The sequence below is a fragment of the Hyalella azteca genome, unplaced genomic scaffold (genome assembly GCF_000764305.2).
Source record: "Hyalella azteca isolate HAZT.00-mixed unplaced genomic scaffold, Hazt_2.0.2 contig7882, whole genome shotgun sequence".
NCBI classification, from domain to species: domain Eukaryota; kingdom Metazoa; phylum Arthropoda; class Malacostraca; order Amphipoda; family Hyalellidae; genus Hyalella; species Hyalella azteca.
Window position 1 is genome coordinate 557170 of NW_025937992.1, and position 72089 is coordinate 629258.

The 72089-nt window shown below is 35.5% G+C and overlaps 2 protein-coding genes across 2 annotated transcripts; one reads left to right on the forward strand and one right to left on the reverse strand.

The window, feature by feature from the left end:
• The first annotated feature begins 4892 nt into the window (after positions 1–4892).
• On the forward strand, positions 4893–27762 carry LOC108681384. The gene is made up of 6 exons (XM_018170403.2): positions 4893–5432; positions 15889–16058; positions 17053–17179; positions 20037–20189; positions 26008–26120; positions 27152–27762. Exons 1-6 carry the CDS (start codon positions 4901–4903, stop codon positions 27320–27322), a joined length of 1266 nt encoding a protein of 421 aa, XP_018025892.1. The 5' UTR covers positions 4893–4900; the 3' UTR covers positions 27323–27762.
• A 10387-nt stretch (positions 27763–38149) lies between these two features.
• Positions 38150–38641, reverse strand: LOC108681385 (nucleolin-like). Its single transcript, XM_018170404.1, has 2 exons — positions 38608–38641; positions 38150–38463 (listed from the first exon to the last, which is right to left on the reverse strand). The coding sequence occupies exons 1-2, from the start codon at positions 38639–38641 to the stop codon at positions 38150–38152; spliced, it is 348 nt and encodes a 115-aa protein (XP_018025893.1).
• Positions 38642–72089: the final 33448 nt, after the last annotated feature.

Here is a 72089-nt window from a genome sequence, read left to right on the forward strand (position 1 = left end):
ACTTACGCGTCCTCTGACGCCTACTTAATGATTTCTGCACTATATGATAACGTTCGCTCGAAAATTGTGACCATTGATAATAATTGTATCAATTATTATTATTATTATAATTATTATTATTATTATTATTGTTATTATTATTATTATTATTGTTATTATTATTATTATAATTATTATTATCATTATTATTACTATTATTAATATTAGTATTATTATAGCCTGGTAAATCAGCGTAGCAGAATATAAGCCACACCCGCACCCGGGGCCCATAATCTGGTTGGGGCCAGCGGCGCACAACAGCGTTCCGTCATCAGCTCAGGCCGTAACACGCGGCATAATAATGGCCAGCGACGAAAGCATCTGGTATATACTGCATGGTTTTATTACTCATGTTTTGGATTTTTTTTATTAGTCGAATTAGCATATCAGAAATTCAAATTTTGAGCATAGACATACCATGAAGACTGCTATGTCATTTAGACGTGAAAGCTGTTTATTTATGTGTGGCAACATACAATAAGCAGTTTTAATGCATATAAAAATAACAAGTGATCTATTTTGCCATTTGAACACATAATGAACGTTGTTCCAGCATATGTGCACACAACATAGTTAAAGATCATGAGAACATACGCTTCTGGTTTGAGATTATTATTTTCTAAAGAAGTATCATCCTGTCAACAGTAGTAAAATTGAATTCGTTTTTTATATGAAATAATTTTTACTTGCACTACGCCTATATAAGGCTAATTTTAGACAAAAGATAGATCCTTCTTTACTGAGATTTTTTTTGCAATTGAAGCGACTTAGGAAAAAATGTCGATTTGTAATACCTTTTGGCGTATCACAGCTAATCCAATAACAATAATAACATCACATCTATTTTATCCCACAACTTACGGGAAATTGCTTATTTTGCAGCACAATAGAATCCTGACAATGCAATTTGGTCTGTGTTTGCCTGACGTCGGCTTGATGATGTCATTAGAGAGTTGGGACTATGTGGGAAATGACCATTGATAATATTATGAATAAAAAGGGTGTCCGTGCTGCGTATACTCGAGGTCGAAGAGTCAACTTATTCTGGGCTCAGGATATGATGAGTATTGAAATACTGATGATAGTAATCTCTGTGTTGCAGGGAAGGACTGATAAATATATCAATAATATTTTATTATTTAAAAATTAATATTATAATAATAAAATATTATCATTTTGAGTAATATTTACATTATAAATAATACTCAAAAATATTATTACATTGGATGAACTGTTGAATCGTTATGATTACATCCATTTCAGTTCATTAATTTAGAAATATAATCCGCAAAATAAATTCCAATCAATTTGTTTATGCCAATATATTACCAGCCTCGCATAGGACTAAAATTAACTCCATAATTGCGATGAAATTTAGCCTGAGACTAAAAGATTTAATAACAGAAAGAGGGAGGCTAAAATTTCAGCATAATTCCAAGTACAAATATTCTCCCTAAACAATTATTGCTTCGGATTAGTTACATGTGTTAATTTAATTGAATGATTTCGAAAAAATTTTTACAGAAACTAATAAGGTTGCCATCGTTACTAGGTATTTAGGTATTTATAGGTATTTAGGTATTTATTTATATAGGTATTTTGCTTTTAGTCAGATGATCTTACTTGACGGTAAAGTTACAACCGATTTCATTTCAACTTATAAGCTACTCATAATCAAGATCATTATGGATATGGTGAACACATGAGTTCAAAACCATTCAAAAAGTTCGTTGAAGACGTGGGTTGTCATTTCCACTAACAAAGGGAATTGATGATTTAATTGATTATCGATATAACACTTTTATAAATCACACGTCGCAATATTTTGATTACAATTCAATTTCTATCACTAGATACTAATGCCAATTAAGGCGACATCATGCAGCTATTGTAACAGTTGATAGCTGTTATCGTATTGAATACTTTTTTCATTATTCACATTTCATTATTATCATCAGTTACAGTAAGTTCTAATGGTTGTCATTTTACGAATTTCCGACTAAAAATTACAAGACAGCCTTAGCTATGTATCTCATATTATTACAATTAAAAAGAAATCAGGACTTTCATCAGAAATTGCGTCCAATTCATGAAATCATGGCAGAATAAATCGATCTAATATAAGGTGAATGTAATTTTATGATTGCTGAATGTCCGGCAGAAGCGGCATCCGTTAGCTGCATTCAACATTTCTGCTCGCCATTAATGCAGTCCCATCATTTCTCTCGCATCTTTTATTCATGTCGGTGAAATGGTTAAATGACAAGTCGGTCAATGATTTTGTAACCTGCACTATAAAGTCGTGAAATTCTAAATAAGGAGAGAATAATTTTTATAATTAGATACGGCAGGAGGAAAATTTTTAAGCAAAGCAGTCGAAAAGATAGACAGCAAATTTAATTATTCACGAACCAACCGATATTTCATAAATTAAAAAAATTTACGCTAAGGCCCAGTGATAAATAATTGTACAGATTTATCACCATAAGCGAAATCTTTAAAATAATTTTTTTTGCAATGTTGTGCAGTGACACCGCACCATCTGTCCCTGGAGACTCGATTTGCGTTGACCGCATCCACTTAATCTTGACAGCATCGATAACTCGCAGCCAACGGCACGGCGGGTCTGACGCACGGAAACTTCCTTGAAGTAAATGTTCGCTTCACGACTCAATTTTCACTAGAATTAACAATAAAATGAACGATAACGGATTAATAGCAACGTAATGGTATCATTTGACTTCAAGATTGTAGTCCACAAACATTTTCCTGCCAGAAGGCTGCTGCAGTATGGCCCAAAATTGAAGCGCTTGTCACGTAAAGTGGAAATTTATACACTAACTTGCCAAGGCTCTTGTTCATGAAGGATATCCTTACTGAACAGGATTGTCAAAAATCAATGCTAGCACAACGTAAAATTGTGATTTGTATTAAAAAATGTTTGCGTCTACAGGTTTTAATAAAATTTCTAGAATGGGATTGGGATGGTTTTGAAAACAATGTTTTTCATTGCATATTGAAATTCATTAAAAAATTTTCCTCAATAATGTCTCGCTCTACATATTTTCACTTACCGGAGTATATTAAAAATATATGACATTAAATTTATTGCTACTGGATGCACCTGAATTTAACAACTTCTAGAACCCGAAAACATCGGTTCGATCGATGCCGTTATAAATTACTTCCTTGATGCCATGAAGCTTCATGTCCAACATAACAGTGTGTTACAACACTTCATATTCTCCAACAACCCCACGGTCGATTTTCTCGTGCATAATCCCTCTTATGTTTGCTGACAACCCAGCGTTCATTTATAATGCAGTACTCCCATAAACACATCGATCATCAGAGTCCCTTTATATGATGCCTTAAAAGCCCCAAAGAATGTTTTTTTCGAATTATTCACTTAAAAAAAGTTTGCCACACATTTCACATTTACCGCACTCCGTTTATTTTCTCAACACTCTTGGGCAAAAACAAAAATTGTTTCAAGTCAAGATAGTTCAAATTTTTATACCAAACATACGCTTCGCAGTTGCGTATGTTTGCATCCTGGACACAGAACACACGATTGTATAATTCTTCTTGTGCGTGTGAAAGTTCAAATGTTAAGGCGAATTTATAAGTTATTCGAAGGCGAATAATAGCTTGTAGAATTTATTTACGAAAACATTGAATGATGATTACAGAGTTTAGCCTGAACAGGAATACAAAAATTAGATCAGTACTCACTGCAGTGAGTGTCAGAGAGCGCATTTTCTCTGTCACGTGAAGTCACGGACGGACGGACAGATATGACGAGCACAATAGCGTTTTTTTCCATAAATGAGAAAAAGCTCTAAAAATCCTATTTGAAGATCAACGGAAACATAAACGTTTAGCAGGTTATTCGTGCTGATGTAGCATAGTCATCCTAAATGCCAATACGAGATTATATGATGTTGAACAATATGTTGAACTCAACACCTAATGTTTCTGTCCGTCATTATGGAAGTATACATTAGCGTCCAATTGGCAGTCAAATTTTGAATAGAACATTTACTGGTATTTTCTTCCTAAAATAAGTTTATATTTTTTGTTAAGGCTACATGAGGCTAAATGTTGATTCACTGCTAGGAGTACAACATTAAACGATTTTCTTCATACCCATTAATGAGTTATGCTGGTGGATAAATATTTTACGTATGTACATGTTCACCAATTTTTTTCAGGTAAAAGCAATTTTACAGGGAGTTTGGATTGACTTTCATTGACTGTTAATAAATTTGTTTTGAATTTCAATCAAATTTGGTATTTCCTAGACATGTTAGGACAGTGTATAACATTGATTCAGTGATTCAAATGAAAATATCTTTATATCTGAGTGAAGATCAATTTTTATGATGATGTTGGAGCCGCCATGTCTCAGAGGGGCAGGCCACACGAAAAGAAAATTGTAGAATGTAGATAAAAAGTTTTAAATAAAATGAACTAGATTCGAAGCCTGAAGAATCTTATAAGTGCTCGCAAATTGAAGAAGTAAATTGAAAAACTCGCGATTTTTCCTGAACTCATTAAAAAATTTAAAGAAGAGTGAGTGTTCAATCCTCGACAGTGGTTGAAGTACAACAAAGTGTATTTAAAGAATCTTCAATTTCCCAGATTTTCTTTTCGCACACTTCCCATTTATTATTAGTTTGCATATTGTTTTCATTTTCAATAAGTGGTTTTACTACTTTGATCCCGCGGTTAATTGTGTATGACTTATCAGAATTTTCTAACAGTTAAAAACAGTTAGACATTTTTTAATAAAAAATAATTTACTATACCTTTTAATTATATTATCATTCTTTGTTGAATTTACGAAAATTTGGCCGCGATGTCGCAGTCTCGAAAAGGCGGCGGCCGAGATTCATCTCGCAGCCGCACCTCCCGCGACTCGTACCAGGGACTGGACAGCCCACACGCTGCCTCCACAGGCCACAGCACCCCGTCCAACGCCAGCAGCAGCGCCAGCTCCGACTCCAACACTCCAACTTTACAACTCAACTCGCCTTTTTCCCCCGTGTCACATTCCAGTCACCAATCTGGGTGCATTTCCACCACGTACAACCCATTCAACAACATGTCAGGGACCAACCCGCATCATCACGGCAGTCAGAGCGTGGGTAACTCACCCATGACAGGCAATAGAATCGTTAAAACTTGGCGCCAGATGGGTGGTAAAACCAAGTCTAAGACCCGCGATATTTTGAAGCGTTGGCAGACCATGAATAACGGCCAGGCTTCTGAAGACTCTCTGGCAGGAGGTGATGACTTGAGTGACGTCACGGAACCTGGGGATGGAGGCGGCCATTGCCCAGGAGCTGGAGACTCATGCAAGAAGAACTCTTGGAGCGTCCATGTCTGGAGTGAGTACTTTGCATGGTTAAATTTTAGGGATATTTCTTATACAGGAAATTTAATACTGAATACAAAAATGACTATTCTACACAATTTAATAAAGCATAAAGAATGAGTAATTAAATATTTAATACAGGATGGATATCTGATGCAGCGCAGTGTTCCGCCACTTAGCACTGATTTTGCTGCGTAACACTTTCAGCAGCATTACACTACACTAGTACATAATTGAATTTAGTGAAACAAAACTTAATCTATTTACTCAATGGCTCGAACTTTTACAGCCCCACTGCATGCAAGCAAGCTTACACGAGTCTGTTAACGTAATTGGTTTGATTGACAGGCCAGCTGTGTTAATCGCGCCTATGACATATAAAATCAATTATGGATGGAAGGATTTGAAGTTAAAAGTATTCTAAAAATCACCCTGGATAGTGATAGAGGCTGAACAAAACGTTGGGAAAAGTTTTTAAAAACTGTAATTACATTTAAAAACCAATAGTTTAGATGCATCTATGAGTCCATAATCTTCTACATAGTCATATGTACATACTTACATATATACCATTCAAATACAAATAGATTAGGTATCTTTCCAATTTTATTCTAACTGTAGCCATTTTTTTAGAACGATATCTTTTGCATTTAGGTAGCATTTTCTTGTATTCCAAAATCTACGTATAAATCTACTTAGAAGGACCGTTGCAATAACAACAAAAAAAAATTCAGTAGAGGATCTCTACATTAAATCTAGGCAAGTGTAACCATGTACTTTCTGAGAACCAAAACGTCTCGAATTTTGAAACCAATTCCCTTTTTGATATCTTGCAATGATTTGAAAATGATTTACCGAGGGCAAATTATTACATGAATATTTTTAAATGATCACAGCTAGCATTTCTGCAATATTGACTTCTGGAACTTCTAAAGCATGGCTAAAAATTATCCGCTGCTCACAGAGCGTCCATCGTTTGGGATGGAACCATAAAAATGCAGTTTTTTGCTGGTGGTTTTTCTTCAAAGCGCCGGGAAAAGTCGACTTGTAATTGACGAGTTTCAGGGGCCAATGCTGGCAGAGGGAACTAGGAACACATCTTTTTAGGGGTGACTAAATTGATTTTTGTTGACATTGTTTTTTGGCTTGCCTCAATACTTCATATGGCCTTATTCAAGAGCTTGAGCTCGGTTTATCAAACCAAGTATCAAATGTGCAGGCATTTAGCAATATCATATTGATCAGTGACATCCTGTACTTCACATGTTAATATCTCTCATGTTCAAATGTTTCTATATGCACCTGTCAATCATGAAGACAACGCTGTGGTGCCCTAGGGTGTAGAATATGGTTTTATCAGCAGAATCATGGATGAAGCTTTTTATCTTAATCTTGCTCAAATTAATCAACCAAGTCTTCTTTTAATTACATTACTCCATGAATGCTCGGTGTCAAAAGTAATTTTCGACCATAATGTTGAAACGAATTATTTTTCTGATATAATAAAGTACCTTCGTCAATTTTTAACCTCATTGTTCAACTTAAATAACTTTTATTCACAATTGGGTCTCGAATTGCGATGTCGAATTTTTTTCTGTTGTCATGTACATTACGATTATGGACTGTCCCTAATCTCATTCCAGGTTACTGGCCAAATGCGAATAAAAAGTGCGTGTAGGCGATCAAGCTGATGTTGGCTTTAAATTGGTCGATTTATGCATGTATAAACTTTACTTTGATTTCCGGCAATCCGGCAACTTGTAACGTGCCCTCGAAGTTCGATATGAACGAGACGCCACGACAATCTCTTCGTGGAGTAATAATAATAATAAATAATAATAATAATAATAATAATAATAATAATAATAATAATAAATTCTACCGCTTGTCAAGTTCGGGAACAGAACTAAGACGATGACCTGATTATTTGATGTCATAAAAACACGTGTTTTATACATGTGTTATAAATAAGTAATATATATAATACATCGTGGTTTATTAAATGCATAATAATGAATTAATTAACTATTGAGGGAAATATCGTTCATGGAAAACTAACTGACGCACAGATATTTGAATGAGCAAGAATAAGACGAAATAAAATTTTTAATGTATATAAAGTTGATTAGAAGCGATGAATTATGTCAAATAGAAAATTCTACCTACAGATTCAAGAAATAAAAAATATTTTACTCTAGCATTAGTAAACCTCAAGCAAGAATATATTATCAAACCCGCCCAAAAAGAATATAAGAATGATTTAGAAATATTCATTGGGAAAAGTGGATCAGCATATTTTGAGTCGGAGAACATTACTTTATCGATACGTCGACCTACAGATGAATCTGCCGACGCATCAATTCAAATCAACAAATACGTAGCAACAGATGGTAAACAACATTAGAATGAGACTGATGAATTAATACTTATACGATTCTGAAGGATATAATCATACAAAAGTGTGAGCGCGTAAGCTCAATAGCAATAACCTGAAATTTTTAAACTAGGCTTAATTATACAGCATTGCATACGAAAACGAACGCAGCATAGCATAAAGAAAACACAGCATGGCCGAAAAGTAACACAGAATGCAGGAAAAGTAAAACAGCATGACAGAAAAAGTAAAACAGCAAGTATATAGTATAAGAAAAAACAGCATGGCAGACAAAGCAACACGGCAAGTATAATGTATAAGAAAACACAGCATGGCAGAAAAAGTAAAACAGCATGCAAAAAAGGTAACACATCAAGTATAAAGTATAAGAAAACACAGCATGGCAAGTAAAACAACACAAAAAGTATAAAGTACAAGAAAACACAGCATGGCAAGTAAAGTAACACAGCAAGTATAATGTACAAGAGAACATAGACTGGCGTATACACATTATACAAGCAAACAAAGCCTGGCATAATGAGCCGACGACTCAAGGAGCTGTCGAAGTTTCAGCCGCATTACAAGTTTGCCATTATAGGATCCGGTGACATTATAGGATCCGGAGGGCGCCCTGCAGGTTGCACTGCTACTGTGAACTCTAATTCGATAAAAAACATTAGCCTCATGGCCATCTCGATATGAGTTTCACGCTGCAACATCCCACGTGTTTCATTCAAGATGAAACTGTCAAAAATTTTTGCAGTTTCCAACCAGAGCCAATAAGCAAAAGTAAACAGCTCTCTATTTAACTACATTTTTGACAAAACCCTAGCGAAGGTCGTGCATCAACCCAGAGTGTGTTGCAAGACTCTACATGCCACTAAGTGTCGCCTAATCTTACAGGAAGGGCTGCCTGACACGGACAGCCATTTAGAGAGCTCACCAGCTGAGCATGGAAATGAGATGCAGTCAATAATCTCTTAATTCCAGAATGATTAATCAGGCACAAAGACCGCTGGAAATACAAATGAACTTCCGGTAAATAGTGATTTTAGGCTTTGGGTTGAAATTCCCTTATCCATATAAGCCCTAACCTAAAGTTAATTATAATTTTTTAAGCTATACTGTAATTGTTTTCATCGGGAATCATTGGAGAAGCTAGCTTCCCGATTGCATGCTCGACGTTTAAACATGGCCATACCAAGAAATTTGTCATAAAGAATTTAATCAATCGTAAAATTTCTGCCGCATAATAGATAACGCCATATCACTAACCTTCAATATAGATGAATCTGGAACCCTCGCTGAGCATGAACTTGAAAGACCTAGTAGTGTATTTGGACAGGATGCCATAGTGCTTCTATGTAGTCCTCCGCGTGCAACAAAATCCAGTCCAGTTGTTATTGCTTGCTGGGCCATCCAAGTGAGCTCTCTGTGCTCTGCGAGACTGCCTGGGGGCTGTATAGACGTCGCTATATTACATGTTGATTGCAAGGACGCTACATGAGTGCTATGATGATTGCTATATGACGACTGTGACATTCGGTGAGTGCTGTTGCTTCTAGTGCTACACGCGCATGCTGGGACGAGAGTTATTTCACTTGTGCAGTTTCTGCTAGTGCTTAGCTCAACATGGGTTGTGAGGGGGGTTATATCACTAGTGCAGCTACTGATAGGGCTAAACACGAGTATTGTTAGGGGAGTTATTTCACTAGTGCAGCTACTGATAGTGCTTAACACGCGTATTGTGAGGAGGTTATATCACTAGTGCAGCTCCTGATAGTGCTTAACACGCGTGTTATGAGGGGAGTTATATCACTAGTGCAGCTACTGTCAGTGCTTAACACGATATCAAAATGGCCAGCACTGTTGCTAACTTCGCGTCATGTGCTGCAATTGACATACTATTGTAATAGTGTGTGAATTAGTCTGTTGCAATAGACAACAGACTATTTTTCCAATTGTTCATTTTTCCACCAGTATTTTTCTGGGAAAGCAAATACCATTAGTTTCGACGAGATCGGTCATTATTTTTGGTTACACTATTTCTCTAGTTGCGTATGCTCACAATTACAGTATATCCGCACGTTAAGTTAAAAAATTTTCATTTGCTCACCCGGAAATAAATAGAAACGTACAGAAATTTTTTTGTCTGCATGGAATGTTGGAGTTAATTAGTCGTAGTAATTTCATTCAGTCAACTTTAATTCTATTGAAATTTTTTATTTCTAAATAAACTAATTGTATGCTCTGAGGAGAGCGCTATTATTTTTAATTCGATTAGATTAAAACGCATGGAGCCGAAAAAGCCAGCGCTTACATTAAAACTCTTTTCGGTTTACAAATTTTCTTTGTGAAGGTCGTAAAATTGTAGCAAGGTCATTGATTGGAATTGACTTAAGCTTACTTCTTCGTAGCTTATACAAAAAGTCGTTTTATAAATTAAATTAATTTGCGAAAAACTAATAGTTATCACTTCAATTATTGAACAACTAACCATTTGAGTAAATTTAATTAAATACTTAAATTATGCTGTGACAAATCATGAATTTCTCTTAAATACTTCCGTATGAATTATTATATTGTTATTTAAACAAAGAAACAACCCCTTCAATCTGTCATGATCTTTTAATCGGAAACAATCCCATCAATCAAGGAAAAATCTTATATTAGTTCATTTTATCTATTTTCTTTTTTATTATTGGTGAAATATAATAAATGCAGGAGAAAATGATTACCCTAAATTTTATTAATTATTTTTCAATTTTATCCAAATCCTATATAAGAACATTGTTTCAATTTTTAATTTTATTGAATTTTTTTTTGGGGGGGGGAAGTTGAAACGAAATTGTCAGCACGTTACTAGGCATGAAGCAATTTTTATTAAGGAAACCATCACTGGTTTACGGCGGTAGGCGAGGTCTCGGCATCGGTAATGGGCTCATGTCACCGCCCGCTTTTTCCAGCTCGTCGCAGAACTGACTAAATAATTCCTTATCTGTTCATTCAAGAGATTTTTATGGTACTAATTTAAAAAAACTGGGACCTCAAGCTGGCTGACAAAAAAAACGCTGGGGCCTCGAAAGTTCAAGCTAAAGTTTATTTTACGAGTCTAGGAAGACTCGATAAAACTATTTCATGATTCAGTCCAGGAACTTTGAATTTATTCAGAATCTGGCGTGGAAGAATATAATTTCGAGCGCAGAAACTTCGAAATCTTGCAAACAATAAACGTCTCTTTTTTTATAAATTTTATGAAGCAGTTTAGGAAAAGGAGTTTTATATTGCAGTAGAAGTTGATTAGAATCTTCAAGAATATATTATTAGAGAAACTAATCATTGAGTCTGAGCAGATGGTATTCTAGTTAAGATTAGGAAGTCTGCGGAGATTTGTGCCATGATTTAAGTACATAGAGGCGAATTGAACATGGAAAAATCTACGGCGATTTGTGCCAGGATTTAAGTATATAGAGGCGATCCTGACATGTAAAAGTCTGCGGAGATTCATGCCAGGATTTAAGTAACTATAGCCGCATTGAAAATTGAAAAGTCTGCGGATATTTGCCATGATTTACGTTTCTAGTCGCATCTATCAGGGAAAAGTATTCGGAGATTTGTGCCAGAATTCGAGTATATCCAGTCAGTACATTCGCGAGAAAATAATGAATGCTGATCCCCTCTACGTGATTTGTTGCTCGACAGCAAATTTCAGTGGAACATGAAAATCCTTTATATTATATTGCAATACGATAATAGAAGATAGTAAAATAGGATAATTTTAGGTGAAAAAAAATTTGGATGTCATGCTGCTAAAAAAGATTCAGATAGGCAAATAATTTGAAATGTTCAATAGCTTTCATTTCTTATGTTTTATTTCATAAGTAAAGGAACTAAAAAAGTAAAAAAAACATCAATTTTGGCCTTCATGTAAGTTTGCTCAATTTTTTTCATTAATTCCAGTGACGATCTCCGGCTACGGTTATATACAAGTCAATATTATCAAGTTTGTAACCCCCTGTTTATCATGCTGCGGAAGTAATTTTTTTCTAAAAGCACTCAACATAAAAGGATGAAATGGTATGTAACTTTCCACTAAAAAACCTTCTTTTATACAATAGACGACGATTGTCTGAACCCATTAAACTTTCTCGCAAATTCCACATGACGCGGCATGCAAGCGACCTGCTCGCCCCACATTTTCTGTCTCTTCTGAAGGAAAAAACATGAGCAGCTGCCGACCTTTCCAAGTCACTGACTCCATCACTGCTCCTTCGAGACGTCGGGTCTAGATAAATGTATTAGTCTTAAGGGCACCTTTTGCACATAGACTTGTGGACAAAGGTCTCGACTTTTAGGCCACACAATACTGTATATAAAACATGTTTTTGATGCTAAATGGTCATTCATCCAGTATAGCTTTTCCAGTATAGAAATTAGTATGTATTTGTCATCAACTTATGAGGCAGTGCGTATATATCTTAAACCACGCATAAAATGTAAATAATAATTCATAAAAATTTAATCTCTGGCAAGGGGTTAATTTCAATTCAGGGGTTAATTCACGACGCTCTGGAGTTTAGTAAATGGTATGATGCTTGCATGCATTTTTCTCAAAAGGGCAAAATTTTAAGCGAGACTTCCATTCATTATTAAAATCACTTGTTTGCTTAAATCGCAAGTTAACCAGAAATTTAAAAGCCAAGACAATACCACAAAAATTCACCATTTATTTCGTTTCGGAGTCCAACTCCATCGTCAGATCATGAAGCGAGTCCTAGAAACACAAATACAATCAATTAGTCAATCAATAAGTAAAGTAAAATACACTATCAGGTATTAAAACGGAAACATGCAAATGACGACATGAAATGAGCACTAGTAAACGGTAGACTTTCTTTCATTTAACTTTTAAATTCAAACTTTTTCTACCAGTATTTCCATATGTGCATAGAGTTATACTAGTTGCAATCCTTAATTTTCATACTAAAATACATTGGCTTTATGACTAAAACCATCCCGGATAAAAACGTGAAGTCGCATTGAACATTTTAATATGTAATTTAATCCGCTTAATTGGAACCGCATTTGTATTTGTGTTAATTTAACTTTAATTCAGAATAGTAAAGCAGTCATGAAGGCTGACATGATTTTCTCTTATTAACGCCTGCGTTATTGATTTGGGATTTACAGCCGGAAACTAAAAACGACAGTAGATTAATCTCCATGTACGAATATTTGAATGTTAATCAAATTGCCACTGATAAATTACTTAAAACATTTTGTTCGATAAGTTTGACACAAAGTGAACGATGGTGAAATTAATTTTACTATTGCTCCTCTCCATTAACATCTATGTACGAGAAATCTATATGTACGTGAAAGCTAAGAGACATCCAGTATTGTCTATCACTAAAAGTGTTTTATTAACACGTTTCCCAACGAAAGAAATCACGTGGTAAGTTTCTCAAATGTAATTCCTTCTTGGATTATAGAAGTGGTTGGACTCGGCCGAGCAAATAGGGTCCCAGCAGAGAAATAGCAGCATTTTTTCCCGCGTGCTACGAGCACCTGCATGGCAATGCAATATTTATCTAGTCCCTTTCTGGCGCGCGGTCATTTATCCCCTGGAGAATAGTGATGGTTTCCAGTCTCCTAGACACGGACTGTGTTCCAGCCGCTAAAGTAATCGCTTAACGAAACCAGAACCGCAAAATTTTTTTTAATGATTACCATACGATTTTGGACATACAAATTTGAAAGGGAAAAAAACTCCACACTCTATGTGGAAAACTCAACTGAAAACCTCTCTCAATTATCATCTTCTCCAAATATTATTTATCTCTCAAATATTGGCTTCTTCAACCTTGTTGATTGACATGTTACTTATACCCAATAGAATATGGCGACCAAACTTTGCTCAGTTTTGATCTGATTTCTTAACAGGTATGAAATAAGTCTAACAGTTTCATCGTCGAGATAAGGCAAATTGAATTTTCATTTTTAGCTTCGCTCCAGAAGACTCAGGCAAATTCATTTTTCATTTTGCTAGGCTCAAAATTATATTATCTCCATAACATTTTTAGTTTACCTGTTAGACTGAAACCGCTTCTCTTAAATTTCGCAGCTGGAAAATTAATTTAAATTTAGTAAACTATAATATGACGAGAGTTTTGAGATGAATATTAAAACAAGTAGACAGGGACAAATTTTATGATTTAATGCAAACAGACATCCGTGTTCTTATTAAAACGAATAGCAACGGACAGTTTTGGCAAATTATATGTTCAATTTTTACCTTAAATTACATCAAATATCTTCATGAACAAAATATTATTGAAATATTATTAAAGAGAATTCAACTTATTCCGGACAGAAATTGCATATCATCTCTAGGAGCACTCGACGCTATCCGCAGGATAGCTGTCATCAGTTTTATTAAAGATAGAGATGAATCTGACATATACCGGATAGTAACTGTCGTCAACCTGCTCAAAGAAACGTCCAATCACTTAGAATAATTCCCAATCCCCATGTTGTATTATCCTCTATAAATTCTTCAGGAATATTTAGCTGGCGGGGACATCGAAAATATTATACAGATTGTTCTAAGAAAGAGTGGTGTTTTAATTGTCATGATGAACTTTGAGTCATACAGAAGCTTTTACGGAAAGTTAGCATTGATCTTGAATAAGGGAAAACTTTTTTCTTTTGTATAAACATAAACCTTTTTATTAACTTTCGTTATTTTAATAAAATTTAGATTGATGCTGAAAACTACGGGAAGTCTAAACTTGTTTAAAAAAATTATTAAAATTTTACAAATTTTCAGCTAAACTAGGGGTTGTATAAAAGCATGCGAATTATCAAAACAAATCAGGTGGCAAAAATTTCCAAACATTTTTAGACCACACTGGGCGAAAACTAGGAAATAAATAATAAAAGTGCTAGCAGTAACCTGAATTTGCTGCAGCTATTTGAACTCAAAAGGCCCTTTTTATGGATATTTTAATGTTCGCCCCTGACATTACATATAATTCAAGTAACTCTGATGTGCAGTAACACTTGTACTCATAACCGCATTGGTATCGAATTTTTCCGTTTCCAGCAAAATCAAAAATATCTAATTAGTATATCAAGATTTATCAGTATTAATTTAATTTAGGAGCTTGAATAACTCACTTTTTCTGTGAATTAATAACTGTATTTAAAGTTATTGATATTTTTATTCTTTTTTCTTGCTTATACTAGTTACCTAACGATATTTATGCTTTCGTAAATAATATAACTATTGATGTTAAACGAAAAAATTCGGTGATTTTTTTTCCTGTGCAAGTGTGCTTTGCTTTCCAACGAAGTCATAGCAGTTATATATAACATTTTTATTGTTATACATAAATAATCTTGCTACTGATAAAAGTATGGTAACCGCAAATTCTCGTATAAATTAATTCCAGAATTACCTATTAGATTTTGCACACGTGATATTATGAATTAATTTGAGAAGATATACATATGCCAACTGAGTAAAATGTCTCGACATTTTGAGAAATAATATATGTCAAAAAATACGAAGACCTTAAAAACCACGCCAGCTTCCAATTTTCAAATATTTAGGGCTCGCTCAGTCAGCTCGCAAATCTTACGCTCAGTTACCCTGCCCCGTTTGTTTAACTGCACGTTCTAATGAACCATTCCTAAGCTCGTTCATGGGCGTTTTGATGTTTATTATCTTTTAATCTTGCCTCAACAAGATTGAGTTTGTCCCAGCTGGATGCTGTGTGAAGCCTGGATATATTTTTCGATCTTAAAGTGTTTCGGGTATAAACAAATAATTATCATCAATTCGTTTCCATTTATATTGAATAATTACGAGAAATTACGCTCTTTTTTAATAACTGTCGTCAATTTAGAGCATTTTTCCAATAATACTGCTAAGTTGCAAATTGATAATCATTTATATTTTATTTTAAAACATTTCAAAGCTGGGACGCAGGCTACTTTCCTATCTTTGAAAAAGGCTATAAATCACAACTAACTTCATTTAATTGTCATCTTTAACTAAACTTATCAATCGTTTAATTTTGTTTAATTCCAGCAACGTGGGTGAGACGGCCTTACGAAGAAGACGATTCCGAACAGATTCCGGAAGGCAAAAACTTCTTGTCCGACTTCCAAGTCGAGAAGTTCACCTATTATTTTACGGATGTTTTTGACCACAACAAAGACCGGGTTATCACAATTGAAGACATCCTAGCCCTCAACGAGGTGAGTTCCGAGATCTCAGAGCAATAAATTGCGCTCAACAATGGCAAGAATGGCCCAAGAATTTAAAATGCCTTTTTTTATTAGAGAAATTCGAAATTATTCAATCGGTTGACCCCAAAAAAGAGCAGAATTTGGAATTTCTTACCTGAAAATACATGTAGTCCGTCATTTGGGAACCAAATAAATTTCTTTCTCTGTTATTATTTCCTTTCTCAATTATTTGCAGTAAATCGTATAGGTGCTAAGTCTTACTAGGGACAATAAATAAATAAATAATTGATGATAAATACTTCAATGAAGGAACACAATCTAGCTAGTATTTTCATTATTTTAATGATAACTAAACGGGAACCAGAAATAAACTCAAGTTTATGACATGCAAAATTTAAATGCAAACGAAGCATTGAAATTACTCACTCGGATTTAATCAAATGTTTCCCAGTTGACTCTTTATATTCATTATTCAATGGAGCGGAGGCGCTTCGCTCCGATGAATCCAACCCCTATAGTTTTGTGGCTCGGCTGAAATAAATTAAAAGATTTAATTTCCTATGGGATTTGAAAATCAAGCTTACTAAGAAAAGTTATCAAAGGTTCCATTTGGGATGATTATTCTGCTAAAAATACGGTTACCAAGTTAAAAGTAATTAGAGGATGGTAAATTTTCTAGATTATGCTGCTTTCTTAACATGTTTTTGGAGAATTTGTTGCTCTGTACATAACATGAAAATATAATATAAGTGTGTTGTGTTGGTCTAGACGTTTTGTAAGCTGAAATAATGACTTGAAATTCATTTTTAAATTTTGAAATTGCGGTGGATGTAAGACTGCATGATCAAGTAGTTAAATTTCTGTCAAAAGGTATGTTATTAATGTTATTGAACGTATTTGTTTAAAATTAGGCCATAAGTGAATTTGTATCATTAATTTAACTGTGAAACTAAACTTTAATGTGAAATAACGTGCAAGCAACTAATTTTTTCCTTTCAAATAGCGAATGCGGCACTACGCGGGCTGGCATGAGGACAATGAATACTTCATTACAATGAAAGAAATTCATTCTGATTTCTTTGAGTGTCTACTGGAGCATGTCGGCAGGATAGAGCCTGAGTACGGCTTCGGTGAGTAAAAGTTGTTCAAATGGCGAAGCACTTTTTGCCCTTTTGCGGGTCATCCTGAACAAGTTTGGCCGTATTAGTGCCATATCAATATCCCGGACAGAAATTTTTTGGAACCCTGATACATTTATTTTTAAAAGAGAGCCGGGAATTATAGTCGGACGAGTGGCGGCCGCGTTTCCGGGGACCATAAAATAGTTGGTCAGGAAATTGAAAAATTAAAAACTGAAGGAAATAAAATAGACTGCAGGAACAGAGAGAAGCATAAAAAAGATTGAGACGTAATCAGACGACAAAAATTATGTTTCATAGGTACAGTAATTAGGATGTATTGAAATACTAGCTGGCCAAAGAGCAAAGCGGGTTATTCACTGTAACTCTTTATTAGTTAGATGTTTTATCACCAAAATTTTACTCCAGTTGTATATGAAGAATTTATTCGCCATGAGTCAGCAGTCCATATATATTCCCATCCTTCTTTTTTTCTGTATCGGATTTTGTGGTTCATTTATTCCCTAATCCCGATATTCCTGATAGATCTTTACGCTAAGTTAGCGAGCTTTGTGTTATGCTGAGAATGTGTGCGTCTTTAGATTTATTTATGTCTCGAGATTTGTGTTGTATGTAACATGTACGCTTCAATAGATTATCAGTGTTTGCTGCTTAGCTTTGTGTTCTCTAGAGGATGTGTGCATCAATAGGTTTATTAGAATTAAGCATTGTATTTTATACATAGCAAACATATATCAAAAAATATATTACCCTTTTCTGTTAAGCATTGCGTATCTCATGGCGTGCACAATATATTTATCACCCTTCTCGGTTTTGCTTGGTGTTCTACAGAGCATATGCGTATCGATAGATTATTACACTTATCCCAAAATTATCGTGTTCTATGTCACATGTGTGCGTCAAAAGATTTATTGCACAACGAAGTCAAAGCGGCTCACTGCGTGGCTCGTAGCCTCATTAGGTGCTGAGATAATCGCTCCCTAAGGACGCATATGAAGCTTCATCTGTAAGCGACCAGTGACAACGCATCGATTTTCCATGCGCTGCTTGAATCCAAAATTACATCGCTTTGTTCTAGGTGGATGATGAGGCTTAATTCTTGTCAGTGAAGACGAGATAAACAATAGTTCCTGGTTGAAAACAATAAACTTTGGTAGAATTCATTGGCAGAGCTCGGCTTCTCAAGCTATTTTGAAAATTTCGTAGTATGATATTTTTAGCGCATTTTCTCATTTATGGAAACGTGTTCGCCATGTCCGTCTGTCTGTCTGTTTGTCTGTCTGTTCGTCTGCCCGTCCGTCTGTCCGTGACCTCAAGTTTTCGTCGACGAGAAAATGCACTCTCTGTCACTCACTGCAGTGAGTACTGAGTTATATTTTTTGTAAATGCATGCAAAAGATGTATCGGGATTTTGATATTTTTGGGATCAAAGACGCTCACGGTTATGAAACTTTTTCCTGCGTTATTTTAGTGAGGTACGGCAGTGTGATGAATTGCTTTATTTTATGTTCGAGTCTCTTGGGAATTCTGCAAAAACCGGTCAGCTGAACCGTCCATTTTAGGACAAAATGAAAAATGTGGAAAAATGTCATAAATACAGTCAACTGTCAACTTCCTTTTACTACAATACTCTTTTCATTCCTGTTGAGTTTTTAAGCTTCAATTTCATAACGTTCTCGTGATTGTTTGGTCTAACAGCAGTTATTATTTTTTAGGGCATCCCTTCCTTTTTAGAGCATTTTCTCATATATGAAAAAAATGCACTATTGTGCTCGCCATGTCCGTCTGTCCGTCCGTCTGTCCGTCCGTGACTTCACGTTTTCGTCGACGAGAAAATGCGCTCTCTGTCACTCACTGCAGTGAGTACTGAGTTATATTTTGGAATTATTTTTTATTATTGTTCATAACCCATGTAGGAGTTTTCTCAAAAACTTTAACTTACGGAAGTCAAGTATCAAAATCATTTAATGTAAACCCTTTACATGTATGGACTGAACGCTCTTGGATCAAGTTATAGAGTAATTTTGGTTCTAAATAAATAAAAATATTTCTTCTAGTATCTTTTTCTGAACCTCTCGTTCGGGCCCCTCATTGATATTTTTTTGCGTCTGTTGGTCTTTTTGACTCGTGCCTCACAGCCTTTTTTATGTGACAAATAAAGAATTTACCAAAACTTCAAATTTAAATAAGGTTCAAATTATAGGTTAAATAACGACCTAGAAAGCCTATCAACAATTCAATATGATACATATTTTACCGTTGCCGTTACACTCCTGGGAACACTTCAATGAAGTCATGTATCACAGACGCAGCTCCTCGAGCTCCTAACACATCCTAATGAACTTGTTCAGTTTGTCCTACAGCGTCCTCCTAAATAACGCTTTGTTAGTTGTTGTGTTTCATTGTGCCTAGATATTCCCTTCCTGCAATATATTTCTCAACTCAAATATTCCATGACGAGTGTTTAAACTCGCATGATTTTTTTTTTGTACCTCAAATTTATTTTTGAGGATGTTCGTCAAATTTTAGGACCGCAGCTATTTGCTCTTGAATTTGAATAAATTTGAAGGAAAAAAACTCTTGGAGAGCTAATGTCTCCAATAAATCTCAAACATACCTAGCAAAATTCTCTTTGAGTTGAAATTTTTTCTTTAAATTGTTTTATCATAGTCCTTTTAACTATTATGTTGAAAAATTATGTCAAATATACACAATTACACAATAAGAAAATTACCATATTCTGTCTTTCTATGATTACAAAAACTGAAATCTTCATAATTGGACGAATGTTTCAAGCATTTCAGATGTGTATTCTTATTCATTCTATTCTTCTCGAAAACGTTTGCAGAATTCGACGTTGATCGAATCCCAGACCGCGTGCAGATGTACCAGTGGCTGAACATGTGGGGCAATCTCACTCACGGGGCGAAGGCCATGATTGACTTCCCCGTGTGGCTGCAAATACTGCCAAAAATTCTCTTCAAAGTCATCAACAGAAGAGGTAGATTTACAATATCGTTATATTAGGGTCATCCATCTTCGTACATGGGTAAAATCAGTTTTTGTGGCTGCAAATTTTGCCAAAAATTCTCTTCAAAGTCATCAACAGAAGAGGTAGATTTGCAATATCGTTATATTAGGGTCATCCATCTTCGTACATGGGTAAAATTAGTTTTTGTGGCTCCAAATATTGCCAAAAATTCTCTTCAAAGTCATCAACAGAAGAGGTAGATTTGCAATATCGTTATATTAGGGTTATCCATGTCCGCACTATTGATGAAGTTAGTTTTTCCTCTAACAACTGCTTGTTATGGCATTAATTTTTAGTATGATGTTTTAAACTTTTAACCGTTTCAAGTCCTTTCAGCTTGAACCATTTACAACGTTTGTAAAATAGAAAATTTTCTCCCGTGAGAATAGTTTATAGATTAATTTTAAGTGCATTGAATATACATTTAATTGCATTAATTCAACTTTTGAAAACGAAATATATAGAACAATCTAAACAACAAAAACAGAACATATATATAGAACAATCTAAAAACAATTTTTATATTACAGGTTCGTGACATTGACATGCACTATTGATTAGGCAATCAAAATGATGCTTTCTAGCTAATGTGCTTATTTCGATATCAAAATAGTATTAAAAAGCTGTCTGAAACTTTGCATGAACTTCGTTTGCGGCATCGCAGCTGCAAATTTCGATTTTCCCGGTTTTCAATTTGGTTGCAAAATATTGAGTCCGATAGAGATAGAATAATCCTGTTTTAGTTCAAAATTAATTTATCGCATTTGAAACAACCGAAAATTTGTTTATTAGGTTAGGTTGTTTGGAGCTTGGCAGTTCATAATGTTGTGTACAAATTTCTATGACTTGGACCTTTCATTGTTGCAAGTCTACTTTAAGAATTTAGTGGTGCTGTTTAAAACTCGTTCATTTTACTAGTCTATGTTTAATTTTTAGTTAAATTTAGTCTATCAAATTTACATCGGCTAGTTGATATGTTCACGTCCGCACTGCATTGTGCCCTTGTGCATCTATTTACTATTTAATTTCAGTGTATGTCTAATCCCATCTGGAAAATGAACTATGAATAAGCTCTGAGGCGAACAAAAAATGAGGCACAAAGGAACATCGAGTGATCGAGACAACCAATTGAGAAACAACGATCGAGCGATCTAGCCTTAATTATTATTGGTTGAAAGGAACGTCGGAATATTTTTAGACTGTTGGCACTTCTGATTGTGCTATTCAGCAATATATTCTTATTTGAAGGAAGAAAACTTTATTTTTAATTCACTTATTCTTTTCACTCAAAACTCAAAGAAGAATTTTTACAGCGCGTCTCGGGCATACTGGCGTCTTAAATCCGAGAAGTGCGTATCTTGTTGTTACTTGATCAGCTTTCAAAACTTCGTCTAAGTTTTAATCCTATGTAACGAGCAGCAAAGTCTAAACTAGCGCTGATAAGAATTACGGCACGCCGTGTGCTAAACTAAACAGCAAAATCGTGATACTTAAAAATGTCCACTTTCGCTACGGTTGCCGGTGATGATGCGGCATCCAATGTTTTAAATGCTTTGTTTTTTCCCCTCTGATGCACTTCTTGGCAGCTCGAAAATAAATGACCACATTGTAAAATATTTTAGGATGAATTTTTTTATATTCAGGAGTTCAGGCATTGGCTCAGCGGCAAAAAAGCAAAGTCCGACGGTGTTTCCCTTGAGTAAAGTCCAGCGTCGAAAAATTTCCATGATGTTTTTACTTATTTAAACGCTCAAATAATAATAACTTCGCAAAAATATTAATTGATAAAAACTTATTGACAGCACCTTTATTTCATTTGAAGGTTCAAACATTGAACCATTGGTGCTTGTCTTGATATTACATCAAGACTTATGTTGAAACCTCGCAGTTATGTTCAGTTCGCTACTTTAGACTAATTTTAGAAAAACGGTAAAGAAAAAAATGAGCGAAGCATCGTGTAACATTTTGACTGATTTTGACCCGCGAGCAGTAAGCATTAGTTTATTTGTTCTTCTTTCTTAAAACATAATTTACTCCATAGATTTAAATAACCCCTCTTAAGAACAACATTTTTGGAAGCTTACGCCAATGTGTAGGTGTAAACATTAATTGCTGAATGCAATTATTTTGAGTTTTTAAAAATACTCGCTAGAAACTATTGGTTGCTTTTTCACTGCAATACCAATAGAGGCTTGAGAGCAGAAATACGACAGAAAGTCAAAATATAACCCACTGTTTGTTCGAAATTCAAGTGTTCAAAATTCATGCAATTGTGTATTCGATATCATCTCCTTTTGAAACCGATCTTACCCTTAAAAAAATATGTATAAAATAATAAAATAAATAAATGCAATAATAAATAAAATAAAATATAAAAATATATTTTAATTCATCAAATCAAGAAAATTCAGAACATGATGAAAATTGACAGTCATAATTTGAATTAGAAGTTCATATTGGACTAAATTAAATGGGAATGAGCCCAATAATATATCCTGAATTAATCACTCCTAAAGTTTCGATTAACGCACATGTAAAAACTCCGAAAAATGTCTGAGAAGTGACAAAAAATTTTTATTGGTCCGCTCTTCAATATTTTTACCTATTGACCGCTACAGGAACTGGTCAGCCAACCAGGATTTTGAAATAATACATTAAAGATATTTTTAAATCTTCAATACTCATGTATTAACCATAAGGAAACGGGATTATTTTTCAATGTGCCTCATGCAGCTCATCCCTTATCTTCATCAGTCATCGTCAGATTCAGCTATAATATTATATAATATAACATATTATATAATATAACAGATTCAGCTATAAGCTGAATCTGTTATGACGGTCATTACTGAAATTGTTTGCTTGAAATTCAAATGAAAATCGCATATTTTTCAAGATATTTCTGTTCCCTAATAGATATGTCTAGACTAAACAGTTTATAATATATCCCGTATTTAATGTAGAAATTTTGCAGCTTTATTTTCTGACTTAAGAACGTTTATTGAATGGAGAAAATTGTTTAAATTTTACTGGATATATATCTATTAGGATTATCAAATTTTACCCATTGCTCATTTTACTTAAGGTAAATTTTTTAGTTTTAGTACCTAATATCCTCCAAAATGAAACTGTAAACGGAACCTGATGACATCCTATAAGAACCCAAATTATGATAAATTCATTATCATCATACCATTCCATAATGTAACGCTCATTATATCCCGATTTATTAAACTATGTAGACACGTGCACTTTCGGTCAATCATGACCACCTTCAGCTGATCAAATTTCTTGTAACCAAAATCGCTTTTTCTGCTAGGACTTCGAAGCAGATACGAATTATACGAGTGATTGTGCAGGTATTGTGAGATTTTCTGACGATGAGAACACAGAGACAGCATCGTCACTGATTTATACGCTAACATTGACACGGCAGACAGCGGCCGTTACCTTTAAGAAGCTGTCGTTTATCAACCTCGGTCAGCTTTATAGAGCTCGCCGAATACGAGTGTCAGCTTCATCGATAATTCTCCACAATCATTTTTCAATATCTTGATTAATGGAGTCTACGAGAGACGTGTATTTGGTCCTGAGACAGGCTGATCATTTTTTGAAGTTGCTTTGATCGGAAAAATATTTTAAATAAAAATAATAGAAAGGAGAAAAAGGGCGCCACCAATTTAAGGTACTGATGGTTTAGTTAAAGTCATGTATTTGAAAACAATGAACATCTTTTGTGGATGGACAAGTTCAAGAACAGTAATTTTGTTGTGTATAATTGAATTAAACTTCAGGGAAAAGTCCATAAATCCAATACGAGCATACATATATATCAGATCAAAACGCATCCACGTTTACCTGCTTTTGTGAAAAAATACTACACAAAATATGTAGCTTTATGAATTATTTATGAACGTAATCGATTTTCGTTTTGCTAGGTACAAGCCAAGTGATGAGTAACCATCCCAGAATTTTTTTAATAGAACGCAAATTCATTTCCGATATGAATGAAACTTCACATCCACTGTATTCCTGGTAGATTAACCGCAATAATCTGAATAATAATCTTCAGGCGCTTGAATTATTAATCATCTAAGAGCCAAAATAGTCGAAAAGGGCAATAAAATCAGTCATTTTCTAAATCGAATCGAAGTGTACCTGGAAACTTTTTGCGTAAGAAGTTCCTGGCTCGAGTGTCTCGATCAGGATATTTACTTAGTAACTTTAGCTCAGACAATTTTGCGCAGTATACATTGATCGTGCCAATGACATCGTCAATGCGCAACGATCGCAGCTCGAACAGAGATCGAGATGATCGAATATTCTGTCCCGCGTAATTTCTTCCTTTTTGCGGGCATGAATAATTTCGTAATATCCTGCTCCTTCAATGAGTCATGAGAAGAATATTGGATAATATCCTCCCATGAGGAGGATATTCAATTCCGTAATATTCTCCTTCTTCTCCGTAATATCTTCCTTTTTGCCACATTATAATGAACTGTTTCTTCCGTCAACTCGGCCATTCTTGTTACATACCCCCGCATTCACTCCTTCTTTGTTCCTCCGAGAACAATTAAATGTTATCCTATCATAGAAATGGTTATGATACAAAGAACTACAAAGGCTTGCTCTACTTTCGACCAGATTAACAAAGATCCAGTGTCTAGAACAGTAGAAAAAATTATGTTATAGAACAGCAGAAAATTCATGTATGCTGTAAAAAAATTAATTCTTTACCAGCCAATGAATGCTTTTAAGTATTTGCAAATTGTTTGCTATCAGTTAAAATAAAAAATATTAGAATTTAGAAAAGGTATTCCAATTTTCAAATTACTTTATATAGCACCCAAATTTTTATTAAGTTGGCAAAAATGTTAGTTTATTTAATCGAAAATTTGTAAAAAAAATTAAAGTGCTTACTTTAAGAATTGATAAAGAAGCCAGTAATGGTTTTATGAATAATTGCTAGAATTTAATTTTTACAATAAACAATAACTTGCGAAGTACTTCTTGGCGAAATTTTCACTTATTTGTGATAAGTTTGGGTAGAAATATCCTTTACGTTTCTGTTAATTCCTAAAAATGACTGTATTAAAATAAAAATTTACCGATAACTTCCAAGCATTCAATTCCTTTTTTAACTTGTTCTAAATTTCTTAAAATTAACGTTATATTCGCGACCGAGGGAGAAATTCACTTCCCATTTCTCACCAATTTAAAGTTGAAACATCAAAAAATACTGTAATAAATCGTCTTCTTTATATCTGTTGGTAACGTTTCCTAACTCAAGTAATGCTGTTTGCTTTCAACCGACCATGAAAATTGACGGTCAAAACAGGCACGAATGAACTTGCTGATTAATTGTTCCATCCTATCATTTATTGGAATTCGTTTAATCTTGCACTCATGAATCATATTAGACTCTTTCACACATGAATCATATAAGACTATGACAATATTCGAATCAGTCCATGTCATGCTGCCAAACTTCATAGAAGTCCAAGATCAGCTAACGAATAAAATTTAAAGCTAACACTTTCGAGTCCATTTTCCAAAACGTGCCAATATATCTGAGTTTGAGAGTTGAATTTGATGAATGAGCTTGTATGTAGCATGAAATGGCAGCATACAGAAACACAATCATTTCTCATGTCTCATCCGCCCACTTTACGCTCCCGGTCTACTCTGGTGCTGATATTCTAACGCTAGATTTAAACTGAGGCAATATGTGCTGGAATTGCCGCAAGAATTTCGAGGCAAGTTATGTGATGTTCTCTCGCTACTACAGACAACGGCGTGATATCCTGGGACGAGCTTCGCTGCTTCTACGCCCACTTCATCAAGCTAAGGGAGGAGCAGGTGACCGAAGTGACGCATGAAGCGTACAACGCCTTCACCTCCGTGAGTTAACATGTCGTGGAATTTAAAAGTAAACAAAATAGCCAAAAAGTTCACCATTTCTTATAAGAGAAAACGTTTTCTCTTATAAGAAATGGCGAACTTTTTTGGGTTTTTTCTTCTTTACTTTTAAATTCCTGGTAAATTTGCGACTTAAGCAGCCAAGTGATCTTAATACTTAACATGTCGTTTGCATCCGTCGTGACGATGTTATCTATCGTGCCTAAAGTTATAATGGTGTCAAACTTCTTATGTATAATGATATAATATTTACCATCCATCTAAACCACTCCCTAGTCAGAGATTGTGTAGTTGGTCACCCATCCATCCATCTAAAGCCCACCGTAATCAGGGATATGAATTATTTAGGAGGATTGTCTCAGGCATTATGAACAACACCCGCACCTAACTGAGCGATTTTTCTTGATTTTCTGCCATTTCATACATGGACTCGCATTCCATTAAAGTCGCATTCCATTAAAATGTTTTTAGTAACTTGCTATTTGATCTCCCGGCGCCAGCAAGAAATTTTGTTCGACTTGTTGAAAAAAAAAATATTGTTAATAATAAGCAAGCTCTTGTCTTCAATCAACCTTGCATATACATACATATAAACCCTTTACTGATATCAGTAATAATTAAAGGCCTTGAGCTGGTCACGGCACGGGAGAAAGTCGATACGACTCAATAAAGAGCATTACTTCTTAAACGCGAGTCGAGCAAACTCCACGTCATCGTGACTCAGATAATTTCAAGTGCACAATCAACAGCGACTAGACTTTCGGTATCGGGGATCGAAATATCGACGTACATTTTTACAAAGATATTAGTTCATTTAATGGTTTTTGCAACTCAAAATCTACGTTTATTGTATACACCCAAAAAATATATAATAAATTTTACTATAATTATAGTCGGTTGCCATAAAAATGCTCAGCTGGACAAATCCCAGCCTCTCATGTCTTTTACAAGCAGTGAAGCATTTATTTATAATTCAATATACTCTAATTCATGTAAAATTTTCATTTTCGCAGTGCGGAGATTTCCCACTCACCGAGAACGTCTACTTGATGTCCTTCGCTAACTTCCTGCTGGGCAAGACACCTCACGGCCCCGGCAAGTACATCTTCGGCGGCTTCAAAGACTCGGACGTTGGGCAGTTCCAGATCGACTATTCCTGCCTACGGGACTCTGATGAAACTTGAGACGTGATCGAACTTGAGACGTGATCGAACTTGAGACGTGATCGGACTTGAGACGTGATCGAACTTGAGATGTGATCGAACTTTCACATAATCTCTACCAAGGCAGAGATTGTAATATTGTAATCTCTTTCCGATATTGGCATGCATTCGTATCAAATGCACTCGCATCCGACAATTGACGATTATTTTATTGAATCTAAAGTATTTGAAGCAATAACTAATTGCTGGTATGGAGATTTAGAATTCAATTTCTTTTTTCTTTTGTTAGATTCCAATCTCAAAACTTTAGACCGAGCAACCATTTCTGCACTTTTCTACCAATTACTCTATGAATTATTATTGAAATACATAGAAATTATGGTATAAATACCTAGAATTGAAAACTTTGAAGAAATAATCAGAATTTAAATACTTTGCAGGATTCTTACACGACTTTAGAAGGTTGCAAATAAATTTATTTTAAGAAGAAAAATCAAGATTGCTTTATAATTTCGTCTATTTAGAGTTTGTCTGATTACAATGCTTATGTTTTGTAGTATAAATACCATTTTTTAGATTATTTTCAAACGTGATATAATTTTTATTTGTTCTCGATTTTGATGACTGCGAGTACAATTTTTCTAAAGATCCAACTTTATTGTGAGTAACTTTTGTAAAATAAGATCGTTGCGCTTATACAATTTTTTCTCTGTGGTTCTTTAACTTTAATTTGGTGTTCATAAAACATAGACATGAATCTCAATCTTAGCAACTAAGTTTATTAAATACTATGATATAAACAATTTTAAATTAGTAGCTTCTAATTATACATTTTAATGTCAGTAAATGTTTACTTCTACACGAATTGTTAATATTGAAATATTTTGCCACTGTGGACATAAATAGAAGTTTTTACATAAATGATTTCAAATACGGTTAGAAATTGTATCACTGAAGTGGTGACGAAATTGCACCAGAGGCTGAAGACCAATTCCGTATTGCATGTTAAGTATTAAGTTCTACACCATTGATCATTTTACACACTGTCCATTCTGAGTAACTTGATCAAAAATAAATTGCACTCTCGAAAGAAATCTCTGGATTAAATTCATCGTATGTATTTTGTCGTTGTTAATTCCATTTAATTTTTTGAGGCAGATATTCCTTACGTTTGTGCAGAATTGTAGAAATAAAAATCATATAATATACCATACGAATACCAGTATTGTTATATTGTTTTAACAATTTTATGAACCAGCAATAAATTCTGATTATTGCTGGTATCCAGAGAGACTAATAGGCATTTATTAGAGTATTAATTGGTTATCTGAAATTAAAGTTTATCCAACATAAAAGTGGGCGCATTTTGAACACACAATCTCGTGTTTGAAACACTGGTTCAGTAACCGATGACATTATTAATTTGAAGTTTGTCACCCACCAAATTAATTTCGCGCCAAAAGTTTTTTTTAAGGAGAATTTTTGCAATGTACGTTATTGCCCTGATTCCAAAAAAGTTTTCGTATTTTTCATTCAATTTACGTGTTTCGAATTTTGCTCGACGTTCCCGATACTTTAATTCAAAATATTGTGTGGTACCTATTATAATCCATTGTTTCGTAAATGTTGTCAATATCTTTTAGTGTTGTTCCTCTTTGTGACGCTGCAACATTTTTCCTTCTCGTTTGTGTCTCTCAAATTCTTGACATATATCACAGAAAGTTTTTATTATTTGAATTTTATTGTCATTTCTCTTTCTTCTCTGTTTTTAAGGTGCCGTGTCGGAAAAACTACGCGAGAAAAAGAGCTCTAGAATATATTAGACCAATATATAAATAGGTCTGATATATGGATATAAATTTATGCAATGTATGTATCAAAAAATTGATTAATAAATGTAACATCTGTTTTTGAGCAAATTTTAATATTTATTTTTCTGGTTGAATTTCGAAAAAATGCTATGAAATTATTAAACTTGATTGCTTCTGTTTGTTTTTCCACAGTCATTATCATTTTTCTAGGACTAAACTAAACTGAATTTTATGAATAGGAGCCGTCTGCTAGTTAAGCTAAATTTTATTATAAACTTTTAATGTTTCATACATTTTTCAAATTAATTATAATGAATTATAAAGCACTGGAACTTAATCCTTTACATTGAATATTCGTAAAATTCAAACGAGGTCATTCGTTTTCACACATTCAATTAAGTTAAAATTAAAAATTATGTACATTAACTTCAATAAAAATTTTCAATTCAAGTTGAAGATTAAACCATTTGTAGGGGTCATGATTTGAGGTTACTTTCCTGCAACTAACACTGAAATGCTACAATAACCTGTGCTAATTTTATCTTGGCTTCAATATGTTCATCTGGTGAGACATGATTTTCCGACAAATGTAAACATTTTTAAAGAAAATGGAAACTGTAGGAGTGAGAGATAAAGAATTATCGATGTATAAATGAGCAGTTGCATTAGTAAAATTAGTGTGTGAGACAAAAATTTCGCAATAAAGACAATATGAATTAATGAACTTGAAATTTAAAGACCTAATATCATTTTGCATTCGAAATATTTTGATTACCAAAATCCTGAAATTAGGCATGCATTAAAATTTTGAAATTGAATTCTAAATGCCTTGATCTAAATTTTACTAACAACAACACTTTCATTTAAAACTGAAAAAATAGATGATTGTAAAAGCCCCTCGCATCTTTTGCACGTTGAAGAGTTCAGCTGATACTAATAGCAATTACATAAAACGCCTGAGTGTAAAGTTTAAACAATCGTAATTGGAGTTTCCTCCTGTTGCAAATGATTGCAATTCGTTGCACTTAAATCAACAAAAGCTTCAAAATTTCAAAATTACCTGAATGCAACGTCGAGACTATAGCAAATATAATGGTGTATATAAATTTCAATATAATTTGATCAAGTTAATGAAAGATAATAAACTTCTGAGGTACTCACTAGTTCATGTTTTACCATGTTATGTTAACCAGAGAAAAAATGCGCATATTCAATAGGAAAAGCGAGGCAACCTGATATGATAAATATCTTGCACACCCACTCATTTGTCCATGTTTTCCTCACCATGGGGTTCATACATTAATGGGGTTAATTCATACATGGGGATCATACATGGGGTTCATACATGGGGTTCATACAGATGATGAATGCATGAGTAAATATGATGAATGTGGTGCTGATGTCCTGCGTGGTCGAGGCTGTAATAAGTCTCCGTGCGGGGACCGTTGCCGCAACACTTGTCTGAATTACGACGGAACTGCGACATGTGGTGTCATCGCGGCAACTTTATTGAGATTAATGACTTTTTATAGGATAATGGGGTAGGGTTTGAAGGAACATAACTACAATTATAAAGTATTTGAGATCCATTTCATGAATCATTTTACGTGGACTGGTGACTTAATATTCGTCATCAGGTTGATTTCAAAACTTAATGCTGCATGTGTCAGAAAAGTAGTTTCTTGAAGATTTTCAAGTACTTCATCAATTTTCTTTATATTATTGAAGTAATGAATTGAGATAGTTTAATTCCATACTTCATTATCAAATAAATAGTAGCTACAAGTAAATATAAGAAGTTAGTGATATCTAGTCTAGTACAAGTCTACTATTTTTTTCTGCGTGATCTCGAAGCTTAAGTACCTTGAAAACTCAAATGATTGCTAAATGCCGTAAAAATCCTTTAAAATTTTTTTCACGCAATTCAAACATGATAGTTTTTTTTAAAGGCTGCCTCTTCAACTATTTTCAAAATTGTAATGTATGATAAACGATCGTTCAATGAGATATTGAAGTTAGAAAACGAAAATGACAGTATAAATATAAAAAACACTGATAAATGTGCCAGTTGCGAAGTAGAAGTTCGATAATCATAGAGCAACATGATTAGATGGAATTATACTTCTCTAATTATAATTTCATACTGGATAGTCGTCGTCTTATCGATAGTTCGGAATAGTCGTCGTCTTATCTTAAGCTACATTTGCTACTTGAAAATGGCGTAGCACAAGTCCTATTGTTATAGATAATTCATAATATGCATTTTTGCCTAATTATATTTCTAATATAAATAGTGAGCGACTTTGAACGCAATTCAGCCATGATTTGGATTCTTATTTGATTGTTAAAATGCTAGTAAAGTTTCGGATTGGATATAAGTTTCCGAACTTATACTATTCCATTAAAATTAATTTATATTCAGTAATTTGTTACTGCTGGTTTTTATTGCTATAATAAATTTTTTACTGCAATGATTATTCAGAATAGTGAGAATTTTTGTGTCTTCAAAATATTTTTCTGTGAAATCTCAAAGATAGGCCTAAAAAACTGTCCGACTTTGAGGCAGTCCCCATTTCAAATACATTAACGATTAGTTAAATATTTCTAATACACAGCTTATTTTAGGTACTTCGGAAAAATATACTTAGTTGCCGTTCGTTAATCAGCTGGAATTTTGTACCTGCAGTACCACAGGAAAATGTGGTCCTAAAATCCCACATACGATGAAGTGGCTTGAAATATTTGTGTAGATCAAGTGCTAATTATTTACCTGTGGGTACAATAATTATTCTTCAGTTATGAAACACATTTCAACTTTTTGCTTGTTGGAAATTCATGTCATACCAACTTTATTATTGATAAAAATGTTTGGATTACTAACTATTTTCTCTATCATTTGGATGCTACATCAGGAAAAAACATATAATTTACTGAATAAATAATTTGGTTTTGATTTATTTTTTTATGAATGAGCTATCACATTCGAATAAATAAGCCATGATGTTTTCGGGCTCTGTGATTTCTTCTTGTACCACAGCTTCTATTTAAATTTCGCTTATAATCTAATTTTTATTTCATTTTAATCATATATCAAAAATTCATCAGCATTTGCTTTTCTATATTTATGACTCTTTTATGCAAATGAGCAACGGTTATACTTTTAGAAAAAATTGTAATGGTAAACATTGTCCACAATAGCAAATACTTGAGGTGGCCATCTATGTTGCGCCGGAGTTTCATGCCCGTAGCGTCCATGATGAAGGCGCTGCCGTGAGTGGTCAGCCTATGTAACGCACCGTGGCCGCGTGCTGTTTTAGAGCGAACCTTCGCGCATAAAAAGTGGAAACTTCATCGATGTTACGGGCACGATACGTGGGGATGTTACCGATCGTCTCGCCCTCGATCTACTTCAGAGTGCCGGCAATTCATCTGTGATTTTTGACTGGGTTAGAGTTTTTTATGTATTTTATTTTTCATACAAAGACTCAAGTAATCTCAATTGCCTAATAAACTGTAGCTGCTTATGTTTCTACGCTCATGATATTGTCATGAATGATAACCTGCGTCATGTATGACTGCTTCATTGTTCCTAGTTTTCTTCGGGAACTCCTAAAATTTATTGTCTTCACTTTGTCTTCATTACTGGTCCTCAGCATAATTTTCTAGCATCGATGGGACGTATTTTAAATAATTGTCAATGATCAAAGTGAATATCTGCAAATCAAACTTATTTTTTGGGTTGCCTTGATTACATATAAACTTCAAACGTGCCTGAGAACGCCTCAAAATTAATGTATTATTTCCATGTCTTGTAGACATTAGTGATCTACATGGAAGAGTGATTGGAAGACGTGTACACATCTTTACATCGCATAATAAAATTAAAGAGCTTTCTGTCAGTATCCGATCTTGAGTTTTTAAATGGCCGCTGATAGTGCATCCGTGAATAGCAAAAAGGGTTGTCAGTTTTACATATAATAAAATTTATGGTGTTTAATTGGTTTGATATCGTGCCAGTAAAAATTCTCTCCCATGAAGATTTTTATTTTCTACATGACTGGTCTCGCTAAACAAATGTCTGTGAAGTAAATCAAACAATTTACAATTGTTGCTTAGAAGCTTGACTCGAAGAATTCTGCTCATTAATTTCTCTTTGAACGTTCACTTATGCATTCAGGGTGCTGGTGCTTCCATGTTAACAAATGAGTTTCAATAACAGAATAAATAACATACCTGCAAATTATTCACCCCATCTCTAAGTTTCATTTTTAACCCATCCTCTCACCCCTTCGTTACTCCATTTTCTCGCCCCACTCGAGTTTGATCCCTTTCAGTTTGCTCAAGATTAGCTTTCACTTTTTCGGCCTCGAGTCGAGAACTCAACTTCAAATAGGAACTTGGCTGTAGTAACAAATAAAATTGACTGTAGAATTTCTCATTATTGACACCCTTGCTTGGGCTAAGAACTCAACTTAACCTTGCAATTTATTATTTTAACAAACAATATTAGCTGTACCATTTTTATATGCATGCTCTCACGACTGATATTTAATATAATCCGATTATTTACAAATGTTCACGGAGACCACTTGTTTAATATAAATTACATTCAATTTGTTATTGCTTGAACTTCCTTAAAATATATAGTTTTACCCACATATTTTGCAGCGCATATTAATATTTATGTTTAGCCCTCACGATAAATTTGTTAAATTTTACCGTGCGCGTAAAAATTCTTTAACAATTCAGCAGTTTTTTTAATTAGGAAAAAACTTCTTTAGACCGTGTAATCTTGAAATCTAAACAATCCCCATTTATATTGATTTATGCAGGTGTGTATCTGTGCATGGCAATAAAAACCGTCGCGACTGTCGCCACAATTTAGCGGCTCTGCAGCCGAATTCGTAATTGAGAAGCCTTATCAGCGAGCGTGCCTTCAAGCGAGGGCTGGTAAGAACACAAGCGCCATTGAGATCAAAAACAAGAATATCTCTGAATATCAGGCACTTTTCTATAATAGCTTATGAAAAATTCATAAGCAAGGGTTTGAAGTTACTTACTTGAGTTAAATGATCTAACAAACTCACAATAATTATATGAACATCACTTGATATTTTAGTGCGTGGAAGATGAAGATGCAGGGCAATTCAAACCTTTGTGCATATTCTCGCTATAAAATTGAAGTAATAATACTCGTATTTATTCCGAAATGTGTACTGCAGTATTTACGTGGCTCCATTAATTGATGCATTTTTCAGTAAATCTATATTTTTTAACATTTAGGGATTAATGACCGGTATCGGTTGCAGCTGAACCAACTTACAACAGTTGATTCGCAATACTTCAATAGTTTTGCAGTCGCCACGAAAAAAACACACATTTTTTTAAAGATATTACTGACATATGCAAGCTTTTCTATTTTATGTAAAACATAAGTCAAAAGTTAAAATCTATCATGCAAACAAATTTATAATGTACAAATTAATTCAAAATCACACAAACATTCATCGGAACACAATATTTCGAAATTAAAAACTATTCAGGCCTGTCCAATAATCCACAGAAATTACCATCCATTCAGGCTTCTGAAAATTTCAGAATCGCAACTGAGGCATCACAAACAACATTTCCCAACTGCTGCAGTCATCGAGAGTTTCTGCTCTGCAACCAGACAAAGCTACCCGCAGTTACCATTGAAATACAAGCTCCCGGTCGATGTCCGGGCAATTTAGATTTTTATTTAGAAACATCGGCGTGCAGTTGTTCGAGCGCAGCCTGTCAAGAGGCTAAAGAAGCGCCGTACAATGAACGCTAATTTCCGGTCCTAAAGAAGCTCGTCACTCGCAAAAACCTGAACCGGGCAACTCGAATTGTTCAGAGCCACTTTGAGCCGATCTTCAGTGCCGTATTTGAGCCGGCTTTCAAAGCCGTATCTGAGCCGATCTTCAGAGCCGCATTTGAACCGGTTTTCAGAGCCGTCTTTGAGTCGGCCTCCGGAGCCGTGTTTGAACCTGCCTTCTCTATCTCAGGTCATATAACCGTACTCAGCTACTCAGTTACAGCGAATAATAAATTAGTTTTTAATGAGAATAGAAAAAAAACGTGCGTTAAGTTTCTGATGGGTGGCTTAGTGGGTCAGATTTACTATAGAAAGATTAGATAAGGAAAATAATTCCATCAATGTCATAAATCCAATGTAGTCATAAAAATTTTCAGATAAGCTAATTAATATCTTGAAGGGAAAGTAGTTATTGGGTAGCACATTCCGATTCAGATAATTTCCGTATTTTTCAGCATAACTCAGATAAGGTGCTAAAATGCAGAGAAGCCTAGCTATTCAACAGCATTCCAATAGTAGTACATTGACGTCGATCACGAAATACAATGAACATTTCATATTTAATTAGAAACATATGTGAAATTGGGTAATTTCTTCGTACAAAATTACCAATACGTTTAAGAGCAATACATAAATGCTAATTTCATTACCAATTAGTATGCATATTTGTGCGTCGAACTTACCAAATTAGTCTACCATATTATACCTCCATATAATTCCCCCGCTACATGAAGCGGGAAACCATTCATCATAACATTATTCACATCACGCAGGTCGAAGCTGCCCCAGCTAGGACCAACTATATGTTGGCCACCTTTGCTACAAACTTGGGCGAAACTTCAAGGGCAGGTTTGAGGTAAGAAGGAAGATCGCTGGTCCGGCATGGCTTTCACAACTTCTTGAAAAAATTCCCAGATTCATGGGACTTTCTTGGGCTAAACTTTCAGGAGGGAAGTTTGGTCCTGGCTGAGATAAGCGTATTTATCATCAACTAATCAAGTTCTTAGGAAAAATCTAGCTTCCATTTGAACTTAAATTACTTCCTTCAAATATATTTCAGTCATCTTATTGAAAACTTTCTTGGAAAACTGTCGTCAAAAATTTCTACTTGTGAATTTGTGGCGTTTTATTCAATGCTTAGGTGTAATTTTTATTTATTAAAAAGATTTTCTTTAATTAGAATTAAACTCTGGTCAAAAAGAACGCAGGGATGGACATTTCGTCGTCTAGGGTCTTAATTGTTCATCAATAAGAATCCCGTTGATTCTCAAGAGTTTTTTTAATGATAGTAAAAATCTATTTGTTACTAAAATAAATAAAAAATGAAACATTTTTCAAGTTTATATAGGTTTAAATTTTAACGAGGTATTCTTTTTGGATAGAACAGTGATGATTAAAATCAATGTTATTAACATATTGCTATCCACTAAACCTAAAAGAAAACAACTTAATTTGAAAAAGGTTCAAGTGCTTCTGGGTATCCACGCGATACTTCTGAAAATTTTTTCTATCACAAAATTAACACGTGTTAACAGAATTTTAATAAGGTTTAAATTAACACGTTTTAACCGAATTTTAATAAGGTTTAAATTAAACACGCATTAACAGAATTTTAATAAGGTTTAAATTAACACGTGTTAACCGAATTTTAAAAAGGTTTAAATTAACACGTATCAACCGAATTTTAATAAGGTTTAAATTAACTCGTGTTCAGGACACAATCCAAAATTGGTCGAGCACCAACACGTCTCCCCAGGCCCCGCTAATTAAATAACAAATGAGCAATGCCAACAGGAAGCAGCTCTGTTTGCTGTTGTTTGTTCTGTTTGCTGTTGTTTGTTCTGTTTGCTGTTGTTTGTTCACCAAACATCTCAGTGGCTGCAGGAAATTAACAGCAAACAGCCTTGCATTTCATTCAGAATTTCTATGAAGCTCACATGTTTTTCGTTGATGCAACTGTAATGAGAGAACACCGCAAATTTCATGACAAAACTAAAGGTCCATTTTCCAAAGTCATAGTAACTAACAACGAAAAAAAATAAGTTTGTTTCTTTGAAAAAGTCGTTATTTTCCCTTTATACTGAAGCAATTTAATAGACATTACCGTATTTTTATTATAATTTTCACAGTTTCGATATTCTCGTAGTTTCGGCATTAATAAATAGTTTCACAGTAATATCACAGTAATGTTTGTTAAAAATTTATTCGTTAAAGTTGCCCACATTGTCAATCCTATCATTTTAATTTAAAATAGAAAAACATTGCTTCGGCTCGATAGCACTATTGTGCCTTACTCCGATTTGCCTTATAACGCAGCGAATTTTCAACTATTTTCATCACTCTCAGAAACAGCAGGCAAGTGAAGTGATATTTCCCATTCAATTCGTGCTCGTTCGCCCGAAGGAGCTGCCGTGAAAAAGGCGTCGTTTTTCCCAAGATTCCCTGCAACTCTTGGCCCGCCAAACTTGCCGCCTATAATGCCAACATCGTCGCATCGTCTGGACCCAAAGTTCCTCCGATGTTCACGAGAAGTTTTTCTCCTGAGCTGCTGCTTGTTTATGCAAGCAACGGCCTTCGGGTCTGACTGTTACCAATTAACTTAGCATAATTATTCAAATTTCATGGTAATCGGGAATATTCACTTCTCCGTTTCAGCAAGAAATTCGAAATTATTTATTGCGTTTAGAGCTCAAGCAAGAAACCTCATTAAAATGTTCTTGCTTATTGAATTTTCGAATTAGACCCTGTTTACTGTTACCGTGGCTGAAATGTAATTCATTATCCACGAGTTGAATATTCTAGATCAATTCGAGAAACTTTTCACGAATTCAAAATTTTTTAAACTTTTATGTTTTTTGTTAAATGTCGTGAAAAGCATTCAATCAAATCACCGATGCGACAACACTGCTCAATTCTCACTGAACTGTCATTATTACACCGGCTTTACGCTTAAATAAGAAGTAACAACAGGTGCTGCGATCGCTCCCATTCGTTCCCTAAAATCATATCAAGGTTGAACCATCACATGAATTGTAGACCGAGGAAGAATTGTTGTTGAATTTTTTCTAGGTTCATTGCCGTAGGAGACATTTTTTATATACACAAAAGAGAAACGCAACCAATTTACGGAGTAATCGTGCTAGTTTAATCGTTCATGCCACAAATTTTTTATGAAATTGTTGGAACTTGTTGCAGGGCTCACCTCTGATGCAATAGTTTTCTTAGCATGACACATTCCTGCTGCTTGCTTTCTTGACAGGACTGCTGCTCGTTTTCTTTTACAGGACTGCTACTCGCTTTCTTGGCAGGACTGCTACTCGCTTTCTTGGCAGGAATGCTACTCGCTTTCTTGGCAGGACTGCTACTCGCTTTCTTGGCAGGACTGCTGCTCGCTTTCTTGACAGGACTGCTGCTCGCTTTCTTGGCAGGACTGCTGCTCGCTTTCTTGGCAGGACTGCTGCTCGCTTTCTTGGCAGGACTGCTGCTCGCTTTCTTGGCAGGACTGCTGCTCGCTTTTGTGGGAAATTTTTCCCACCATTGATATTATTTGTAGTTCTTCCTTTGAATTTGTTAGCTTGCTGTTGTTGTTTCGTTTGTGTTGTATTCAGAGTTTTGTTGTATTCAGTTTTTTCACAGTTTAAGTAGGTAGCAAGTACCAGCTGGGATCAGCATTCCTTTATCAGCACCCATATTGTAAAGTCATCCCATCTCGTACCGTTCTTTATCTCAAATCTGCGTTAATTGTCAGTTATTCAATCAATTCATTCATTCAACGCTTAAGTATACAGCGACTTCAGCCGGAGAAGCATCGGGAGATTCAGAAGTTCTAAACGTCTTCCTGGCTGCTTTTTCCCTATCTTTTCGTTGGTGTGAAGAATGCTTTTTTATCTTATTACTTATTTACGCTCTGTATTCAAGTTTTTCTACGGTGCCCTAGGCAATTCAACGATCAATTATTAATATATCAAATTTCGAACCAAGTGAACGAGGTCTCTGCTATAGGCCGAGGAACTAGTTTCCTTAGCTGTGACCTACGTTTCAATATCTTTATCTCAAATTTCCAACGTAAAGCCTCCAACTGTCGTTTTCTATTTTCCGCCTAGAGTACCTTCCTTCAACTGATTTCCTCTATTTTTCATTATGCCTCCTAACTGCATTAAACACTGAGATGCACCAAAATCTTAGGTCTGTATTTATTTATTTATGTCGGTATTTGATTCATAAGTTAGAGTAGGTTGTCACATTGTTAATGTTCGATTAATTCATTTTTATTGAGTATAAATATTTTTCTTCCAGTATCGGGGACTCATCGGGGCAACAAGAAATTTTAAATACCGCAACCACTTCATAGATACCGTCAATCCACCAAAATTGTCAACTCCTTTTCATCTTGGATCTAAATACTACAGTATATAAGGATTTGAATTCAGCTTCCTTCTACAACCGGCCTAATCATTATCAGTTGAAACATTCGCATCTATTTTGAATAAATATCAGCTGAATCTATTATCTATTTATTCGTCCGATTGTGTGAGCGAAACATAATTACTCACACTTTCTTGGAAGGACTGCAGCTCGCACGTTCGTAAAAAATAGGCTTTCGCGGTAGCTTCTCAGCCACAGCACGATATTTTCGTACATATCTCTTTGATCTGCACTCAATACTCAAAACTCAGCACTGTAAATTGCAATTCAAGTTCAAATAGGTCAACAAGCCACTCAAAGAAACAATTTCAATATACAGCATTTTATATATTTTTTCAACAGCACCTTGAGTAACATCTATATTAAAAAAATTATTTATTCAGATTAAAATCTCGAAATTAAAACATTTGTCTCATTAAATAACTCTGTAGCATATTATTTCACTAAATAAGTACTAACGTACGTGTCAGTTGTCCTAGTTAAATTGCAATACTAAAACCAATTTGTCATGTTATTTTATCCGCTAAAATTCTCATACTCGTGAGCCAAAGCCCTGAGCGCAAAAGTCAACCGATTTTAACGAAGGCAAACTTTTTAGGTACGACAAAAGAAAAGGTGTAAGCATTATTTCTTGAATCACAATGAGCATGACTCCAAGGAATGCGAGCGGATTTTAATTTTGCGTTGCACATAATAACTTCTCACTAGTAAGATAATTCTACCAGCTAGACAAAGCTGTGCAACGAAGAGGTTAATTAGAGTTCAACCGTTCAGTTAAATAAACTGGAATGATTATAAATATTTAACCCTAAGGAACAATCTACCAGAAGTGGAAAAGAAAAGCTTCAATGCATTGTAAAATTGAGCTTAAGAGAAAAAAGTAAAGTTGTTCTAATTAATAAAAGATTCAAGGTGAAGATATTCGCCGTAACATTATATTGTATACGTCAACTTCCGTTAAGACAACATCGTCCAAGAATTCATATTACCTAATTTAAAATTGTCGTATTAGACGTGGCATAGCATTAGTGTTGTATGGTGACGCGAGGCGCTGCAAACAATGCCAGAGTTCTGAAGTCTTTCTCGGAGAGATTGGTTGCACCGTACAGGCCAAGGACTCTTAAGGATCTTAAATTGCTTACTAGCCCCATGAACACAGGGAGTCCAAGAGGAGTGCCAACTATGCAGAATATCCTAAGCTCTTTACACAAGTAAATCCTTTCCAAGCCTTCGGAAGTTACAGCATCAAATTTTTCAAGATACAGATAAAAAAGCGATCTCATTTGTGGGAGCATCACATGGAGCATCATGTCTGTACAGGAATCGCTCAACTCCAGCCTAAAATACGCCAAGAATTCTGGCCTAGCCTCGACGAAGGCCTCTGTAATAGTTGTGCTGCTTATGTTATGCATGCGCATCCAAACGGCTCTTAGCTCCGGAATGTTGATGATTTCCGCAAGATCATGGCCGGATTCATCGCCATTTGAAGTGTAGAACAAGGAATATACTTCTAAACACTGCGTCATCAACAGTGCGTATCTAGAAGCTGGTAACCAAGGTTTTAAAGAGGCAAACCCATATAACTCTTCAAACTCGTACTCTCCCGGGTCTTCCCCTGGACTCGGTTCCAATTGTAAGAAGTTCACTCTTGGTTCGGTGATGCTGAACGCCGTTAGGTGCTGAGGACCTACCCAAACACAATTATTCAAGTTCAAAATTTTCAAATTTTTCAAGCTAGCAATGTGTTTAATAATTCTCAAACATTTTGGTCGGTGAATTGTTGTGTCTTCGACGTACAGAACCTCGATATTGGGGCAGTCGTGGCACAGCTTACGGATGGCGTAAGTGGACTGTATTGTCGTATAACTGATGTCGAGGTGTCGCAATCTATGGCAGTTCTCCCCAACAGCCAGCAAGATCTAGTCCAAATCGCATGCTTCCGGGATCGAGAGGTGCACTAAAAGATGACAATGAACTAACCTCTCACAGAAGTGCGGAACATTTGAAGGCCATAACAGTTGCTTAAAAATCTTCCTCCACAAGCTGGGATCACGAGTGAGGTTGTTAAAGTGTCTGTTCACTTGCACCACAGAAAGTAGCGAAGAACGCGGAAGACGCTGCAAGATCATTAGCAGGATATCGCGGGGAAGCTGCTCTAAATGGAGGCTCATTGTAGCTTCGCGTTCCACCTCACAATTATAATATCCGACAATTTTCTTGATGCTTCTCAAACTTGTAGCATTTATATAGTTGAAATTATAGTCTTTGAGGAAAAGAAAGATTTCATTAATTTTAATGATACAGTGAGGTAAGCTGTCAATGAAGCTACTTACTAGCAGCTTGACCAGACTACTTATACAAGCCTCGGGATAGAGAATCACTCCAATTAGGAATAAAATCACGTATATTATTTTTACCAACACTGATTGCTGCCGCATGAAGTAACTTTACATCAATAAGATAAAGCATTTAGGGACGTTTCAGCATTCATTCTCAGCGTCACCACGCAGCCAGTGTTTATCCTCTGCACTAAATCAAACATCTGATATAGGGACCAAGCGTCGAGAATAACGATCAATATAGGAATCTAGCTTTGCGATCTGGAATCTATTATTAAACTGTGGTACCCAATAGTAACTAAATTCAAACGAACAAATGTTTTACTTGCAGAATAACTTGGAAAAAAACAGGTCTATAGATCTGCCTATTTTAGTAGCGAAGATGCAGGCCAGTATCTAAAGATGCCATATTCGACCTGCGTTTCATGCTGCTGCTATTGCACTACAGTGGTCGTTCACAGAGTTCTGACGATACAAACACAAGGACTATGAATGTAGATACTGAATATACAAATATTGAATATAAATACTAAATTGAATATAATTCATGTACTTATTAAATTAGCGATTGATAAGAATAATAAAATTAGAATATTTCAATAAACACGGAAGACGCCTTGTCGCACAAAGTCAGCTCGCCCTCGACAGAGATAAGGCTAGAAGGTGATTCTGACAGCACAAATCTTAAGCTTAATTATGAATATCAACCGTCAGCTTAGTTATCTTAAGGTGCATCGCGTGTGCGACGTACAGAAAATGAAAATACGCAGAATCTGTCTAACTCGTTCATTTGTATAACTCAGTCATCGCGTTAAATTTTACTCTACTTCAAGTTTACATTTTACTTCAAGATTTTTTTATCCAAAGCAACTTGTTTACCATAACTATCTGCAAAAAATATTTGGTATTTGTCAAGATGTACACAAAGCAACGAAGGGGGGGCAGTCAAGGGTGGAATTTATCACGGGTGCTCCTGACTAATTGTAAGCGAGACCAGAACGTGGTCCTCCCTTTTATTTTTAGCACACGTAATTGAACCAATTGAATATGAATTACAGATATGAACCACATTTCCTAAAATTCCACCCTGTCCTCCTAGAAGATGGCCCAATTTCTCCAGTTTCCGATTTCCAGAACTACCTGACAATTACTGGCAGACTTAGTATCTGAAGCGGAAATAACTGAATATCCGACATTAAAATAAAACACACGCAACTCTAAGTTGCTAGGGTAAAGTTTATGTCATGCAATATATAAATGAAATGGTTCCTAATATATGCACGGATGTCTATATGCTGGTGTTGTGTTTCAAGCAGTAAATGCAGGTAGGAAATTAGGGCATGACAAATGATTATTCCACCAGTGGTGGCCCCTCTCCTGGGAATCACACCCCTCTTATTCCACTGCTGATTGTCATTATAATCATTTTAGGATACCACCGAGATAGTAGCCTAATACCTACTCTAACTTCAGCTAAAGACACTTCAACCTCTACCACCTACTAGTCAAACGCCAACGCCCAATCTTAAACATCACACACGCAAAGAGGTGTATCGCATAATCCCAGTATAAAATTAACACACTATTTACGATTTTCTTGCCCTATGGCATAATCAATAAGGATATAGGTACTATATCATTTTGGGTAGAACACTTAGTCCGTAGGGAGAGAACAATCACATAGAGAACAGCTCCAACATGCGACACTTGCACTATACTCTTAAAAACTCTTTATTGACAAAAGCTGAATAAAGTTTTATATAATTAAATCTGAATTTTGATTGCTCATGTTCGAATATTAACCAAATTTCATGCGAATGAGCATAACTGCGTTGTAGAGCAACAAAAATTAACATTGTAAACTCGCGCTGAACTCCAACGTTCGTCAGAAGTCAGTCGCGTCCATCTTCTTCTTATTCTTCTTTGCAGGGTGTCCACTTGGAGTGAACTGAAAGCCGCAGGTCTGCCAGATGGATGACCGTTGGGCCTGAGAGCTTATAGCTCGTGGTTTTCAGCTTCTTTGTATATGAAATTATTTGCTGCCGTCTTGTGAGGTTGGCTGACGTAAGCTCAGTACAGGATTGAGTGGAAGTTTACAGGGAACATATATTAGTAAATGAAATGAGTTACTGCTAATGTAATTTAGATAAGTAAGGGCTGCTAATATAACAACCTCCATTAAACAAAAAATTATAATAATAATAGAAATATGTACATAATTATAATATTAATAATATTGAAAAAAAAACCTAGATGATCTAATTGCTAAATCGAAACATATATCAGCAGTTGCCATGCATTAGCAATTCTATCGTGCTTGCATATATACAGCATTGCAAGGCGCTCATCTAAAGATCACTTATCCTACCTGACTTTAAAATAAATACATTGAAAAATTGAGAGATATTCTGTGACACCTTATCACTAAAGTTACCTCCCCCCAGGAGATTACAAAGGTTAAGTTCTACATTGATGCTTCTCAAGTTACTTAGTAGCTCCTGTCTTGGTTGCACATGACGTTGACAGTCCAGAAGAAAGTGAACAATTGTGTCTGTTGTGTTGCAGGTGGCGCACTGATCAGAATCACTCATTTTAAACCTGTGCAGATAGCTCCTGACACCTGCATGCCCAATTCTAATTCTTGCATATGCACATTCTAGCTTGCGGGACTTCAGGCAAAGCCAAGGGCCAAGTCGCGGTTCCACCATATTGTTACTCAAAAAAGCTCCTTTCTGAATCTGAGCAACAGTCGTTTTCCAGTTCCTAGTCCAGCACTTGTGTAGTTTCTCCCTCGGGACAGTAAGTGTCTCCTCTATGCTTAGGGTGCTCATAGCAGGAAATGCATTTTGGTGGCCCATGTTAGCTGCCCGGTCTGCAATCTCATTGCCTTCCACCCCTGAGTGGCCTCTCACTCATTACAGTACAGTTAGGGCTTGCCTTTCTAGTACCACGTCTTGGATTTTGTAGACGTACTCCTTGTATGAGGGATTGACGGTGTTTCTGATGGCTTGCAGGGCCGACTGGGAGTCGGTCTACAGTAGGATGTCCTGCGTTCTTGGTCTTGGGTCCAGACAACAAATCTGCTGAGCCTTCAGTATTGCAAAGAGCTCTGCACCAAGAACCGTGTGTGTTGGGTTTAACTTTCGCGTCCATCGTGCGCAACCAACCAACCTCCACTGGATTCGGATCGTCTAGAAAAGGAGTTACACGTTCGTTATTTCGGTAAAATTGTTGGAATAATTCTGAGAATATAAATAAATCTACATGCTTTGTAATTAATTAGTTCATGCGTGAATGCTATATATGCATCATGATATTTAGAAATCTACATGCTTAGTAATTAATATACAGGGTGCGCCACAAAAACTTACTTATTTGAAAGGTCAATAAAAACAAAAGTACTTCAGTTATTGTTTTAAATTTTTTTTTATTCGAGAAAACAGTATCCCAACTTTTTTTTCATACAGTTTTGAAAATTAAATCTCATAAATGACGGCCTCCATTGCGCATAAACTAATGAAGTCGCTTTTTTCATAATGGTTTCCACTCTATGCAGCATATCAATCGATATTTTGGCAATGACGTCGCGAATGTTGTTCTTGAGGTATGCTATGATCCATGGTCGATCGACATAAACCAGAAATTTCAAATATCCCCATAAAAAGAAATCGCATGGAGTCAAACCTGGATAGCGTGGCGACCATTGGAGATCGCCTCTGAGAGAGATGAGGTGGTCGGGGAAATGTTGTCGCAACAAATTCATCGAGTCTCGTGCTGTGTGTGCTGTGGCTCCATCTTGCTGAAACCACACGTTTCTAAAGTTCATTTCTTCGAGTCTTGGAAGAAAAAGTTCCTCGATCATGTTCCTGTAACGAGCCCCCTTAACGGTAACTGCGCGTTCGTTTTCTTAAAAAAATAAGGACCAATTATTCCCATTACCGACGTCGCACACCAGACAGTAACTCGCTCACAGTTAAGTGGCTTCTGGTGAAACTCACGTGGATTTACACCACACCAATAACGCATGTTTAGCTTGTTAACGCAGCCGGAAATGTGGAAATGAGCCTCGCCACTGAAAAAAACGACCGCGTCTTCAGGCAGGTTGTCAACCAGCATTTTACATGCATTTTGAGGGGCAACAAAATCGCGTTTAGTTAATTCTTGCACTACAGCAAATTTATTTGAGAAACTTCGAGAAATAAACTTGGGAACTTTCCCCTTCAGATGCACTCCCTCTCGCCCCTCTACCCGACCAACTAACCGCACAGGAATTTTTTCAAATAAGTAAGTTTTTGTGGCGCACCCTGTATATAGTCCATGCGCGTATGCCTTAAATGCAACATATTTTAATTAATACATAAATAATTCACTCTCGAATTCATCAATTAACTTTTTCTCGATCCCTTTATGTACATGCTCGTGCATATTCATGGATGAATTCATGTAAGTATCCTCACGTATTAGCACCGTAGTTAAGAGTCAAATATATAACTAAATTTTAATTGTGTGCGCGATGGCGACAAATCTCACCATTTTGCTGAATCGAAGGTAAGTAATGTTATCTCAAGATATGGATAACATGGCTTACATTGACATTCTATATAGAAACATTGAGTTTGAATTCAGTTAGTTATAGCGCATAATATAAAGTCCCTAATTTCTGCCCATTCTGCGGAACCACCCGGTTACGGCATACTTCACTGGGTAAACTGGCTCGTGTTCCCATTTTTATTGCATATTGAGCTGACTTTAGAAATTAATCGTTTCCCAACAACCATAGGTTAACAAAAACGTGAAAAGTCAGAAATTGGAGTCACAACTTATATGACAAAACTTTATTTCAGTAATCAACTTAAGTTTAATGAGGAATTAGAAAACTGGTCATCGTTATTTTTTTGGAAAAGTAATGATAAAAATTAATATGGCTGAATTAATATGCGAATAACGAGATAACGAGAATAGCAACATAATGTTAAATAAAATATTTAAATCAATAGTTTCTATACCGTTGCAAATGCGCGGAACATTTGGCGTTTGGTAGCAGGATTTAGTTGCGCAGGCGCGGGTAAAGGCTTTTGAAAGACTTGAGCGTGTCGGAAGGCGGACGTTACTTCTGCGAATCGTCGCTGTAGGAGGAATTTCGCACTCACGAACATTTATTGCATTTCTATGGTCCCTAAATTGTATAACCTCATGCCTATTCATTAGTAGTTGGAACCAACAGTTTTACTCTGCAGTAAAAGAACAAAGAAAAAAATTCTTGCTGCGTAGACTGTTTGTGTTACGAACAGTTTACGAACTGTTCGTTCGTAAACTGTTCATGTGGCAGTCTAGACGAAAGAACATGGCCAGTTAACTTTGATTTGTGACTCTCATAGATTTGTCCAATGTGTTGTGATTTCCAGAGATGATTTGCATGAATTCCGTGGTAGCCTGAAGCTTGTGAGAATGCAATTACGTATCGAGGGCGAGTCGAGTGGAGTCGAGGGCGAGTCGAGTCGAGTCGAGTCGAATCGAGGGCGAGTCGAATCGAGGACGAGTCGAGTCGAGGGCGAGTCGAGTCGAGTCGAGTCGAGTCGAGTCGATCGAGGTCGAGTCGAGTCGAGTCGAGTCGAGTCGAGGGCGAGTCGAGGGCGAGTCGAGGGCGAGTCGAGTCGAGTTTTTCCACAGTTTACACAGATTGTAGGTGAAAAAGAAGTCGCACGTTGACCTCATATAACACCTGGACTTAGCAATAGTTATTTAGTTTAAGTCTTTATCATGTGTCTCTTAATTTCATTTTCTTCTTTGATGGCATGAGCTTTCCTTGTTATCAACAATTTTCTTGTTTAGGGCAAATCACTGTTTGATCCAGTGCTCTTCACCAGCTACATGGTAGATAATCGACCGGTTTGCATGAGATATGTGGTGGTTGCTCTCACTGTATGGTGCTGAACTCCTGTGATAATTTCCTCCACCAAGGAGCACACGCACAGATATGAGGTTTAAATGAGAGACAAAATTTGTATTGTTGTTTCGTACTCTCGAATGAATGCAGGAGTCGAGTCGAGTCGTAATGCTCTGCGTTTTCCACAGTTTAAATGAGAGACAAAATTTGTATTATTGTTTCGTACTCTCGAGTGAATGCAATGACCAGGTACGTATAAGCTCATTGCATTTTACTGAAGTGGTTCATTTGTAAACCATTTTTTAGGCGACTAATTAGGTACACATTAGGTAAATAGCGGAGCCTTAATGACTGTCACCTGCACGCTCCCTGACATATTAGTCCTAAAATGAAATATTGTAGCATGGCTGACCAGCAGTCTAGTGAGCTACACGTCTTTACTGTAGCATGACTGACCAGCAGTCTACTGAGCTACATAACTTTACTGTAGCAAGGCTCACCAGCAAACTACTGAGCTACATGACTTTACTGTAGCATAGCTGACCAGCAGTCTACTGAGCTACATGACTTTACTGTAGCATGAACTACTGAGCTACATGACTTTACTGTAGCATGGCTGACCAGCAAACCACTGAGCTACATGACTTTACTGTGGCATGGCTGACCAGCAGTCTACTGAGCTACACTGCTTTACTGTAGCATGGCTGACTAACAGACAACAGATCTACATGACTTTACTGTAGCATGGCTGACCAGCACATTACTGAGCTACATGACTTTACTGTAGCATGGCTGTCCAGACGACTACTGAGCTACATGAATTTTTTTCTAGAAGAGAAATCCGCGTAGATTAGCAATGCAGTGGTTTGGGTTCTTCGCCATTTGAGCTCGCCTGGTGTGTTAGAGCAGCACATTAAAGACATTAAAGCGATATTAAGATATCGCCCTCCGAGGCGACATTAAGATAAGGCGAATGCTATTGTCGTGAAACTAGACAATAAACAGGCATAATTTACGCGGACACATTAATATTCGGTGGAAGTAGAAGTGGAGTTCCAGTTCACTATTTGTGCCTTTACAAATCCATTTTGAGTGGACCAGGATCCAGTTTCTGACGTTGTAATATTTATCCTTGGTTTATATTTAATCCAAAATTAAAAAAATTATATTAATGAAAAATTTTCCGCCAGAGTCTAACTGTGGCTTAAATTACTGCATTTTTTAGCTTTCAGTTATGTCTTAGTTTAATATTCAGCTTAGACATCAAAAGATTTGACGTGAAAAATAAAGAAATATTGAATATTTTCAGCAAATCGCCTACACTTTGTTTATGGTGTGGAAATTGAAAAAAGCTCTAAAATTACCTGATCATTTCGAATAAACTTCAGTTTGATCTGAGAAGTAGTGGTCTCTTATTACACTTGCATCAACGTAAAACATGCGGGCTTCATGAAAATTCTGCATGAAATGCAAGGCTGTTTGCTGTTAATTTCCTGCAGCCACTGAGATGTTTGGTGAACAAACAACAGCAAACAGAACAAACAACAGCAAACAGAACAAACAACAGCAAACAGAGCTGCTTCCTGTTGGCATTGCTCATTTGTTATTTAATTAGCGGGGCCTGGGGAGACGTGTTGGTGCTCGGCCAATTCTGGATTGTGTCCTGAACACGAGTTAATTTATACCTTATTAAAATTCGGTTAAAACGTGTTAATTTAAACCTTTTTAAAATTCGGTTAACACGTGCTAATTTAAACCTTATTAAAGTTCGGAGTCCCATGAGTCTGACTAATTTAATATGGCAGTCGCTTTTTTTGCCATCATAAACCAGAATTGAAAATACGAAATATTTTAATAAAATGTAATGTTTCGGTGGCATGTGATCCTTTTCCATGGCTATCAATGAACCACTGAACATTGGTTGGTACTAAAAGTTAACACTTGCTTGAGTTAACAATAAGTATTTAAACGCTCAGCTGATCCTATAAATTATTCGAAATTTTGAAAGGACTTTGTACTTTGAAATGTATACAAAAATACTTTTGTGAAAAATTGAAGAAGAGTCAACAGATAAAATATGATATTCTTGGAGAAGTTATAAATTTTTTTAAATTTCGAAAAATAATTTAAATCCAATGGTCGACAGTCATTCCTCATGAATATTTGTAAGAGAAATTAAGGATTTAAATATTAATAAATTTTGCGTTATTTGTTCGAGGTTCCAAATGGATTTAATCGAGAGCACTTTCACTCGTTTTTTTCCACTTGTGTGTTTATCAATATTTTAGTAAGTTTAATTAGCTACCAATATCTCACGACTAGTTGTGGTTTCTCTAGGTTATCTGTTGAAATTTTTTTTTCAATCATCACTCAATTATCATCGTCCCTCCCGTCATTAACTTGAGTTTAATTTTTTGTATTGAGTTGAAAGAACATAAAACTGATTCAAATATATTCCTGATTTCATCCTTCAAGATCACACAATTAAGACTATAAGAGCCCTTGACGTCTCCTTACCTTAATGAAGAGGAACTCGATTTTGGAATCCAAGAAATACGAAACATTTCTACTTCACAAGTCATCAAAAATTTCAACGTCAAACTGGGAGACTAAAATTGGGTATTAGTTCAAAATATTAAATTGTGTTAGCATATTTTACTTGCTCATGGACGTGGGTTAATTAGAGATTAAAATTAAAAGGTCAAGTTTAGCAGGCTTGCAAGCAGCCCTTTACGTAATTCCGGGATTAATATTTAAGATATCTATTGGTTGAAGAAGCGTGTGCTGTTGATTGCCTTAAAGGGCAAAATGATAATTAACTTGGAATACCCAAGTTTACATTCAATAGCTGAAAATTGTATTATTTATTTCTATTAAATTCTAAGAAAATGAGAAGCACAGTGAAAACCTCACTCATGAAATTCAAGATGCGTTTGCAAGAAATAATACTAATGTCTTGCCCTGTTCGAATTAATATGAAGGTAAAGATAAATTCGGATTTTGGTTATTTATATTTGCTTACTTAACTCATAAACCATAGACTTACTGGTATTGTTCAAAGACCAGATCTTCATACTGAATTATTGCATCGATTTCGTCCCTGGTTTTTTTGCAGCCTCTGGTCATTAGAAATTGAATGAAGTAACGAACTCAATGAATACGTGAGTGGTTACGGTAGTGCCTTGATAATGAGTCCTGCACTCTTGCTTCTATATAATTAAGGCGACCCTCTGGCACGACTTCTGCAATTAACCAATTAATGAATCCCTAATTAAACGTCAACCGCGATAATTAACTTTTTGCACCACCTGCGCGAGGCAGAAAACATTCTTTACGAAATTTTCCGTTCAGGACTGATAACAACTCGGGAGGACCGCAAAGTGAAGTTATTCAGGTAAAAATAACTGTGGAAATTGGAGTGCGAGAGCTATAAGTGGGGCTGATACTGCTGGGCTTTCTTTTATTTCACAGTCACTGTTTTAAAATAGCCATTTAAAGTTTAGGCATGAGTTTAAGGCAATACAAATTCACGTAAATTGTCTTCGATGCAACGTCGCCCTGGTGCTATACGTATTTGCAATGTTCTATAATAAATTATGTCAAACTTTTTTATTATCTTCTTATGGATTGATTTTCCTGAACATTATGCTGCTCAAATGAACGATTAAGACTTAAACATCGAGAACTAATTGATCTCATCGAGAACTAATTGATCAGAAAAATGTTGATTGCTTCAATAGTTTTTACTTCAGAGTTGGCTAAGCTCGACTATTGATTTATTTGAGTGCATTACGTGACGTCATTCATTGATGACCATTAAAATGTAACGATCCGGTGATCTCATTGCTTGATTATTGGATAGTAATTAGATTGCTGCTGTTTGATTACTAGGCGCAAAATCCAACAAAGCAGATATATTATCAGATATGTTTAGGGTCGTCCGTCTTTTAGTGGTAAATGAGATTTCAAATTTATAATATAGGCTACAATAGTCGATCGGTGGGTGTGAAATTTCTCTGCATTTGCTTTATTCGCTGATGCTTGATTTTAGATGTGTGTATTCCACTAATATGGTTCGTGTTAAATACAATATTACAAATTGAGTTTTCCGGCAAGTAAAGTGTATTAAATGCAATTTTTTAAGCTAATGTAAGAATTTTCCTTTATTGTTTATTTCGATAAATATCCTTTAAAAAACTTTGCTTCTCTCTGTGATATCTACGCACGCGTTAGGGAGCCTCCAGCAGGACGCGTTCATCCCTGCTCTGGAATATTGGACGTCCCTGGGACCTGCTACAGCTTTCATCCTGTCACAGGAATTCTCTTGAAAGTAATATGATAGAATATTTTAAAATTTTATTAAATAATTCAAATTTATAAAGTTATTTATACAAATTTCTTCATACCAGTGACAATGTAAATTTTAATAGATTTGTAAAATTGCCATAAATGACTTTTTACACTGAATCCTTATTTTGGATGTCGATATTGCTGTGAAAACAATGAACGTAAAAAAACGTAGAATTGTGTTCGCTATATGTTTTTGGGCATGCAAAATGCAGTGACCATTTTTGTAAAAGTTTGGACATGTGTTCGTTCATTTATCTTGCACTTCACGCTCACCGCGGCACAGTCAGTTTTTCACCAACTAAAATAAAGGTAAATATTTTTCTGCCAGTAAGTCATTTCCGCCTGGAATGTGGCGGTGGTAAGAGCCGCAGCTTTCAGTGACGGACAATATATAGTGATGTTTTTCAACGAATTTTCAATATTTATTTATTTTGTTCGAATTATTCGTCATGTTTTCTGTGCGATGCGTGCTGATACATATTCAATTTTTTCGGTGAAGATAATTCCACCTCAAAAATATCATTCAAAATTACAGGTATTGAAAATATCCATCATAGATTTACACTACTCTTCTAGTGTTGCGTTTCAGAAATTGTTTCTCGGTTCTCTAAAGTCGTAACCATTCAAAACCTCTAATCTTGTGATTAGAGCGCGGAGAGCGGAAGCATTGGTATGATTTAAATTAGGTCCCTGGCAGCGGAACGGAACCGGCACGGAAAATATGTTGACGATACAAACTTCCGATAATAATTTTAATATATTTTTACTATTATAATTTTTAAAAATAGGTATCATGATTATGCTTTATTAATTCAAAAATAATTTAAAAACTTTATTTTTTCTTTGAAAATAAGAAAATAAAAAAAATTCAAGTTCTAAACTTTTGGTTTTCGTCATGTTCACACAAAGTTTGCTGAATAAAGTTCAAAATTGTTTAATTCTTTCATCTGAATAATGATATCGTATATATAAATAATATTAATACCATTTATAGCACCTAATGCTAATTTCACACTAGAAGAGACACTACGCAATCACGCTAAATTCAAGAAAATTCTGCTCGATAAAAATGTATGAATGATCGTCTGGGTTAGCATGTTGCTATGATCTTATAATCGCCGTGTTTCATTTATATATCGAAAATGTTTAATTTCAAGAGTCTTCATGAGTTCATGGTGATAAATTCTTCAACAAATAAATTAATATCTTCGGATTTTAGTTAAATTGAAATTGCAACTTTGAAAAAGACAATCGTCCATCACAACTATCTCCAGTCTACTTCATAAATCACGTCATAGATTTTCCTGTCTGAAGTGAGGTCTATCTAAATATTACCGTTTTTTGGAATTACACTATTAAATAAAAATAATAGTGTTGTAATAACATATTCATTAAATAATTTCTCTATTTTAGTTGACGCTTAATGTTATTTTTTATCATATATATTTTGAATCCATTATATTCATAAATTTTTTGAAAAATATTTTGGCAATATTACAAAATTTTCATGTGCGCCTAATCATATCTCCTGAATAATGTTGAGTCACCATCACTCTAATAATAGTAATAATAAGTCATGTCTCTAACAATGAAATTCTAATCCTGAACAAAGTTAATGAGAACTTAAAACTATCAATCTATCTCAGGATATTTTCGACCTCTGCATCAGTTTACTAAACTAAAATGTTATCGCTAAGTTAATTTTATGAGGACTTTTTACGTCTGGAAAACTAAGTTTAATTCAAAAATTATATTTGCCACCTTCTCAGTCAAATTCAATACAACAATTTTCTCATATTTCTGTTAGATTCAAATGTATACTACTGGCCGAATTGCTCAATACGTTTCAAAAGTTACACGGTTTTCTTGCATTAATGACATAACCTTTGTCAGTTCATCTTAATATTCTCCAAACTTTCCCAAAAATATTTTTGCGATAAAAACGAAGTTTCTTGATTACAAAGAACAGATTTTTATCGAATTACATTGCTCACTCAGCTGAATTTAATCTAATGCCAGACTGAGCCCGACCACTTGAGTTAAAAATACTGCTCATTAAAATATTCAACAGAGCTCATTTTCATTTCCAACATTGATAGAGCAAAGGCCGAATTAATTTTCTGGGGCCGGATTATCAAAGATTCGTAACTTTTTGTACTTACGACAAAAAAGTTCTGTGGTACGTAAATACACCCTAATTTTGGCATTATCAAAACTTTCGTAAGATAGTCTTAGCTAAAAGCCTAAATTTTTTTCCAGCGCCAATTTTTCCCGCGCAAATGTTTTTATAATACCACCGCTAGTATTACGTTGTCATAGCAACGCCACTCGTAAGTCGATTTTGCGTACTTACGAAGTTTTGATAATACGGCCCCTGGATTCTTGTTTAGATAAAAGCGAATACCAGAAAATTTCAATTATTATTCGAGATTTCATTTAATAGAAAGCCTGTCATAATTCAGTTTAACATACTTAAAATTGTCGTCGTACTTAAACTAAATTAACTAAATTTCTGAAAAATTGAAGATCGAAAATAAATACTTGTTTTAAATTCCGTGAAATACGTTTCAACGATAAAATAATTTTTATTGTCCTCTTAACTCACTTAATTTATTACTTTAGTAAAGAAAAAATATGATCGATTTGACCTCTTTCTAAAAAACTTGTTAGGCGTAAATCTCCCATCATGAATGATAATAGGAGCTCTTATCAAAGCGAACTAGTTATTGATTGATTATATATATTATCAAAGCGAACAAGTACTTCGATAGATTAAATTTCTTTTACCTAAACAGAGTTATAAAATCTAAAACTTTGACTAATTTCTGGTGAGTTTTATGTATGAGTTATGATTTTCAAATGTCTACCTTTCATAGTTCTATCACAAAATTTAAATATCTCAAGGATTCCACCGCTGGAACACCTGCAGCTGTGTGATCATTTAAAATGTATACATATTCATTTCAAATGATCCCGGTATAATTTCATTAATAGATAGTTATTCATTTACATAGCTTCATTGTTAAGCTTTTCCAATCATGACAGGATATTAGAATTTTCATACGAGTAATTAATAACACCGAATTTAGAGTCTATTACGAAAAGTCTTCGGTTCGTTCGCTTAGGCCCAGTTCAATCGTTTGACCATTCATGTAGGTAAGAAAAATTCATTTCAACGATCGGGTCCCATGAAATTTTATTTGTAAAGTTATTAATTACAGTACGCAGCCCAAAACATCAATTATTTAAGGATGCAAAGAATGTAGCCTGCCAGACCAGGCCGACGTTGACAGGCAGGCGGCCATAAGCCTCGGGCAGCTGAGTAATGGCAACTGAATTGCGAGTTTCATTTTGAATATAAGACTTTATCCACTATAACTCCTGGCCTATAAGTGAACATATTGCGCCGAACATATTTTTTTATAATAAAATTGGGCTTCAATTTTTTAAGCGGGACGAGTCTTTCAAAGAAATAGAAAACTTTGTCCACTAAAACTTATGACGTAAAAGTGAACATCTGCCGTAGCACAGAATATATTATTTTAATGAAATCGGGCTTCAACTTATAAAGCTAGACGAATCATTCAAAGAAATAGAAAACTATCCATTACAACTTTTTACGTAAAAATGAACATATAGAACTCCAATAGAACTGGAAATATTTTTTAGAGTAAAATCGCTCTTCAACTTGTAGAGCTAGACGATTCTTTGAAAAAAGACTTTATACATCATGGTTTTCAACGTAAAAAATGAACGGATAGCACCAAAATCGATTTTAAGCTCATAAAGAAAGAAGGATCACCGACGAAAACTCAAACATAAATCATGTTAGGTTGTGGTGACGGGCCGATCTTAAAACCTAGTTGGAGATCTTATTTCATTTGGACAATTGGAATAGATAAATAAGTATATTTTTTAATTAAATTTCAATAAGTGTCAGATTATTTTGATATATTTTCAGCCAATTTTTGTCATCGAGAAGTTACTTAATGGCCAAATCTAGAGCTGTAATTTGCAATACGTGATATTTTGCGAAAAAAAAATAAAACAAAAGATCGTGCAGAACATTGATTTCTTTTTAACGGATACTGGAAGTTCCCAACGGTACAGCTGCAGGATAATGCCGGGCTTTAAATTGAAATGTTGTGCGTCATTGTGTAGAAGTTCGTGCTTCAAATTTCAAAAATTCACAGGCAGGCAATGAAATCCAAAATTAGCAAAATAAAAAACAAATCGACCTAAAATCTCAATGGGATAGAAACTTAGTGCGGCATTCAAGCTAAGCTTCTGTTTAGATATATATGAAGGGATTCTAAAATTCGCAAGTCGGAAAGACCAGTTGTAGCAGCTAAAAGTCTAAAGTCGTTTTCGAAGACCGGGATCCCGTACTACTCGACCTAAATTCGAACAGCTGAATGAGAGGGATGTGCAAATGGTTTTTCTCTTCGAAAACTCCTTTCTTTATGCTCAGCAACTCTAGAATAAAAGTTGCATGACGTCATACCGACGTACGCTGATGCGCATTGCTGTGTGGGGTCCAGGTGTTCGACAATTTTAGCTGCTACAACCGGTCTTTCCGACTTGCGAATTTTATAATCCCTTTATATGTTCAAACAGAAGCCGAGCTTTAATGCCGTAATAATTAAGTTCTCAACTCCTCGAGATTGTTAACAGATAAACCAGTTGTGCTGTGTGATTTTAGCTTAATTTGTCTTCTATTTTCTCAATTTTAGGTTTTAATGTCTGCTGTTAATTTTGGATGCCTAACTGGAACTAAGTTTGAAGCTGGACTCTGAACCGTTTCGTTTCACAAAGATATGATGAATTTCTGTGCCATCATCTTGGTTTTTAAATTCTTTGCTAATTTACGAATAAAGCAATCAAGTGATTTTAGTATCCTTGTAACGCCTTCCTCAAAGGACGCTACGCCTAGAACGGTTCAGCACTATACACCTCCTGACGTACTGAGCTCTAGGCTTATGAGGAGGTTCAATAATTTTATACTAAGTTTCTTTGTTTAATAGTGAAGGAACTGATCAGTAGCAATTATTGAATAAATCTGCAAAAACACGAAAAAATGAATACATAATACAAACTTTGGCAAGGTTATGACGAATAAATATCAGAGAATCTCAAAAAATGCACCAGAAAATACACTAAAAAAATATGAACTAGGGACACTGAACAGGTGAAAAGTAAAGAAAAATACCAAGTAAAAGTGGCCGGCGGAGATACGCGTTCGCAGCTTGCTTATTCTAGCAAGTCTTGCCATATGGGCATTTAAAAGTACATAATCTCTAAATTAATGAGCTGCGGCTACAATCCGCATCTTTTGGTGTGAAGTGCAATTTTTTGCCGTCGATGCCGCGCTTTATGTTTCCAGAAATTCATGTAGTGAAGCGTGTGGTGGTTTATCGGAGGTGTCGGTATATTTGTAAAGATGGCTTCTATAAAACTAGCTAGTGGCGCACACAGATAAGACCAAGTCAATGCTTTTTACTGCTAAACCTGATTACGTCCTGGGATAATTTCGGAGTGGATCGACGTTATCAGAAAGCTTGGCATAATAATAATCATAATAATCTCCCCATAATCCTCTATAACAAGATTTTATTCAATAAACACATTACCTACGTTTATCAGGGACAGAGTAAAGCTCACGGAGTTTTGCATGCGTTATCGAGTAAAGAACTTTTTATCTAATTAAGAAAACTTATCTTCTCATTGTCCGTTTAAAAGCTATCATATACGTTAGTAATCTTGAGTGGTATACCTTTCAATTCAAAGAAACGGATCATCACGTTTCTTAATAAGTCGTTGCGGTCACTGCAACAGTGGTTAATTATAATGCCAACGATATTACGTTGAGACGGACTAACGATTTATATAGGCAGTCGAGAATAGGATGTGTTTACATAGCCTAGCTAATAGGATGTGATTATTTTAGTCACTCTCTGTTCTCTCTTATCTTTATAACATTATCATTGTATGTTATACTTAAATAGACTATCTATCTATTAGGCGAATCATATTAGCTTATATGGGCATTTTGTCTTTTTATAATTCGTGGTTTTTTCGTTGTTACGTTCTGTGTTCTGTTGTGTGATTAGAAAATGAAGACTAAGAGACTTTTTATAAAGATCTGCTAAAATGTAGGGAATTTTTTTTATCGTCTCTTCTTATAATTTTAGTTAATTTTCTATTTAATCAATTGAGTGCTCTTGGGATGGAAATATATTTTGATTTAAACTACTTTGTGGTATTCATCGCTAGTATTCATTCATATACCAATATTAACAAAAATCCTCCGTGTCCAAAATAACATTTGTCCTCCAAAATAAAGCTCTTTTAATTCAAAGCTGGAACGCGTGGTATAATAAATACGACTTGTGTTGTTTTGACCGCCGTTGATTCGACGTCGCGATCTCTAACACACGCAGCCAGTGGCCATAAGCTCCCCCACTCCTCAAGAGCTTCACAAACTTAGTAAACTTTCTATTTTAATGGAGGCAGCGAGGCTTAACTCCAGCCATAAATGCGAGGGCGGAGGCTAGGTAAGAGAAGTCGTAAAGCAAGTCCCTGAAGCTCTCTGAGGCATTGGTCTCAATTAAAGAATATTAGCCACGCCACCCATACTTCAACCACTGCTAGCATGCAGTAGTATGCTTCAACGCCATCCATACTTCAGCCGCTGCTACAAGCCGTTATGAAGTATGCAGTTATTTATTATCTTGCTTGAAAATCTTCAGGGAAGAAGATGAACTTCTCCAAAATTTAGATCTGATGTGTATTTTTGATGATTCATAGACGAGTTAACTAAGATAACCTCATGATCAAAATTCCACATCCGAAATAAATATAGACCTTAATAATTTCAGATAACACAGTCTATAATGTTAGCAACTTTGTGTCCATTTCACGCAACACTATATGCTTAATTCTTAGCACCTACTACTCAGTCTTGGTTGATCTCTAAATAACGATAACTACACTGTATATACTCACTTTTAACCTCACTATGATCAGTAAATTATGATCACTGGGCAAGCCTAATGCACGGTGACTGTATGAGTAAGTGGACGACATAACCAACTTAATTAGACGCAACATTTGAAGCTTCACTTGCCAAGGAAGCCAAAAGAGCTTAAAAGCCAAATGAAAAAGCCCAATCAGGCATAAAACACAGATAGAATAGAAAATAATCCCATACTCATGCCAGAAAAGGTTAGAAGTGTAGCCCGTAGGACTATACGTAGCAGCCGGGACGAATATGTGATATCAGGATGATTATTTGAATGCATGCTGTTGGAACTGTAATTCGATGTGGCATGCATCAATATTATTAGTATTGTAAACCGTATTGAAAGAAAAATTATTGACTAAAAGGATAAAATTCTTGTAAGTTCTACAATTACGTAGAACTTACAAGATTCTTGTAAAATTATTCACCTCAAAAATTGCTGCACTGATCTATAAAAGTTACGAACTAAGTTCTCAGAGATCAAATTTTTTTCTTATAAGTATCTGAGGTTGACGATAGCCCAACATCAAAATATTTAATTCTACTTTCTCACACGCACTATCAGCATTTCTTCCAAACTCTCGAGTTATTGAACCCACAGTACCATACCTACTAGAGCTCGAGATACAAGAGGCTTGGTGTGTAGCATTAGAATTAACGTCCTCTGAAGAATTAACGTCCTCTGGCTTCATGTTATGCATTAGAATTAACGTCCTCTAAAGTTGAAGGCTTCCCAACGCTCATGATATAAGAGGCTTCATGTTATGCATTAGAATTAACGTCCTATAAAGTTGAAGGCCTCCCAACGCTCATGATATAAGAGACTCAAGTAGGTCATTAGCGGCACTAATCTCGTCGATCAGATGCAAACCAATAAAAACTTTCTCTAGCATATGTGGAGGCTAATAAGGAAAATTTACAAGCGTTCAGGTTACATTTTTAAAACATCTTGTCATATATTTGAATGCGTCTATCTAATCAATAATGCCGATTAAATATAAAAATGAATCACGATAGCATGATTAAAAGTGGTATTAGTAGTGATACGGAAGATCATGCAACACAAACCCATTGTTATCATTAGGATATGCTACTACTTTCCAAGATAATCATGAAATATTTCATTCTTGATCCATTGCACTGGGCGATAATGAAAATAGCAATTCATGATCAACAGATAATCGTTATTACAAGATATTGTAAATTGTATTATAAAAGTTAATTCTTGAGCATAATCATCAGCAACTTGGCAATCTCATCTTGGAGAATTTTTCCAATACAGTTCCTGTATTTTTCAAATATTCTCCCTGTGTATTCTGTAAACTTCAACTTGATTGCATAGTGCACGCACGAGGTAATTTAAAAAGAAGTAAACTGGAATGAGAGTTAAGTATTTGAAATCAATGTTTACGCAAAATTTCAAATTTTTATAACAGATTCAAAGCATAGCTGGTGAGGCAAAACATTAGAACAAATGAACTGAAAATTAAATCTCACATTTTACAAACAGACGCTGATAGAAACTCAATTATTCTTTGAGAAGATTGCACTGTACAAATTTCAGCTGCACGCCCATTCCAGATAATCAAGTTCGCTAGTCCAACTAAAGAAAACAGCAATCACAAAAATTTTTGTGCACGATCAAATTGTGAACCTGACAATGGGCGGCAATGCAATACTTAAATTGCACCCAAATTTACGTGAAACGATTGATAATTATTATTTAATTTGCTAGGTCATTTCAGTAGGTATCTTCTTTATCAAGATGATAAATTGGCAATGAGTATGTACCGGAAGCGACGTCCGACCTCCATGATTGATGCCGCTCAATATATCAGGCGGTGATTGATGGCCGAGCGGAGCAGGGGTTATCCTTGCCGTATTACTAGCGCTGGCCTACATTAGAGTAAATACGGTGGCGGTACTGTGTTATAAATACGGTGGATGTGCTGTCTGCAAACTACGGTGGAGGTACTGTCTGCAAAATGCGGTAAACGCACTGTCTGCAAAATGCGGTAAACGCACTGTCTGAAAAATTTGGTGGCGTTCCTTTATACGGTACAATTTAGGGTGGCCCTTATTTTTCAACTTTTGAAAATTTAAAACCTAACCTTCCCTCATTTTTCAATTTATTAAAAATAATCCTCTCACCCCCTGTTTGGATTTTATCCATGAAAAAATAATTCTGGTGACATATGAGCATATTTGAACAATATTTAGAGGTAGGTAGCTCAATGATGGCAAAGTTCCCAGCAATCTGGCCATCAATGCCTAAAATGGAATCATTTCAGTGCTGGTGGCCATCAATGCCTAAAATGGAATCATTTCAGTGCTGGGTTCGTTAGACAATCCTCGTGGTTAGTGGTTACTGATACAGAGGAATACTCATTAATTGAATCAATCCGTCATAATGACCAACAATTGCTACCCATAATACTTAAATAAACGAATGTATAAAATTGCATATCTATTACTAATATCATGTATATTCATCCTGTACAGGAAAGATTCAAATCAGTGGACATTTCATGACGAGAGGTCAAAAATAAGTCAAACAACGAATGATAGTTGCCTTTAATGGATGGTGTCTGCTGAAGAAGGCACAAGATTCAACAACAGACCACCTCAACTTTTGTGTCCAGCTGCTTTCTTTTCAAAATTTATGATCTTTTTGATGTTGCTTTCACGGCTATAATTCCAACATCCTATCAGTTTTGTAAGATGGTAGAGGTTTCTCATGAGTACAGTGAAGAAATATGAAAAGATGTAGTTGTTTAGTCTTACTGAAAAGCTTGCTGTCAGACATAAAATAATGTCGTAGTCGAGTAGTAGTATTAGTATGATGGTTTAATAGCGCTTCAGCTATACAGCTATTTCGCGCCGGGGGTCAAAATATAAGATCGCCAGCAAGGCGGAAGGTCTCAATTATTCAAAATCTCGCATTAATCATCACCCACAAGGGGCGGAAGGTCTCAATTGTCCAGCCCGCTGAAGCTGGCTCGAAGGAAGCAGCGTTAGCATCTCAAAGAGACGAAGTGCCAAGAAAGGACAGATGAAAAGCAACAGAAACGAAGACACTCGAACAAGAGGTCGCTTACGCGGGACGTCGGCCGCCCGCACGAGAGAGACAGAGAAGGGAAATGCAAGGAATCCTACCTACATAAATCCTACCTACATACATGTCGTAGTCGATGATGCCTAACTCATCGTCTATGTACTACTTGCAATTAAGTGGTACATTTATATGCATTCAGCAGCGACAGCAAAGTACTCAGAACGTGGATGAAGAAGCACTCACTGCAATGTACGTATTGTTCAGCAAGGCGGGCCACAAGGTGAGTAATCCACGTGACGCTGACTCACGTGCGTTTACCAACGTTCATTTAATACCCATAAAATGTGGCATTAAGGGCCCATAAAAGAGGGATCGCAGAGTGCAGCCCACTGAACAGGCCTCATGACAACCATAAACAAGAGAGAGTCACCTCGGCGACCTGTCCTTCCTGTTGGCGGATTTTCCTCTGTTGTCTTTTGCAGTCCTTTGTTTTCTCTTCATTCATCTCTTTGTACCTCTTAGTATTTTCTGTTATCTCCTGTAACAAATTACCTCATGTTACCTCTTTTTAACTCCTGTTATCTCGTGTTTTCTTTCGTTATCGTTCGCCCTCACGTTTTATTCTTTGTGGTTTCTTCTCATTACTCATCGCAAAAACGTGACTCAGAAGTTGACGGAGATTTAAAAGCCGACGCTACCCACATTTTTACTCGTCTTCCTGCACTGGGGGTTGGACTTCCTTCTGAGTTTATGCAGTGTTTGCATGAACCTTCAGCATGCTATTTTTAAATGTAATTTACGTGATTCATTCTTCTTCAAATGAGAAATAATTTATTATTTGACCGTATCATAAGATTGACCACCTCTTGGAGACAGCTTTACTAGCATAATCAAATCAAAGAAAAGAAACGGGCAAAGATATTGTGCATTCGGCACGACTTTTTCATCAATTTCTGGACGCCTTACTGCCTCAAAGATTACAATTTAAAGTTATGATAACACTACTTGGAATCATCAAATAAACTAGACTACTTTGCCGATTGAAATAAATTCGAATAAGTACTACAGTGATCAAAGGATATATTTCATTATCATGGTGGGGGATCGCAACAATATGGCATTGTCAACAAATGCAGCAAATTGGCTATTAGCTGTCAAGATAATTTTGAGGAAATATCTAAGGGGAATAATTTTGAGTTGCATTTTTGCATTGTCACCCTTATTATACACAAAAACACAAAAAAATAAGTTTCATTGGGTATCCAGCTCATCAAAACTTGCTGTAACCTCTGCATATTAGCTGTCAAGTTCAGGGAAGAATAATGAGTTGCATTTTACATTGTCACCCTTATTATACGCAAAGAAGGAAGTTTCATTGGGTACCCAGGTCATCAAAATTTACAGTAATCTTTGCATATTAGCTGTCAAGTTCTCGGAATAATTTTGAGTTGCATTTTTGCATTGTCACCCTTATTATACGAAACAAGTAAGTTTCATTGGGTATCCAGCTCATTAAAATTTTAAATAACCTCTGCATATTAGCTGTCAAGTTCAGGGAAGAATTTTGAGTTGCATATTTCGTGGAGATGGACGCGGCGAGTCGGCCATCCAAGGTCGTGAAGTGACAGGTGTCGATGCAGCGGTAGGGCTGAGCGACAGCTCTTCACGACGGCATTACGGTCACATTTGCAAGTCAATTGTGCCTGTAACGATACGGTTACGGCCACGGGACGCGTTGCTAGACGCCTGAGAAATTGCCAGCCTTCAAAAGTGTATCGGGAATTTTCATATTTTTCATATCTCGGTATGAATTCTTTATTGAAGTATTAAAAGTATCTTTTTTTTCTTGGCGGGATTTTTATTTCTAAAAGAATAACAAAAAAATGTGGTATAACTATTAAGATATCAAAGATTGCCACGATTGCCTCTCACCAAAGATTGCCATGTTTTTGTCTCTCACCAAAGATTGCCATGATTGTCTCTCACCAAAGATTGCCACGATTGCCTCTCACCAAAGATTGCCATGTTTTTGTCTCTCCAAAGATACAAAAAATAAAACAGTAAAAAGAAAATATGTCAAGACAACGTAATTATGATACAAAATGATCTTACTGAAACTTTGCGCAAGCACGATTTTAGCACATGTCACTGAAAGTTCTATCAAATGCTCATGGCTACATCGATCTTTCTGATTTTTAGTGGAGAGATGCAGAAAAACATAGGAAACAAATCCTGACCTTCCAAATTTTTTTAACTCTATTACTTTTCGAGATACAGCCATTCAAAGTTGAGTATCGTTTTTTGGGACACCCTGTACAGCAGTATCACATATCTGAAAGTTTCTCAACTCGATTCATGAGTATGTATTTAATATTAAAATATCATAGGAATTGCCTGAATTTCAAAGCCTATCGCATACCAGATTTATGAAAATTAACCCCTAAATATCGAGCAGTTCAAATGGCAGCTTGGCATTTACGGGAGAATCGATGCAATCTCACTTTTTAACAGTTACATTTTGCACTAAAATTAGTTTTTTAGCTCAACGAAATGAATAGGAATTCAAAACATACTTGCAAATCCAACAGTTTATAAAAGCCAGAGAGATCCATGAGCATGAAAAAATAATTTCACTCGCTTTTCCTTCATATTTGTCGTGTTCTTTCTTCTCAGGCATTCAGACTTACACAAGCAAAACACGCAACAAAACCCAGGACGCGAATATACCAGCTTTTCCCTCTGTTGACCCGACACTCTCTTGAATAGCAATGGTAGCTTTTCCGACGCTCAGTCGCTGCTGCAAAACTCCGTTTTAATAGGACTCGCAATAATTGCGAAACATCGACGGATTAGAGGAGGCCGTTGAAAAGATAACGGCTATTCTTAATCGGGTGACGCATGCAATTTCTTTGCAAGGCATGTCGACATTTTGCGACGATAACGAACTTGTCTGGCAGGAACAAATTTGAAAAATATAGTGGTGGAATTACATACAAATACATTTCGAAAAGTAATTATGCAGATAACAGTGGTTAATTAGAATCAATTAAAAAAATCCGTGACTGTTGGAATAATGGATCTGACAGGAATAAAAGGCTCTGCAAAAATAGCAAGTGCATACTTTCAGAGGCAGCAGGATTTTTGCACTGAAAATTAAACGATGTATAGAAAACCAGAAAACCGCATAATATATTTTTACTCGATTGCAAAATTGACCAACATATGTTATACAAATTGCTAATAAATAAAGAATAATTCTTAGCCTGGAGATCTTGCGAAGATGAGTCATCTTGGATAAAATTCCAGTCGGGTTTAACAGAGTTCAGGCGACGCCACGTCTATGGGAATTAAAAGCCCCATCTATTTAAATTGCTCATCAACATGCAGCTGCAGTCCAAGCGATAAATGAAAAATATCCCTAATTGATAATCTATCTTTAAATTCAAGAAAAAAGTTGCAGTAATATCAGATTAATTTCCGAAATTATTATTCAACAGGGCGCATTTTCAGTGACACTTAGACTGAAATTTTATTCACTCTTTTCCCAAAGCGTTGATTCACGTAACAAGAATCGAACACTTATTGCTATCTAAACGTGGACGATTTAGCAAAAATATATAGATATGATCAGGAGCTTCGTCCCTGTTCTTAACAATTAAACCATCAAGAAACGGAAGAAAACTGTGATTGAGGAACAAGTTATCTATAAAAAATGCACAATTTAAAAAAATCTATATGATGCTGAAGTTCATGGAGAAATGTCGAAACTTTGTGGCTCATTGCGCCAGTACGAGTTATTCTCTACATTAACTACATGAAAATGCTATGTACGCATCTGTGGTTCTCATATGAAAATGATCTTCCTTCAAAGGAAACGTCATTTAAGATTGAGGTAGGTTTAATTGATTTATTGAAGTTTTGGGTCATAGTCTAGAATTTTCAAGTATAATCGTAAATAATTGACATGATTCCTAGTGAATTTAAACATAAAACAGAATTTAAACTGCAATAGATAGTCAACAGTCAAATTCGAATTTATAAATAGAATTTTTCCTGTTCATCACAAACCATTATAGTTTGTAGACAAATTACTATGCAATCTGGAAGAAAGAAAAGCTTCAGTCGCAGCGGCAATGTCAATCAGAGCCTCACTTCAGGCTTGTTTACTGGCCAATTAAGTGCCCGGAGTGACCGCATGTCAAGCAATGACCCTAATGAATGGCTGCAATCAAACGCCATCCGCACGGCTGGAAAAACAATCAAATCCACGCCTGAAGATTACCTTTGATTTCCGCCACCCTAATTCGCGCATATTCCGTGTATATTTCGTGCATATTTATTGAACTAACAACGGTCATATGTAGAGGGATATACAGGCTGATTTACTGAACTGCTGTTAGATGTGGTCATATTTAGAGGGATATACACGCTGATTTATTGCACTACCAACGGTCATATGTAGAGGGATATACAGGCTGAATTTATTGAACTACCGACGGTCACATTTAGAGGGATATACACGCTGAATTTATTGAACTACCAATTTACCTAGCAATGGGATAATGGTTGTTTGTACTCTATTATTTTTGTCATCATGTTACTGCGGGTGACTTTCTAACCTTGCATCAACGACTGCGCAGAGCCCGGAGCTTCAAAGTTCGGGCTCCCAAAATCCCTGGAGAAATACGGTTAGATTTTCTTTTCCAGCTTATGCCGCGGTTGTTTATGTATTGGGTCAAGCCAAGTCTGCCTTTCACCCTTTGCTCAACTTTGTTGAGCAAACTTACCCTTTGTTCATCCATATTGGTATTTTCATCGACTATACGTTAATCGCGTGATAGACTCAGTCATTAATTTTAATTTATAATTTATGGACTCAATCATTATGTTCTCTGTTTATGCCCCTTTTTCCTTCGTCCTCTTCTTCAATTGGCCCGAGAGTCTGACTCACTCTTCAATTCCTCCACCAAAAGACCGAGGAGCGTCTTGAGGCTATGGGGGGAAAAATTCATACATGGTGTCTATATCATTTTTCTAATTATGAGCGTTAAAATTTGATGATCCGGCAGACAGCAAACACACTGTAGCGGGACGACTTGTTACGTTCAAATTTCAAGGGTCCCTGCCCGCGGGCCCTAATATACGAGCGTGAGGAATTACAGAGTGCGAAATAGTGAAGGGACACGTCACGTATTTACTTAATCCTTTTATTATGAGCAGGTTACACAATGGTCAATGGTATTACTTTAGATTAAGTGCATCCAAAAAAGGGTGTTTTTTTAATTATATGTTTTTTGGGGTGTAGATTAAGAATCTGAAATCCGTGTTTGACGGTCGGCATCGGAAAACCGATTTTTTCCGATTTTTTTTTATATAATTTCTATAGAAAACGACAATGGGGGACCCGTGGGGAACCGGGGGTTTTAGGGAGGGGGGACACGCCCGAGGCTCTAATTCGTCAAAAAAAATGGTCATGATAATGTAAATACAATTACAGCACGCGAAAATGCTAACAAAGGGTCAATGGCAAGAGTTCAGAGTGGAGCCCAGCTACAGGCTAATGATGCCCACGTCCTACGAAAGGTGCATTCCTATACTTTTCATCTTCAGTCAAAGTCGGAGAATGGCGGCGACTTAAAACTAACAGAGCGGCCATAAACTGGCCCGCTATAATGTACCTAATAACGGAAACTTCAGAAATGTCAGAAAAATCATATCAGTTAGTTGCTAACGCAACAAATTTATTTACAAGGCTATCGTCCTGAGAGGGGGAAAGTATTCCTCCTCCTGAGAAGAGATACGAAATTCTTATTTTTTTATCACTTTCTCCGAACCTTTCCTGAGCATTTCTCTTTCCAGGATGTCGGGTCTCCTAGCTCAGCTTCCAAAGAAAAGATGTTGCTTGGACGAACTCCACTTCTCATTGCAGCCCAAGCTTACTCACCTCTTTCTCCCCTTTTTCCCAGCAGCCCTCAGGTCATTACCCTTGCATTTGGCTTAAGGTCACGGGAATTACCTGGGGCCAGACGCTACAAATCACGCGGGCCAGGCAATCGCTCCGAGACCAGCCTCACAATGAGAGGAATGGGTCCAGTTCATAACTCATAGATTAATTTAGATGTGTCGAATTGTGAATATTTTATTCACATAATTATTCAAACTTCCATAAATCTAATAATATAATACTATACTGTCTGCACTTCCATAAATATTGCATAATGATAACGGCGTACGCAGTTGTACGTTTTCCGTATCTTACTTGTTCGTTGGGATTGGTGGTCGTATCTCAGTTACCGCGTCATTAGTAATCTAGATTTCTTCCGATGTGGAAATACTCCTTACATATATTAGGTTAGTTGGCGACATGATTTGTGCCCTAATCGTAAGGTCATAATTACCATTCATTTAATCGACCTATGCAAAATAAACTATTGACTTGATGTTGGTAAATTATTAGTTACCGTTAGTACTATTGCTATGTATTGCTATGCTATTGCTTAAAATGCCTAGCAAATTACGGAGCAGGCAATAAGTCCAGCAGCTATCTCAATCAAACGTCAGTTATGGAAAGATCGGGTTCCAAAGGCCGGATCCCTTGTGAATCAAGTCACGAAAAGTTCAAGAATCGGCAACAGGCCATGGGCCTATTTCTTCAACGCCGACACTTCTATTCTATTCTATTCTATTCTATTCTATTCTATTCTATGCCGTACGGTATGAAATTCAAATTTTACCTATTTCTTACTCTGCCCATGCAACGTAACAAGTTTGTTCCTTTCATATCGGTTCAAAATTGAATTTTCCTTTCAAAAAAATCTCTTTATTTTATGCCACCGACAACGCAATCAGTTATTTTGTACATTTCTGCAGAGGTGGGCAGTAGCGCGCTACATGTAGCGGCCGCTACTAGCGGCCGCTACATTTTCAGTAGCTGTAATACTGTAGTGGTAATACTTCAGTAGCCCGCTACATATTTAAATAGCGATACGAGGTTTTGCCGCTACAGCGCTACCGCTACATTTATAGATAAAGCCTTTAGATTTTACTTAATAGTATTAAATATTATTTAAAAACCAGCATGATACATGCATAAAATAAATTACAGAATAAAACTGTACGAATGATTTCGGTGTAATGTTGTCAACCTCAGCCTGTTACTAGTGTCAACATGTTAGTTGTTACTTGTTAAATTGTTACCAGTTACCACTTAGAGGTATTTTTTCATGTTTCAGTTTGCTTAGTTATTTTTACACAGTGGTATTTACGTTTCACCTTCCCTACATGGATGTCTACTTTAATCTACCACTCTCAAAAATAATCCACTTATATTTACAGATGAATGACTGATTTTTATATGTATATGTTGATAATTTTTGAGATTGGTAGATTAAAGTAGACATACATGTAGGGAAGGTAAAACATAAATATAACTGTAACTTTTATTTACTGTATATAACCCGTACTAGTTCGGTTAGGTTAATTGCAATAAAAATGCACTTATATGTTTTGAAAATGTTTTATTATCATTAAATGTTTATGAGTAAATCCCAATAGCAGAACAATAAATATTTATAGATTTCCAATAATTTTGGCCATTGTAGCGGCTAATGTAGCGGCGCTACATTTTACTGTAGCGGTAGCGCTCGCAACAATCTAGTGGGTGTAGCGGTAGCGGTAGCGCCCGCTACATTAGAGCTTGTAGCGGTTGCGGTAGCGCCGCTACATTTCAAAGTAGCGCTGCCCAGCTCTGCATTTCTGTTATGAAAAATAAAATTGGACAGTTGAACACTTTATTTGAATTTGTTAAACAACAAACATGCAACCGTTTTCAGAAAAACAGCTTAATTTATTTAAAACTCGCGGCAATTGGGAGCGCTGAATTAAATAATTAAACGGTTGTTATTCTGAATCATAGATGTGGCTTAGGCGTGAATAATCTCACGCGATTATAATATTTCAAATAAAAACTATGATCCGAACTTCAGCGTTGCTTTTTAGCGCATTTTCTCAGTTATGAAAAGAAGGCGCTATTGTGCTCGTCATGTCCGTCTGTCTGTCCGTCCGTGACTTCACGTTTTCGTCGACGAGAAAATGTGCTCTCTGTCACTCACTGCAGTGAGTACTGAGTTAAAGTTTTTGTTCATTCTATTAGTTTTTGCTCATAGCAACTCATATTTGGAACTTATGAATTTATTGAATTCCTATGTGGTATTTATCTTCTTTTCTTTATGAATAGCTTCAAATATTTTATTTAATTTAAATATTTCTATTTAGTATTTTAAATAAGAAAATAAAATTTACTTTTTTATAACCAATTGTACAAATTTCCAAATTACGAAACGGTTCCAGTTTTATTACCGATTTTCTATAGACAATCGACATTGCAAAAAAATTAGATCACCATTGCCTATTATTTAATTTTAATAAAGCGCGATACAATGCATCGTATAAATGTTATTTTTTTTGTTTCCTCTGTTAGCATAATATTAAAATTTATGGCGTACATCACGCAAATATCATTAGTATTTCCTTATAAAGCCCATTTGCTAAATATTTTCAAAATCATAATTTTAAATTCATTGAGAGAGAGCAGAGAGTTTGTTTTTATTTTAATTATTTCTTATTACCACGCGCTTCAAAATGTATCACGCTGCCCCGGAAAAACTATAAATTTTGAATAAGCTAACATAAAATACTGAATAACAGATTTTTATGGAGGAAGATCCCGAGTAAAAACATTTCTTTTTGTATAGTGTAGGTCAAATATAATAATATATTGGAAAACAATGATTATAATACAATATAATACGTTAGATATGAGAAATATACATTACTGAAAACTGGCAAACATTTTCAGTTTGAAAATATCGACAAAAATCTCAATATGCCTCTTTGTAAGGCATCATCTGGTGCTGGATGCACTCAGGCAATAGCTTCTGAGGCTGGAGATTTATCCGATTCCTGCTCCTGCAGAACATTGGAGTCCGATGATAATTTGCTCCCAGCACTGAACTTCATACGAGAACTTGTGAGTGGAAAAAGTGCAAATTAGATTTTTACGAGGATCACGTAAACTGCAGAGCATAATTCATGGTCGAGTGGCAGGTAAATGTAAATATAGCGATGATCATGACGTCATGTATCTTTTCTAATTCAAAATGGACAGAAAATGTACAATTTTAGGCTTAAAATAATATCATCAGCCTTTGCCACATACAGGAAGAGAAGAAAATATATCGACACGATAATAATGGTAGTTCTTACAACTCAAGGTAAAATAAACGTGAAGATTCTTCATGACAGAATTTTAAGGTTCCTAAAATCCAGTAAAAGAAGACGCGGTTGTGGCGTTGATTATTGACCGGTTTATGAAACGAAGAAAATAACACGTTGTAAATGATAAATCTAGAAATGTACACAAATAATTACTCTATATTCGTATATGAAGAAAATTTATTATAATATATTACTAATAGCAAATGTTCGCTAGATTACTGAGTGTTTGGCATAGCAAAGTTCAACTAGCAGACAAATCCTAGCAATCAAACAAGCACATGTAAACTATGCGTGCAAACATCAGCTTCGAAGTAGTGCGGAATGTTTAGATTTAACATGAAGGACAACAATTATAACCACGTGACATTTATTTATCTTTGCACCAATGATAACCAATAAATTTTAACTGGATACGTAAATTTGAACTGTTCCTTCGTTCGTTAAATACAAAAAATGCGCATTTTGAAAATAACACATTCAACCAGTAAGAACGTACATTTCTGATGACATATTGTTCCATTTAAATATACTTGTATTTTCGTAAGACATTTTATGTAATATCTTTGCTGCCTCATAACTTCAAATGAAGTAATCGGAATATGTAGGAAACTGAGAATAGGAAATAATTTCGTGATATTACGTTATTTTCATATATCTGATATCTAGTTAGCTTGGATTAAAATGAGGTTCCCACATTATTTTATGTATTTTAGTTTTAGTCACAACTCCCCATCAGGGTAAAATCTAATCGAAATGTTGTTAATAAAAACAGATCCTTATTCACT

Bases quoted from the DNA above. Each gene is read 5' to 3' on its own strand.
- LOC108681384 (XM_018170403.2), top strand. From the start codon at position 4,901: ATGTCGCAGTCTCGAAAAGGCGGCGGCCGAGATTCATCTCGCAGCCGC. The intron at 16,059-17,052 runs GTGAGTTCCGAG...CCTTTCAAATAG, and splicing joins ACATCCTAGCCCTCAACGAG to CGAATGCGGCACTACGCGGG. The intron at 17,180-20,036 runs GTGAGTAAAAGT...AAACGTTTGCAG, and splicing joins AGAGCCTGAGTACGGCTTCG to AATTCGACGTTGATCGAATC.
- LOC108681385 (XM_018170404.1), bottom strand. From the start codon at position 38,641: ATGGGTGCTGATAAAGGAATGCTGATCCCAGCTG. The intron at 38,464-38,607 runs GTACTTGCTACC...TTCCCACAAAAG, and splicing joins AGGAATGCTGATCCCAGCTG to CGAGCAGCAGTCCTGCCAAG.